Raw genomic sequence first — 72,089 nt, 5'->3', positions numbered from 1 at the left:
TTTGAGTAACAAAGAAATAGAATACATGGCTATACATCCTCTTAAGAGACAGTAGTGGATAAAAACATCCCCAGGACTTGAAGTATAATAGTTGGATTCCTTGCTCTCTGCTGAGTTTCCATCTTCCTAAACTCTGAAACTTTCTCCAAGCTGCTAAAAATGAATCTCTGCTCCCAACATTTTCACCATCTTTGTGTGGCCCCTAAAAATAAGGAGAGAAAATCCATTAGCGAAGGAAATGTCTGGGAAGCAAAGCTGTCTATTTTGGGGAAAGAATAAAAAATCAGCTCTTCCTAAGGATATATTAAAATTAATCATAGAAACAGATTTTGAACTTCCATTATATTTGACCTGACATTTGATGTTTCAAAATGACTAGTAAATAAGATAAGGGAGCAAAAACTAAGAAGTCATTGTAATATAATTTCCCCTACTTTAATCCCAATATAAACTGTCTAGGGTTCTGTGGACACTTTACCCCCATAAAATCAAAATATGTACTTACAGGAGACTCCTCGTGAGCTTCCAGATTGTAGTGAATCATTTTGGCCCCCGAGTGGTAGAGATGCTAGAGGGATAGATGAGGCACTAAAGAGAACAGGGAGCGATCTCACCCTGAACTACAGACCCTGTTCTCACTCAGCGGGCAGCCCAAACAGCTCACTTCTCTTCTTTTAGACATTGTCCAAGAATCTCCATTATTCCCCTTAAGCACCACCCTCCAAAAATCTCACACAGAAAATCCTTCCTAACAACCAACTTAACATAAGGCAGACGCTCAGGGACAAGGACATCAGCAGAAATTTCACATTACACTCGGGAGGGGGACATGCAGGCACAGCCACTGCCAGGGGAAGACAGCGTCTCAGAGTGAGGCTGCACCCTCTCAGAGGCCACCTCCAGGGCGAGCTCTGCCCTGCTGCTGTCTCAAGTCCTGGGGCTTGGGCCCTCCAACAGCAGTACTTGGGCAACCCTGCCCACTCAGGCTCCAGTAAGTGTTCTTCTGGCAGGATGTGAAGAGCAAATAAGTTTACACAGTTCTCCAACAGAAGCACTCCAAGCACTGCATAAGAATGTTAACTTCAGAAGCCAAAGTGATGACTAGCTGGCTTCTTTCAGCTGGCCAAGTCATAGGTAAGCGAACACACACGTTGCACATGGATCGCAGGAGAGCAGCTGACTCAGGTAAAATGGAGCCAGGCTGGTACCTAAACTGAGATAGGTTACTGATGAAGTACTTTACTATCTCCTTTTTCAGTTCACCAGCCAAGTAGTTGTTTGTCATATTTCTTTCCATTAATTTATCTTTTATTCCTCATCTATGTTTAAAAAATGAGGAAGTTTATGACAAAAGCCAAAAATCCAACTGATCCATTTAAAAAAAATAATAAAAGAACTCAGGTCTGGACTTAAAAGACAGAAAAGCACTGAATTATAAAGTCTAAGCTATAGACACTGATTGCAGTCAGCCCCCAAATGAGCTCTGTGCTCATGGTAGCCTAGGCAAAAGAAGGAAAAATTATTAATTTAAGAAGTCTTATCTAATAAAAGGAAACACATTTGTTTGTTAAAAGAAACCACCCCCCACCCCACGGCACCCCCGCCGCCGCCAAGTTCTAACGTGACCCCTCCACGCGCCGTGTGTCCCAGTTTGAGTTCGCCATAACCGGGACTGCCCTGCTACTCCTCGGAGCTGGTACTGGCCACCCTGGGGAGTCAGAAGGCTGCCGTCTTCTTTCTGAACTTAATTTACACCTTTAGGTAGGGAATATGTGATGACATTATGCTTTATAAAATTATACTTCTTAAATAAAAATGAATCTTTGGACTTGAACTAACTGCCAAACAACTTTAATATACTGACATCTCTTACACTAGCAATTATTTCAATATCAGAGTCCCAATATCTTATGGAAGGAGGGTCTGTGCATATTAAATATGGGGTAGGAGAAGCTCCTCTCCAGAAATCCTATACTACCATTTCTTTTTTATTTTTTCCTGACAGATGGCAACGTATATTTGTTTGTTTATGGTAATTTTTAAAACCTGAGGTTTCGTAATATCTTAAAAATATATATAACATAATAATCACCATTTTAATCATTTTAAGTGTACAAATCAGTAGCATTAAGTATATTCATCTTCCCTCCCATTTCTGCAACCCCACCTCCACCCTGGCCCCTCTAATAAGAGAAAATCTATAGGTAGTGTACTTTTTCTTGGGACTTTATAACTGTTTACCTGTTAAAAAGAGGTGTATCTCAAGAGGTAACGTTTATCAAAAAGGAATGCATGAATGATTTTTCAGAGAAGAGAAACAATGAGACAAAGAACTTTGGGTAAGCAGGTCTTTCTAATATTCTTAATACAATACTTTCTTTACCCTCTGCTATCTTAGGGGTACAATGGAAGAAGCATGAGGTTTGCAGTCGCCACTCTGCCATGTGTTAGCTGTACAAGCTCTCAGCTGGTATCTTTCTGCCTTGATGTCTTCATCTATAAAGTAGAGGTAGTAATACTGATATCAGTGTTGTTGTGTAATTTAAATAAGGTGATATACATAAAGAGGGATTTTAAAACTACTGTACACAAACTGATTGTTACTTAAGTGAAATTCTGGTCCTGATTAACACCGTTAGGCAGCAAGCTCCTTGAGGATAGAGTCTGGGTCCTGCTCAGTGCTGCGCAGGCCCCCAAGCCTGAGCATGTGGTTAACTCTGAGCAAATGCTAGTTAAATGTATGGGGGGCCAAGTTATCTCCATTTTCTGAAAGTTCTTAATGTATCCAGGATAATAAGTAAAATCATGTGGAAAAGTAAATTGATTGAAAAAGAAAACAAGTCTGTGTGATTTGTTGCGCTCTGGGTCCAATGTGGGTAGAATTATCAGTACCTGGAAATTGCTGCTCAAGAAATGGCCACTCATACACTTGTACAAGCTTCGTGTCGGACAATTTGGCAAAAAGCATAAAATCCTTAAAAACAAGCACAATTTGACACAAATTCCAAGTCAAGGGAGAAATTTTCAAAGATGTGCAGGAACATGCAACTATAAGGATGTTACACAGAGAAAAACCAGAAACCACTTTCTTGCCCAACAATCAGGAATGGCAAAATAAATTATGTATACCCAGACATTAGGACACAATGAAGCCAGCCTTTAAAATTTTTGTATGGAAGTATATTTATTAACAAGGAAAATGTTTAGAACACACTAAAAAAACCGATTGCCAAGCAATAAACACAAAAAGAAAAAATACATGTAACAAATGTTAACAAAGATGAGCTCTTATTATTATTTCTTTGTTTTTATGCATTTTCTCATGTTTCTGTAATGAGCATGAATTCTTCTTGTAATTTGTGTTTACTATTGCAAAATATCCACATTCATTTATTCAGCCAACACACGGTTATTGAACATGTACTATATACTAGGCCGCATGCTATTCCCTTGTACTATAGGGTATATTTTGTTCATCTGCCATGAACAAGATAGGTACAAACCCTGCTCAGGTGCTTACATTCTAGAGAAGATAAACGTTAAAATGTGACTTGAGTGAGTAATTGTACAATTGCACTTGTGATAACTGCTGTAAAGGAAATGCAGAAAGTGTTAAGAGCCGGTATAAAGGGGGACTGATCTTATCTGAGCTCAGGGGAATTTTTTTTAAAGTATATTTTTTTAATTATGCTATTAAAGTTGACCCTATTAATTATGCTATTGAAGTTGACCCAATTTTTTCCCCTTTGCCTGCCTTTGCCAGGTACCCCCTTCCCTCCAGCAATTCCCCCTTTATTTCATGTCCATGGGTCATATGTATAAGTTCTTTGGCTTCTCCATTACCTACACTGTTCCTAACCTCCCCCTGTCTATTTTGTACCTACCAGTTATGCTTCTTATTCTCTGTACTTTTTCCCCCATTCTCACCCTTCCCCCTCCCTGCTGATAACCCTCCATGTGGTCTTCATATCTATGATTCTGTTCCTGTTCTAGCTGTTTGCTTAGTTTGTTTTTGATTTTTAGATTCAGTTGTTAACAGTTATGAGTTTGTTGTCATTTTAATGTTCATAGTTTTGATCTTCTTCTTTTTCTTTAATAAGTCCCTTTAACATTTCATATAATAACGGCTTGGTGATGATGAACTCCTTTAGCTTTATCTTGTCTGGGAAGCACTTTATCTGCCCTTCCATTCTAAACAATAGCTTTGCTGGATAGAATAATCTAGGTCATAGGTCCTTGCTTTTCATCACTTTGAATACTTTTTACCAGGCCCTTCTGGCCTGCAAAGTTTCTTTTAAAAAATCAGCTGATAGTCTTATGGGAACTCCTTTGTAGGTAACTCTCTTTTTCTCTTGCTGCTTTTAAGATTCTCTCTTTATCTCTAACCTTTGGCATTTTAATTTTGACATGTCCTGGGGTGTATTCCTCTTTGGGTCCAACTTGTTTGGGATGCTTTGTACTTCCTGGACTTGAATGTCAATTTCCTTTGCCAAATTAGGAAGTTTTCTTTCATTATTTTTTCAAATAATTTTCCAAATTCTTGCTCTTCCTTTTCTCCTTCTGGCATCCCTATTATTCAGATGGCACTTTTAGAGATGTCCCAGGGTCTTCTTATCCTCTCCTCATTTTTTTCCATTCTTGTTTCTTCATTCTGTTCTGGTTGAATGTTTGTTTCATCCTTATGTTCTAAATCGTTGATTTGAACCCCATCTTCCGTCCCTTCGCTGTTGGTTCCCTGTGTATTTTTCTTTATTTCACTTAGTGTAGCCTTCACTTCTTCTGTTATATATTTGCTGTATTCAGTGAGTTCTCTGAGCATCCTTATCACCAGTATTTTGAACTCTGCATCTGATAGGTAGGCTATCTCCATTTCGCTTAGTTTTCTTCTGGGGTTTTGTTCTGTTCATTCAGTTGGGCCATATTTCTTCATCTCCTCAATTTGGCAGCCTCCCTGTGTTTGTTTCTGTGTATTAGGTAGAGCTGCTTTGACTCCTTGTCTTAGTGCGCCTGTTAGGGCACTAAGGGGCAGAGCCTTGGGTATTCACCAGGGCAGGGTAATGCACTTCACCTCTGTGTGGTTCTGTGTGTGAGGGAGGGATCAGAGAGGAGACAATTCCGCTACCTCACTGCTGGAGGTTTGCCCAGCACTCACCTCATTGTTAGTCACTTCGCCCACATATGCAACAGGTACCCTTCTAGCTGTTGCCCTTGTGGTGGTTCCCAGAGTGGGTGGGTTTGTTGTGTATGTTCTAGGACTGTGTGGGCCCTTTAAAAGGGACTCTCCTGAGAGACTGGCAGTTTCTTCCACTGCCCCACCCCCAACTGGTTTTTACAGCCAGAAGTTATGAGGCTTTATTTACCCAGTGCTAGAACCCTGGGCTGTGTGGTCTGGCCTGGGACTGGGATTGCTTGCTTCCTAGGTATCACTTCCGATTTTTATCCACCACATATGAATGTGGGACCTCTCGTTCTGAAGGTTGCCACAGTCACCACCTTGCCACTGCCACTCCAACGCCACACAATGGCCTCTCCACCCTGGCTCCCCATCTCTGCCCCTCCTATCTGTCTGGATGAATATGGCTTCTTTAAATCCCTGGTTGTTGGACTTCCCTGTAGTTCAATTTTATGGCAGTTCTGGGTGTTTTTTGTTTGAGGTTAGTTGTAATCCTTCTTGTGGTTGCACAAGGAGGAGAAGTATGTCTACCTACACCTCCATCTTGACTGGAAGTCCTCTTCTTGTAATTTTAAGAAAATAGTTAACAACACAAAAAGAAAGAAAATACAGTGTCAAATATGCCCTAAGAAACTTGGGAAAATTGGGAAATACACTAAAAAGTCCTAGAAAACAAAGCCCTATATTAGTATGTCAGTGAGGCGACTTGAACAGTGAGATGGCCAAATCAGCTGGTCAGTTGACTAGCTTTTGTTCAAAAAATCATTCAGTTGAAGTAAATGCCAATGATCTCTACCCTAGCTTCCCCAGCCTGTGCCGCACTAACTTCCAGTCAGCCCCATTTAGAAATCCCCACACTTGAGGTCACTTCCTTGTCTCCCCCACTTGATGTCTGGGCATCTGCATGAAGCAGTAAGGAAATACCCATGCTCCAGGCTACTCAGCCAAGGCCCCAGCAGGAGTCCATGTCCCAGAGGAGAAGTTTAGCCAGGAGACTTCAGGGGAGCCACCCACAACCCGTCCTCCCTGAACCACAAATAATGCGTGGGAACCAAGGCAGTGAGAGTGCTGGGAATACATGCACAGACAACTAACAACTAATTGCCTCCTGCTTGGTAAACCAATCTGATGACTCATTTTTTTTTTTTAACTTGGTTCCACTTAAAAAAAAAAAAAAGGAAAAAGAAAAAGAAACAGTGCCCACACAGTAAGAACAGCCAAGGAAGTATCAGTTCTGTTTTTTTGTAGTTGCTACATTTTCCGGTCAAAAATTTCTTCATTATCTACAATGTCCTCTCTGTTTCATCTCTCTAGCTTTCTTGCTTTACTGAGAACCCTGAGATTCCCATGTCCCTGCAATAGGAATTTTCAACTTTTTTCATCTCATGGCACATATAAACTAATTATTAAAACTCTGTGGTGTGCCAAAAAATATATTTTTTTGCCAATCTGAGAAAAAAATTGGTATAATTTTTATTCATTCACACCAGACAATAATTGTTGTCTTGGCTGTTGTGACAATCTAAGGTAAAAGAGGTCAGTGCCCCTGACTAAATACTCAGGTGCTGCATGTTTTAAAATTCTTGTGGCACACTGGTTGAAAACTGCTGCTCTAGAGTATATAAATATATTGCTATATCTCTAACAACCTTTGAACTTGTGAAATGTGCCTAGATCCCCTCGGTCTGCAGAGGTGTCAGGAACGTTGGGCAATTTTAGGAAAGGCCCCAAGAACAAAGGTCCTTAACTTAGACACAAACATCACACTAGGCACACAATTCTATTTTAGAAAGCTCTGAGGAACATGTTCTGTTCCTTCTGTACACAAACTGCTCTCCTGAGGACAAGTCCTAGGCCAAGGCACACTTTCCTATACTCTCTGGGAGGATGGGAGGAAGGCAAGGAGGCACTATAGCACTTGTTGTTTTTGAATGAAAAGTACTTTTTTCTAGCTGGTATAAGCTTAGAGCACAGATTTAACAATACAATGTTTGAAACTCCACTTGTTGGATAGATGAATCTATTAGGACTCTGTGCATTCCAAATGAAGAACATCCCAAGACCAGTAGGCTTAAACAAAGAGGAATTTCTTGTCTCAAGGAGATGAAAATTTCAAGGGTGAGGCTGGCGGATACATAACTCAGATTAAATGATGCCAAGACTCAATCAATCTCTCTCTTGCTAACTATTCATCTTATTTCTTCTGCGTTGGGTTCATTTTCAGCACACTCTCATGCTGAACCCAGCTACATTTTCCCAGAGAACCCAGTCTTTCATCCAATGAGACTAAGGCAAGAGAATTTCCCTCTTTTTTAATAGCTCCATGTAAGTCCCAGGACTGATTCCTACTGGACTGACTCGAGTGGCATGATCTGCTTGAACAAATCAGGTGACTTGAGATATGAAATAAGCTGATTGGCCATGCTTGGCCCTCTCCCTGCTACGTCAAAGGAAAATTGAAGTGATGTCACCAGAAGAAGGAAAGGATAGACGTTACCCAAGAATATCAATGCCCTCCATCGTGGGCTTGTGGTGGTCCTGGGAAGCAGACTGTGTCGGGTACAGGCAAGGAGTGCTCAAGAGTCATCAGTTCCAAGGATTAGTCATGTCAATCACCCATGATCTCAAAAGGCCTTCAAGAGAGCAGGGAAACAACTTTCAGAAGGAATCCATGCCAGATTGTGGTCTAGAAGGGAGGATATAGGCTCTGGGTAGGCATAGGTGAAGCCAGAAGAATCAAAGAGGTGTCCCTCCTGCCCTGGTCTAGGGGAGATACTGCTTACAGCAAAGGTCTGTCACACAGCAAGACTCATCTAGGTAGCCAGGGACCGCAGTGCTGGCCTGAACCTTCACTGCCAACCCTACCACACCACTCTCTCAAGAGGCCAGGGACACTATCCAATGGCCAAGCCCAAGACACATGCCTTCCCCACAACTATTCAAGTCAGGAAGAGGCCCCACTTGGGTGCTTGGACTTCCCCTCAAGCCCACAACAGAAGTGGAAAGGGAATCTATCAAAGAATCTCAGGGTGCTATGAGTAAAGGTGACTGGCCAAACAGCCCAAAGCAACAGACATGCATAGCTACCTCTTAAGACTCATGACTTTTCACCTCCTAATAGCTGTTTACTCTGTGCTAGATCCACAAGCATGACCATTACCAATAATATGCAAAAGAAAACAAACCTCTAGTCAATACTAAATTTTTTTTCATGTACCCATCCATAAGATCAAAGGACAAAAAAGTGCTTATTCTATTTATTCATTGCTGGCATCACATCCATCTATTACTTCTTTCCACATATCCCCAACCCCCAACCCAAAGGTCTTCACTACCCTGGAACTTACATAATTAAGCAAGAGTACTAAGAAAGATATCCCAGGCTATCAGTTTAAAAATCCCTCAGTTGGTCAGAGTCCTTTTAATATGGCAACAAGGAGAAACCCAGTGCTTGGACAGAATTGTACTAGAATGGGACCTGAAACAGACACGTCCACTGTGGCACCCTCCTGGCAAGAACACCATCCTGGACACATGCCTGAGATCCAGGGTGAGGAGAGAAACAGCAGGAAAGATGTTGAGACCGTGACAGAATTCTCACTACAGCATCAGACACTGTAAGTTTCTATGTCTTTTCCTTTACTTATTAAAAGAGAGAGCCCTAGATATTGAGTGTGCCAAAAAAAACTATTTAACGAAAGCTTCGTGTGCTCATGCATCTACACAAAGAGGGAAGAAAACCATCCTTTAGAAACTTGGAAACCTTTGTGTACTGATTTGTAATAGCATCCCAGATATTGTTCGGTGGGAAAGGCAAGTTGCCAAACACTATGATGAGTATGGTGCCCAATGAATAAAAATAAGGAGTAATCATAATTCATTCATACTTGTATATGCTTAAAATATCTCAAAAGAGTATATAAGTAAACTAATGAAAGTAGGAGCAGGGACTGTGGTTGAGGGACTGGGAATAAAGAGACACTTTTCACCAATTTCTCTGGTGCAGTTCGTCCAGAAGGTGTTGTGAAAGAAAAGAAAAATGTTGAGATGCAATGGTTTATGATACACCATGGATCTACAAAAGAATGGGATATCCACATGAATTTATTATCTGTTCAAAAGGTAAATGGAAAAAGAGAGAAATGCATTGCACAGTTAAGTCAATAGGAAAGTAAGCTTCAGCGCTGGGAGTTCACCAAGATGACACACTCAGCCCCTCTTCCAAGAACACAGCCTCCTAGGAGCAAAGTCTTGAGCAAATGGGGTTTTTTTAAAAAGAAATCATTGAGAATTCCTGAATTGCTTGATTAATACATGATTAAATGAGACCTAGAATTTACTTCAAGAATTTGTTTCTTTTATTTTCTTGCTTCCTATTTGTTCCTTATGTAGTAGAAGAACAAGAATAGGCAACATGATATTCTAACCTTTGGAGAAACTATGAAACATGGGCAAAGGAGATTCTAAGAAGCCAAGAAGTACAAGAAGAAAGAAACACCCAAACGCTTTTGTCGACTTCCTGGGAGTTTCTTAAACATATTCAGAAATGTTGAAGACCAGATTTGCTAAAGAGGAAGGAAATTTGAAGGCACGGTATAGGTGAACAAAGACCATTATGAAAAGGAAACCAAAACCTACATGCCTCCCAAAGGGGAATTCAAACTATTGTTCTATTAACTGAATATTACTACTCTATAATTGCAAAAATAAAGAGTTGCAAGTTTATTGCTGACATTCTGAATATGTCTAAGTAAACACATTTTTAATAATAAAAAGGAAAGAAAGATGATATTGGCTGTTTGAAAGAACACAGGAATCCTCCAACATTGCTTAAATAGTTGTTTTCAAAGGTTTGCTCTCATCTGTTAAAAATGTGAATTGAGGAATTAAGGGCATTTGGTGCATGGACACTTGATAAACATCATCTGATTTAATCCTTACTACCAATCGGTAAGATAGATACTGTTATTCTCCTCATTTTTCAAATGAGGAAACAGGCATTAAGAGGTTAAGCATTTGCCCAGATAGACACCCAGCTGGAGCAGCGTACACGGTGTTCTGTTGGGAGTGGGCTGGGGAAGGAGTGCTGATGGCAGCGCAGCGCTCAAAACCTCCCGCTTGCTCTTAACCTGACTTCTGTTGGGACCAACCTAATTTCACACATGGCCTATATTCCCTTGTGCTCAAGTTAATTTGTAAGATTGTCCTACATTTTCCTTTCGAGAGTGACTATTTGAAGGTTCTTCGTCACAAGGGCACGAACATCTTTTCTAAGTGGGTACCGTTCCTGCTAATTAAGGAAGACAGAACACTGGAAGAATCAGGAAGGACAGCCTCTGACTCACCCTCTCTGGCTTCACAAGGAAAATGGACCCTGGAGATTGAAAAGAAGAGAGATGATAAAAGGCACAGGTTGGGGTATCGCCCTGTAACTGGTTGAAAAAATTTGAACATGGCTTCTGTCTGACCCAGAAATAAGGTTTCCACACCTGAACTTTGTTCAGACACTCATCATAAATATCGCTGCCTCTTCTCTCTCCCAAAGTGCCTCTGGAGCCACAGAAAATCTCAACTCAAGTATTCCAGAACGTCTCCTCCCACTGGCAAAGGAGGACCAAAGCTGTCTAATTTTAGGGTCTAACAGTTGGCATGCAATTAAAACTATATTTATTATGAGCTTCAGGGGAGAATAATTTATTTATGGGTAAATTAGGATCATTGCAATACAAACATGCTCCCACGGATCAGGATTTAGCTATGCTCAACCAGGGACTGCAAGAACTCTGCCATTTTTTACAACATGAGGCTTATTGTTTCAAAACAAGCAGAAGTCCCCCATTGGGGAACTTTTCAACATCAGTCCCCAATGCTACAAGAGGGTACCAGTCAAGACTCTGTATTTCAGCACTGCTAATGATTTGAGATCAGAGGAAACTATAACCAAGAAAATGTGTTCCCCTTCCTGAAAAAAAAAATTACTTAGTTTAAAGTTCAGAAAGCATACTGAGAGCATTCTGTTTCTAGGCTGGGCTAGATGAGTTTAATTATGCTGTTTTATTTTGTGTTATTGACTTGCTAAAATAGAGTGGAGAAATTCATATCTTATTATATGAATAATAATTAAGAAAAGAAAACGAAATAAAATTACCTACAGCCTACAACCACTGGTCTCCTGAGAACAAAGTTACCATAATACTCTTGTCAATTCAGGATCACATTCATTCAGTTTAAGAGTTTTCCAGTCTAATCAGAATATGTTTCCACCTCCACTACAGCAGCTTTACAAGGAGATGTAAAGCATATAAAAATACACAAAAGTATGTGTCCCTCTGAAATAACTAACTATATCAGAATGTTCTACATGGAAGCAAAACATTTTGAATTTGTTTTTGTGTTCTGATAGAGAAAGAAGGCTAAAACCTAGAGCTAGGATTTAGTTTTGTAGCTTTATTATTTATTTTCTTGTTTTATTTATTTTTTTTATTGTTCAAATACATTTGTCTCCATTTTCCCACCACCACTTTTTCCGCAGATTGAGGACTTTAAATTATTGGCAACCTATGACTACATACTCTGAGTTATGTTTCTGCTGCTTTTTTTCCTGTGCACTCACTATTACGCATTGGCCCAGACATAAGTACTTACACATAATTTCTAACTAATACCTCTATGGTCAAACCCATTCAGCATAAAGAGAAATGGAGAGGTGATAATTACCCCTGAACACCCATCCCAACTGAGTACACAGACACCCTCCCTTCAGGTCAGTCTTCATCATAGAACCTGTTTTGTTTTCATGGAAACATTCATTGCTGTATGAAATAATCTTGCTCACTTATTTATGTACTTGTTTCTTGCCTGTCTCTTCTCACTAGAACATGCCACCCATGAGATTAGGAAACTTGTCTTTCTAATTTATCTGTGTCCCCAGCACCTAGAAGAGAATCTTGGCACATAACAGAGATTCAACCAAAGTCTGCTGAAGCAAGGAATTCCCTAATGCTTTTAGGAGTACAAACTGTGGATCCATACATGAATCCCTAAAGATAGTACTCAAGGATATTAGACTCTTCCAGATAGAAGGAGTTTCATAGGTCATTCAGAGTTGGCAAATTTTTGCTAAAGGACCACACTGTGAATATATCAGACTCTGTGGCTGTATGGTCACCACCACGACTACTCAAGTGGGCCACTGTAGCATGAAAACAGCTACAGACACTATAGGAATGAACATGGCTGTGTTCCCACATAACTTTATGTACAGAAACAGTCACTGGTGAGCTGAAGTTTGCTGAAGTTTTAGACCAACAGCTTTGCAACAGAACTGTGTCCCATCCCACTCCCATGCCCAGCCGCTGCCTTACTTTATTCACATACTCCTCCCAGCTACAGACCTATAGGATTTGCTGAAGCAAAGTCACATGCAGAACCCTCACTCCAAGGGAGATGGAGAAATAAATGTTGATTTTTCCAGCCTCTTTGAACAGGAAGTCAAGTTAGAAGGGGGTTGGCATGGGTTTTCAGCAACCCAGTTTATAGCATCTTCCACACGAATCCTAAGGCCCAGAGCTCTTTACCTTTATCTCCACGCCGGTTCAGACTATCCCAGAGGACAGGGGAGCTTCAGCCTGAGGATCAGCGGCATGACTACATTTTATGGAAGAAAAGTAACATCTCAAATTGCCTCAAGAATCGACACCCCAGGAATATTTTCTGCTTGTTAGCGAAAGCCACATGTATAGAAAAGTGAAGAACAGGGATAATTATGCAGGTAATGTATATCTCAAAAGAGCTTTGCCTTATTACTAAAGCTAAAAAAGGCACAAACAAAAAAGTAGTCCTCAAAATTAAAATAATTGCTTTAGTCATTTTTTTCACTTGTAGACACACTTTAAACTCTGAAATTCAATGGGGTGGGGCCAGGAATTGCTCTTGTTAAGCGCTGCACGTTGAATTCTGCACACATCTTTCAGATCTAAACAGCAATATCAGTGAGGCTACTCACCCCTGAATACAGGTGGCCACATGGAATACCGCAAAGAAACCACATTAGCTTCTTTTTAACTGTTAATAGATCATTATTGAGTTAACAGCTGGAAATAGCACCAAGAAAGTTAGACTTATAATGAAAGTTGTTTGATGTGATAGTTCCAGTAATCAGAGGCCAAATTAAACACACCAAAATTTAAGTAGTTGTTATGGCTGAATAATGGAATTGTAATAACATTCTTTTCAAATTTTTTAAAAATATGTATGTACTGTGTACATGATCCTTTTTTTGTAGATTTATTGGTTATTTATTGGTTATTCTGTTGGCCGCTCCCGAGCTGTTCTTTGTCTGCTCTGCACACAGGAGGCTGCCCTGTGTGGATGGCGGCGCCTCCTCACCTTGCTGCCACAGGCTGATTTCTCTAGGAGGCAACACTGAAATGGAGTTTGGAATATATAATCCTTTTTTTAAAAGGCAGCAATTTACTTCCAAACAATGTGTCAGTATATAGGCATTTATTTATAATGCATTTATTATCTTTAACCCTTCATTAAATATTTATAGTCCATTAAGTGCAGGATGATATCTAAGACATATGAGCCGAAAAGATGTTAGAGATATTATCCTTTCCTCAAGAAGCTCACAATTGAATGAACAAAACTCATCACTACAAATACTACAAAAGGTAAAGTGTTCCTAGAAATATTTATGTTAAGAGAAACTGTTCATTTTTTAAGGAAATATGATTTTTGGATGCATGAAGTTTGTTATTCTGTGAGTAGATGAGAGGACTGGGGAACAGTTGAAGGAAGAACACCACATTGCCAGGAAGAAAAACAAAGACATTCACACAGAGTGCTTAATGTTGCTGAGAATCTCAGTTCAGTGGTGTCCTCAATTTCTTAATAGAATCCAGTAACCAAAAATATCACTTGTGAATAATTGTGTAATAAATCCTCTTCAGGATTAAAAACACATTAAAAAAAAAGTCATGGCCATTGAATTTTCTAATGAAACAAGTCAGAACAAAAGATGTTATGTGTCTCAGTTTGTTTGGGCTGTTACAACAAAAAACAAAGGCTGGCTGGCTTATAAATAATAGAAATGTATTTCTCACAGTTCTGGAGGCTGGAAGTCCAAGATCAATGTACCAGCAGATTCATTACCCTATGAGACCCTGCTTTCTGGTTCATAGCTTGATGGCCATCTTCTCACATTGGCAGAAGGGGACAAGGAGCTCTCTGAGGTCTCTTTTATAAGGCCACTAATCCCGTTCAAGAGGGCTTTGCCTAACCCCCTCTCACAGGCTCCACCTCCAAATATTATCACACTAGGAATTAGGTTGCAACATGATCTGAGGGGGAAGGGACACAAATATTCAGTCCACAGCATTGTCTCCTAGCATTTGCAAATAGCAGGCTAAAGAGATTAGAGGTTTCCTAGCCAGCCGCTCCAGAACTTCTTTCTCTACTAAGTGTTTTCACTTATTAGAGTGAGATTGTATCAAACCCTATACTAATCCTCTTTCTTTAGATTAATGTGAATATTCTCTTCTAGGCTTATGGTTAGTTTCCAATCAAAGATGCTTAAAGTGGAGTCTACTCAGTTCCTGAGAAATTTTTCTCCACCAAATTGGAAACACTAGTCTGTGCAGCCTACAAGATTTTGTGTTTAAGCAATTTAAAAATCCACATTGGATGGTAAACTGGCCTAGCCAGCCTGTAAGATCCCTTCTAGCTATGCTTCTAGTTAAAAAGTGGGCTCACATGTGCCACTTTTCTTTGCCACTTTTGCTAAGCTCACATGCATGTACATGAGAAAGTGTTAAGAGAACGCAAGAAGCCAACTTTCCCACATCACTATACTGCTGTGATGGTTCATTTCATGTGTCCATTTGACTGGGCCACAGGGTGCCAGGTATTTGGTCAAACATTATTCTGGGTGTTTCTACGAGGGTGTTTTAATCAGCAGAGTAAATGTGGGTGGACTTCATCCAATCAGCTGAAGGCCTGAATAAAACAAAAAGACTCAGCCTCCTTCAAGTAAAAGAAAACTCTTCAGCAGACTACCTTTGGACTTATCTGCGTCATTGGCTCTCCTGGGTCTCGAGTCCAACAGTTCACATGACAGATTTGGATTTGCCAGCCCCCACAATCTCATGAGCCAATTCCTTAGAGGTGCGTATGCGCGCATGCACACACACACAGCATTAGTTCTGTTTCTCTGGAGAATCCTGACTAATACAAGTGCCTTTTCAGTCTCCTTTGCTGAACCAGCCTCTACTTCCCAATTTCTAACTGTTTCAAGCATTTTAAATCTCAATCCTCAATAATCTTTTCTATGTACATCTCTCCACAGGTGAGATCAGCTAGTCCCATGGCTTTAAATATCACCATGTACAATGTGGATGGCTTCCAAATTTATATCCAGCCTCAGCCACTTACTGGAGTTGCAGACTGGACTACACTTCATGTTTCTTCTTGGACATCTAATAAAATCTCAAATTTGACATATCCAAAACAAAACTCTACCCTCTACTACTACTCTTTGCCCTTCATTCACCCATCTCAATTAATAGCTTGACCATTCATCAGTTGCTCAGTCTCAATACTTACAAGTTATTCTTAATTCCTTATTTTTCCTTCATATCCAGCATCCAATCCTTTGGTAAGATCTATCAGTTATTTCCAAAATATATCACAAGTCTTTCCACTTCTCACCTTCTTCACTACCACTCCCTGCTGCTATTCTTGCTCCCTTCCCTCTCTCCTCCCTAGAGCTATGAGTGGTTTTTTTAAAAAAAACATGAACCTGATCACATCACTTATTTACTCAACACCCTCCATGGTTTCCCATGCTGCTGAGCATAAGGTCCAACTCCTTACCAGAATACTTCCAGCATTCTTCTGCTAAACAGTCAAACACAGTTTTTATTAAAACCAGAATTTCTTACTGTATATGCCTTTGCCTCTCTGACTTTATGTCTTACCACTACCCCACGTTTCTGCTCTTCCTGGAACACTCATGCTGGTTCCCACCTCAAGGTCTTCACACTTGCTGTCTCCTTTGTCCAAAATATTTTGTCCCCAAACCTTCATGATGGCTTTCTCCTTCACAGCATTCACATTGCAGCCAAAAGGCCCTTCTTCTGAGCGTTTTTCTGTCTCCTTTTCTCCCCACCTTCCACCCCCAACACTGCTTTGACTTCTTCAAGGCACTTAGTTTGTCTTGAACAGGCTGACCTCTTGATGGAATCCACATCACTTGTTCCTGGGTCCTCCTGCAAAAGAGGCTGGGCCTCCAGACTACCCAAAACTTAACTAGTCAGTGCTGCAGGAAATTGATGCCTCATAGCCTATAGAGCCCTGATAGCAAGGGCAAAGAGAAAACATCTCCCAAAGTGCATATAGAAGGTGGGTTCTGGCCTGACCCAGATGTGCTTCCTACATGGAGGACAGCTCTGAAGGGAGAATGCCATCTGTCTTGAGGTACAGGCTGGCCAGGGAGAAACCTGACACAGATGAGCCACCAGGCTCTACAATCAGGTATTACTTCTCCTTGGGAGCAAGGGATAGAGGGGAGGACCACAAGTGAAAGATTGTGGAGACACAAGGGCTGGAAAGTAGGGGTTTCTCTACCAATTTAAGGTAATAAAAAATATTGTTTGAGGTGAAGAGCTGAAAAGCAAGTTGACTAATTTACCTCTAGAAGACCCGCCTCCAATCACAACTCAATGCTGGAAGAAATGCAGTCTCACTGACGGTATTCAACACCTTATTATTTTATATGGAACATTGCTCACACTTTACTGGTAACTTACCTTTGGCAAATTAAAGCACACATTGCCCTACCCTCATCCCCAACACCTCTTCTACCTGAACCATGTTACATAAGTTAATGATCTTCCTACTTCTCCTGTCTTTCATGTCATTTGCAAATTAAGTTGCCTCTCTCTTTGGTGGCTATATTATCCTTCTGTATCTCTGTGAATATCATGCTAAATTGTAGGTTCTCCATTTCAACCAAGGTAGCAATACAGAAGCAACAGACTTACTGTGCAGAATGACACAATGTTGAAGGTGCTTTAAAAAAGGAGAGAAAAGAAGAAAACTAAACACCCTCAAACCCAACCCCCCATCTTCCAAATGCATCTTCCTCATTCTCCATGGGTTGAATGCTAGGCTAGGCCTTGCCCCTGTCAAGTCACATGACCCCACAAGCCTGACCACCCCAGCCTGGTCTGTGCCTTGTGTTGATCAGGACTTCTACCATCTCTCTCAACAGCAAATCGCAGGTGTAATAGTGGCAGTTTAATTGACTGTGAACACTTTTTAAAGCAAAAAAGGCAACCAAAACTGAATATGGACCTTTAAAAATGTATGACATGTAGTTGTTGTTTTAAAACATATATAAAGAACATTTATAGGAATAAGGGCAGCATTAACTTGAATGAATATCTGTTATCACACCAAGGTCAACCTGAGAAAGTCATGAGAACTGATGTGGCATCTAAAGCCATTTCTAAATACACATATTCTTAACACCATTATCTTTGAAGTCTTAGCTATTACTAGGTATTTAAAGAGCACAAAAGTCTCTTCTAGCATTTTTTGCAAAACAGTCAAGCAAAGATTCTATTAAAACCAGTTTATTACTAAAAAAAGATCAAATTTAACTGTTCCACCTAGGATTCTTCTATTGCAAGCAATGGAAAGTAATACCAACTAACTTAGCAAGAAAAGAGATTTATTAAGAGGATGTGGTAGATGATATTCACTAGGAAAAAGCTAAAGAACCAGGTCTCAACAGGGAAGAAATTAGGCTGCTCTGGGAATCCAGGTAGTTGAAATCAACAGTCTATTCAAGATGCCATGTTGAGTTCAACAAGTTCCATTTTCTTTGGTTTGTTTGTATTAAATCCAGAAACAGTCTATCTGATTGCCCTGCCTTCATCAATGTCAGCTGGACAGTCCCACTAAGACTAATCAATGGAAGCGGGGTTAGTCTATCAAACGTAATCAGGAAGCTGTGACTGGAAGACAAGATTGGGCGATGCTGGGAAGTGGGGTTGGGGTTTGGATAAAGGTCCGCTCTAAACCACCAATCATTTATTGATGGAAGATGTTTTCATCTTAGTCATGTACTTTTAAGTATTAATTTGATGGCAGTGCCTGATTTAATACCTTAAAAAAAGTCTCTTTATGCATTGGTTTAGCAATCAGGGACAGCTGCTTTGCGTGGTGATTGTCCTGAATTTGCACCAGAGGAAATGCCCCATCTTCCACTGAAGGCACTGTGTCTCCCTTTCCCATTGGTTCACAAACTCTTTTCACCCATTTCTCAGGGTATACATCCTGCATATTTGCTTCTCTTTTTCTGTTTATGACTCAGGTGTATCTAAATCCCCGCACTTCTTGGACACTTGTACACTGAATATTGTTACTTTTTTTTTCACTTTTGCACTATTGTTATTTGTGGGAGATATATGTACTCCAAACACGGGTGGTTAGGCAGCCTTAATATTTCTCCCCATGAATCTCTAAGTAGGCAAACATTTTTTAAAATGGCTTTTCCATTGTGGATTTTATTTTTATGTTCTATGTGAATCAAAGTTGTTTGTACAGCTGATTTATTTATGTCTTTGGGTTTTTTTTTATTTTTAAAAATTCTAACAGCTAATTTCAGTGGCTCATGTAAACCAAGTATTATTTGTGGTGGTGGTGTGTGTGTTGAGTATGTGTATAGATGGATTTTTTCTTTTTTAAAATTCTGACAGCTAAGGAAATATTTGCTCTCTCCTTTTTTGAGCCAAAATTAAAATAATAATTTAAAAGAAAACGTTTTAAAGCTTCAATATTTAAAATCCCATCATCACTCATAAGTGCAAATACATACTGCCAGTCGCTGCTGTTTCAAAGAGGGACAGAAATGACTGGGCAATCATCAGCAGACTGCCTTTTGTTTTATAACTGTTAAGAACGTGACAAGTTGCCAAGCATTTCTTGAGAGCCCCTGATTCCTCTCCTTCCCCTAACACTCATCATTCAATCCATCAACAATCCTTTGGGAACTCCCTCTAAGCATAAGCTTATATCCTTCCACTTCTATTTTCACTACTAAGCACAAGGCCCAGCCACCATCGTCTTTCATCTGGACTATATAGTTAAGAGCCTTCTAAAGTTTCCCAGCTTCCACTTACAACTGATTCTCCAGGCAGCAGCCAGAGTTATTTTTAAATAACATATAGCATGGCAATTAGAGGCCAGAACCCCCTAATGGCTTCACATCATACCCAGAATAAAATCCAAACTCTCCCATACGGTCACCAAGGCCTGATATAATGCACCTGTCAACCTCTCCCACTCATATGTCTTGTCTTTGTCATTCCTTAAATAACCGAGCTAGGGCCTTGCCTCTCTCTGTCTCAAACACTCTGTATCCTGAAGGTTGTGCAGCTTTCTCTTTCCTATTTCTCAGTCTCAGTGCAGACGGCAGATCCTTGGAAAGGCCTGAAGCGACTGCCCTTAAATTGCCATCACAGTCCCATTCCTATTCACTCTCCATCCCTCCATATTGCTCGTATTTTTTCCTGCAGAGCACATTATTCCTATCTGAAATTAGTTGATATGTCTTTCTTCCATTAGAAGTTCTATGAGAATAGGAACTTTGCCTTAATTCTCTAGCTCCTGTGATTCTACCTCTCACACAACATGTTCTCAATCAATACTTGTTGGATGAATGAATTCTCCTACTTCTATATACAATGGTTATTCCCATGAGCTATTTATGAACCCAGTTATCATCATATAGAAAACTTATTTCAGTGCTGAAAAGGTGATAATAGATGTCTGAAAATGTGGTATAAAAGAAACAAAATCAGAAGGGACCCTAGAGATCCCAATCATTTCTGGTAATTTCCTACATTGCGGCACATCGCATTGGACCTGAGAGACCGTCAGTAATTCCCTGCTCCCTGTTGCTTGACCTCTAACAAGAATGCATAGTTGAGGGTACAGTACCTCATAAGATGAAAAATAATGAGGAAGTGCCTGTTCTTTAGCAGATAAAAGAAACCAGGAATCTGAGCTTTCTTAAAAATCCAGGCCTGTTTCTTGACAGTATTGAGTTTGCCTAACCTCCTTTGCCGTTGTGGTCTAACTCTGACTCTACTTTCTTCAGTCATTTAAAATGGAAGCTGATAGACGGTAGCTGTAGTGTCAATAATTCTGCACTTGGAGTCAAAAAACACAGGCTTGAAGTTAGGAGCACTGATGCTTAACAGCTTGTGACTTTGGTCAAGTTTCAGATGAACTTACTCTTTTATGTGTAAAGTGGAAATAATGCCACCTCCTTCACAGGTGATCAGGGAAAGTCAGCAAGATATGGCCATGGGAGAGCCCCGCCCAGCAGTTTGTGTGGAAGTGCTCAGTGCATGTTACTTCATTTCTTCAACTACTCACAAAACAATGATTTGGCATGTCATATATGCTTTTAGAGCATCAGTATATAGGCTCTTAAATTTTGTTTTCTGAGCTTCACATAATCAGATAAGTTATGTCTAATCAGCCAGAGATGCAGTCCTCTTTGGATAGTAACAGCTTTAGATTTTGAAAATATGTTGCCTTCACTGCAATTTATTCTCTATGCATCATTAAAATGACAAGCTGCTTTCCTCAGAATGTATCAGGAATTCTGTTTCTTAGCAACACCCCTCCCACAGGCAGTAAAAGACAGAACATAATTCCCTCTGGGCATTGGGAGTCTGCTCATAATACTGAAAATGTGGCCAATTTTCCCTTAGTTGCAGACTCAGTAACCAGTTCTCCACCTTTCAAGGCAATACATTTGAGACCCTTCAAAGTAAAGCTTTTGAAAAGTTTGGAGCATTTCTCATTCCAATGCCTGTGATTTCAGGCCTTATTTTTAAAGACAAAATAAAGATATTACAGAATTTTAATATATTAGATCCTATAATGTTGCTCTTCATCATCCAAAATTAAGAATGAAGCCTTTCTAATTCTAAGCTGTTTCCTCCTACCACCTTCCAAGTTCACCATTCAAGGAAGTATAACAACTTCCTAGTTTTGAACACCAGCTACACTCTTCAGTTTTGTATTCTAGATTTCAGAAAATAAAAATTTTACACTTTAATCAAGTATAAAATAAGCTAATTGTACACATAAAAGTTTAAAGGTTAAAAATCAAATAAATCCAGTATTTATCTTATTATCAATGTTGCCACCAAATAATAATAGTTACTACATTTACTAAAAGATTTTGCGCCATGTGTTCTACTTATCCCTTTAAATTCTTTATTTACTTTTCATAAAACCCTTATGTGGTAACCTAAGATTGAAGTTCTCCATAGGATACAACAGACACTCACTTGTGCTATATTTTCTTGAGGATACACAAGATTTATCAATAACAGGCGATGTGGGAAAGTAAATAAATGTTTCCAAGTTAAAAAAAAAACAACAACAACTTTATCCTTTGCTACAGTATGCATGGACCTGCAGAACATTATGCTAAATGAAATAAGCCAGTCAAAGGAAGACCATATGATTTCACTCATATGTGGAATCTAATGAACAAATTAAACTAACAAGCAAAACAGAGACAAACTAATAGATAGAGAGCAAGATGACATCTCTTGGGGGCAGAGGTTGTGCGGTGGAGGGATGGAGCAAAAAAGAAAAGAAGAGAGAAAGAGTTCATGGACATGGACAACAGTGTGGCAGTTGAGGTAGGGAGCGGGGTGAGTGGAGGTGGCAGAGGGTTAAGGGGGGATAAATGGTAATGGAAAAATAAAATTTCAAAAGTTAAATAAATCTGATGTGGTAGGTATTATTAATTCTCATTAACTATAGAACTGAGGCTTTAAAATTTAAGTAACCAGCTCAAGGTCACACAGCTAGTAACAGAGACCCATGCACTTAAGTAATATATTAATCTTTACACTTTAATGAATTATTCATTAGTTCCCCCGTTTTATTTTGTGGTCTGCTCATCACAGCCTTTGACCTATTTTATTGAATCTAATTAATGAATAAATAAAACCACATATAATTTTATATTTCTAGAAAAGGTAGTATTCAGTAGTTACTTAAGGAAACTCAAACACATTCATAATTAATACTCAATCCTTTAACACTGTAATTGTATGTTACAAAGAAGGTATAGTGAATGAATTCAATGCAGTAAAAAGTCTCCAATGATCTTGGACTTGTGTTCTAAGCAGATTAGTTTCTCATCACCAGAGCCAGGCTATTTTATCAGCTGTTTGACAAATAGAGTAACTTACCACATCTTCTCTGCAATTCTGTCATGCCCTGTGGGTAACTAGGAGACTAGCAAGCACAACAAATGTAGTCACAATTATTTAAAGTGTGTTCCCATCAAATGGACCTAATATTTTCCTAGACACCTGACATTTGACTGGCTATCATTTTCTATGGCTAAAAACACTCTTGCCATTATAACTTAGCCACTCCTTAACTTTAACTCAAGTACTCCAGCAAATATACTCTATTATGCTGTTGACACAATCCAACAAAGTGTATTACCATTTACTATATATTAAGTAGTGTCTTGGCATGCAGCTGGGTGGAGAGGATGTGTGTCAAGGCAGCAGCTGGTGGACCAGGCAGGTGAGGCAGCGGCTGGAGGACAGGGTGGTCCCACATTCATGAGTGGGTAAACCGGGAGGAACAACTGAGGAGCAAAACGGACCATACAACCCAGGGTTCCAGTGCAGGAAAATAAAGCTTCAAAACCTCGGGCTATAAAAATCTGTGGGGGTTGCAGCATGGGAGAAAGTACCAATCTCACAGAAAAGTCTGTTGGAGGGGCCCATGGGGTCCTAGAACATACACAAGCCCACCTAATAGGGAATCCACACTAAGGCAGCACCCGAAAGGGCACAATTTGCTTGTGAGACGCAGGGGAAGTGACTGAACGTAGAACAAGAGCACAGGAAACAGCATTGTTCCCATTCTTACCCCTCCCCCACATACAGTGCCACAATACGGAGAAGCACGTTGCCCTGCTCTGGCAAACACCTAAGGCTCTGCCCCTTACAACGTAATGGGTGCCAAGACAAAGAAATATGGCCCAAATGAAAGAACAGATCAAAACTCCAGAAAAAGAACTAAGAGACAAGGAGATAGCCCCCTATCAGATGCAGAGTTCAAAACACTGGTAATCAGGGTGCTCACAGAAATGATTATGGCCACAAAATAAAGGAAAAAGTGAAGGCTATACAAAGTGAAGTAAAGAAAAATATACAGGGAACCAACAGTGAAGGGAAGGAAACCAGGATGCAAATGAACAATTTGGAATGAAAGGAAGAAATAAACACTCAACCAGAACAGAATGAAGAAACAAGAATACAAAAAAATGAGGAGAGGCTTAGAAACCTCCAGGGCATCTTTAAACACTTCAACATCTGAATCATAGGGTTGCCAAAAGGAGAAGAGAAAGATCAAGAAATTGAAAACTTATTTCAAAAAATAATGAATGAAAACTTCCCCAAGCTAGCAAAGGAAATAGACATAGAAGTCCAGGAAGCTTAGAGAGTTCCAAACAAATTGGGCCCAAGGAGGAACACACCAAGACACATCATAGTTACATTACCCAAGGTTAAAGATAAGGAGATAATCTTAAAAGCAGCAAGAGAAAAGAAGAGAGTTACCTACAAAGGAGTTCCCATAAGACTATTTATCAGCTGATTTCTCAAAAGAAACCTTACAGGCAAAAAGGAACTGAAAAGAAAAAAGTCATGAAAGGCAAGGACCTATATCCAAGAGTACTCTATCCAGAAAAGCTCTCATTTAGAATGGAAGGGCAGATAAATTACTTCCCAGATAAGGTCAAGTTAAAGGGGTTCATCATCACCAAGCCCTTATTATATGAAATGTTAAAGGGACTTATCTAAAAAAAGATCAAAACTATGAACGGTAAAATGACAACAAACCACAACTATCAACAACTGAACCTAAAAAACCCCAAAAACAACCTAAGCAAACAACTAGAACAGGAACAGAATCACAGAAGTGGAGATCACATGGAGAGTTATCAGTGAGGAGGGGGAAGGGGAATATGGGGGAAAAAGGACAGAGAATAAGAAGCATAATTGGTAGTTACAAAATAGACAGGGGGATGTAAAGAATAGTATAGGTAATGGAGAAGCCATAGAACTTATATGGACATGAACAAAGAGGGAGGAATGCTGGAAGGAATAGGGGTACCAGGTGGAGGGGGATAAAGGGGAGAAAAAATGGGACAACTGTAATAGCATAATCAATAAAATATACTTTAAAGTAATTAAATAAATAAATGATGTCTTGGGAGGGATTGTGCTCTCCCACTTTTTCAGTATATACTCATACACAAAATGTAAATTTAAATATATTAAATATACAAGGTCTGCCCAGAAAAAGTCCAGCAATTGTTAATGAAATGACAGTTTGTGCTCCATCTATGTAACCTGGCAGCCTGGGAGAGTGGACTGGAATGCACTTGTGTGAACAATGACAACTTCACTGTATTTATCAGTGAGGATGGTAGACGCCATTAAGTGAGCATGTGTACTGTGTGGCCGTCACATTCAAAATGACTGAGCAAGTAGAGTGACAAATCTGCATCAAATTTTGTGTTAAGCTTAAACATTCCTCCACGGAACCTATTCAGGTGATTCAGAAGACCACAGCTGTGGGCAACTGGTGATTGGCAGCTTCACCACAATTACGCTCCCGCTCAAGCATCATGTCTCATGCAGAGTTTTCTGGCAAAACATCAAATTACCCAGGTGACTCAGCCCTGCTACAGCCCAGATTTGGCGCTCTGCAACTTCTGGCTTTCCCAAAAATAAAATCACCTTTAAAAAGGAAGAGAATTCAGACCATTGATGAGATTCAGGAAAATACGATGGCACAACTGATGACGACTGGGAGAACTGTGTGAGGTCCCAAAAGTGCCTACTTAGAAAGTGAAATGAGACTGGTGGACTAGCTTAGTACAGATTATCTAGTCATCCAAACACGTAGAAACAGTGGATAAATATACCTTCTCTTCCCACCTCCTCCCAATTTGTTTTAATACATAGCCGAGTGAAAGAAAGGAAAACTCTTAAGTTTCAGAAATTCAAAAGTGCCTACTTAGAAGGGGTCTGAGGCATCATTGTCCTATGTACAATGTTTCTTGTATCTTATATCTTCTTCAATAAATATTTCTATTTTTCATATTACATGGCTGGATACCTTCTGGACAATCTATATATATAATATGTATATATTAAATGAAGTATCTTGAGGGTCCCTATGTAATATATAGTAAATGCAATGCTTATGGGGAAAAGATATATTAAATACACATTTCTTCTTTCAGCCACCTTGAGATGTTAGTCCATTGCCAGAGGCATACAAAATTCTCTTAACGAGCCATTAACCACTAAATGCTTCACATATATGTAAATAAGAATAAAAATAAAAGTTGTACTTTGTACACCAAAATAGCCCAACTGAATTTTTTCTAGTAAATCAGAGGAAATGAAATATACAAAGTTTCATCCTCCTCTTTGACCTGGACATTGAAGGAAGGTTTACCTGAGCTAGGTCTACAGTGGCTACAAAATGAAGACTGTTCTGTGGCTTGAAAGCCTCTCAGCCCCAAACCTTGGCCTCATTACAGATTGCTCTAAGCAACTTTGCTTTCTATCTTGGCAGCGGAAAAACAATGTTCACATTCAGGACTAAATGCCAGGGACATACCCAAGGTCATATAGGACTCTCAGCACAATTACAATTCTGTTTTGCTGATCCATTAACAAAGTATAACTGAATTCTAGGGAAAATATTAATATAAAATGACCTTGATTCAACTCTAATTTATAAAACTGAAAATCTATTAATAATTATGGTACTTGTGACCCAGCACAATTTGAAATGAGACTGGTGGACTAGCTTAGTACAGATTATCTAGTCATCCAAACACGTAGAAACAGTGGATAAATATACCTTCTCTTCCCACCTCCTCCCAATTTGTTTTAATACATAGCCGAGTGAAAGAAAGGAAAACTCTTAAGTTTCAGAAATGCAGAGGGGAATTTGAAGCCAAAGTGCAAGTGCACAAGCTAATGCCAACACTGATGGAGGTGGGGTGTCTAATGACTAGGGGCTAAAAGTTCAGCACCTACAGAATGCATCTCCTTTAGTCCCAATCAGAGAGGGAGCTGAAACTAAATTCTACATATGACATTAGGAACCCGGGAAAGACTATTCCTTAAGTAAAGGGGCCAACGAAACCTTAACCTTCTGGTCCAATGAGGCAGCAAGGAGCCTTTGCTGTCTATCCATGAATATGAATTGGGTTAAAGACAATATGCTTCCATGAGAAAGTGGAACTTTAAGCTTTCACTTTCTGCACAGAATCCATATAGGATGCTCAAGCTGAAATTTTAATATAAATACTGATTCTGAAACCACTGGGGTCCTATTTGCTCTGGAGAGATATTCCCAAAGCCCTGACACAGAGAAATTGAAGAAATACCACCTGCTGAGCATAACTACAAAAATAAAATTACAACCTCCAAGAGGAAAGACTCCATCATGAAAAAAGCAGCACTATAAACAAGAGGTTTAGCATCTAGGAACCGAGATAGTATAACTACAGGAAAACAAAGTAGGAATGTTTAAAGAGAGGAGAGAGAAATTGAAAAAGCAACAAGAAAACTTGAACAAAATAGAACTTCTAAAAATAAAAACATAGGCATTCAAATTTTAAAATTTCATAGATGTGTTAGCATATTAGATAGGAGATCATAGAATTAGTGAATGGAAGAAAGGTTTAAGAAATGAGAATCTAGTACAGAGAGATTAAAGATATGAGAAAAGCTCAGAGACAAAGAAGAGACTGGGAAGGTCTAATAATATGTTGGATAGGAGTTCCAGAAGGAAAGAATAAAGAGAATGAGGAAGAGTCAGTAGACAAAGATATAATGGGTGATAATGTTCCAAAACTAAAGACAGACATGAGTACACAGACTGAAGACTCATACTGAGTCACAAGAAGGATAAATATATAAATCCCACCTAATCACATCATAAGGAAACAGTAAAATGCTGAAGACAGAGAACATCTCAAAGTAAATGAGAGGGAAAAAATGAGTATCCACAATGGAACAAAGAATGACAGAAAACTTAGCAATATTAGAAGCCAAACAGCAATGGAACAGCATCTTCAAAATGCTGAAGAAAAAACTGTCAGAGTGAGACATAGTTTAACACACACAGTACCGTCCTCCCCTTGCCTCAAAATCAGAATATTAAAAGGTACTTTATACATGTCTAAAGTCTGAAAATTAAAAAACAGAACCCTCATTTAAAATGGAGTTGAGAGGCTAGAAAAGAGAACTCTCATTCACATGTCACTCAATAAACACCACTAAACCCCAACAGAAGAAGCATTACCTTGCATCTCCACCAGAAGTGATACTAGTTTACACCCTCAGCAGAAGAAAGATTTCTTGCATAGTAAGAGCTCATCCAATGGGAGACTGCCATGGCTAAACTTCGAAATTTCAGCTTCCTCCAATGGATTCTTCATTTACAAAAGCCCCTCCCAAGTTCATAAAAGAGTGTTCCTTTCCTTTGTTTCTCTGGTCTTGCATACAGTTCACCATTTGACTGCAGGCATGTCCCAAACTGCAATTCTTTTTTGTTCCCAAGCATAACCAATTTTGATAGAGAAATATCTTGCTGTCTATTTGTTACAAGTTAATAGAAGTATCTACACTACTTGAGAGGTAGGAAAATTTTTTTCTCAAAAGGAGTGTAATAAATAGCACTTACTAACAACACTGGTAAGGAAGTACATTTGAGCACAAACTAAAACCACCATAAAATAATTCATTTGTACGGGAGGAATACTAAAACCAAGGTGAACCAACATCTTAGGTTTCTAACATTGTAGGAAATTAGAGATACACGGTAAGAGTTAAAACATTCCAAGTTCCTTGCAATATGGATAGCTCTGGTAAACTAGTGTGCATGTTATGTTAGTTTTCAAGGACTGCCACAACAAATTACCACAAACTTGGCTTAAAACAGCAGTAATTTATTCTCCCACAACTGTGGAAGCCAAAGACCAAGATCAAAGTGTCAACAGGGTTAGTTCCTTCTGGAGGCTCTGCGGAAGAACCATCCTCTCTCCTAGCTCTTGATAACTGCCAATATCCCTTAGCATTCCTTAATTTGTAGCTGCATCACTCCAATCTCTGCCTCTATCTTTATAGTTTTCCTCTTTGTGGTGGCTCTGTCTTCACATGGCCTTCTCTCCCATGTCCCCATGTCTTCTACCATTCTGCCTCTTTTAAGGACATTCCTTATTGGATTTAAAGCCCATTCTAATCCAGGATGACCTAATCTCAAGATCCTTAACTTAATTACATTTTCAAAGACCTTTATTCCAATTCTGGGTTGACATATCTTTGGGAGACCACAGTATGTTAAAAATACTATGTAAATATGGGTAAAGGTAGGCACTAAAAAAGAATTAAGTGAAATATATAAATTCTAAACAAATAAGAGAGAGAAAGAAATACAGAAAACAATCTACTTGAAGGTAGGAAAAGAGAAATAACACTTAAGCAAAAGCATAGTAAAATAAGATGGTAGAAGTTAGGTTGCAATGAATTAGAAATAACTTTAAATGTAAATAAGTAGAATTCAGATTAGGGTAAAAATGAAACAAAACCCACATATACCACTGCATATCAAAATACTCACAGACTTGGATTCCAGTCTCTTTAGTACCTTCTTCAGTGCCTTAACTTAGTAGGGCGAAATCACATTCTCACTTGATTTAAACGTCCTGAAATCATTTTCACCTGTGACAACATTAAGACTAGATTATAAACAGAGGTTGCAGAATAGAAGAAAGAAAAAAGCTGCTTTCAAACCAAATTTCCCACATTCTAATTGTATTTAAGGAGTTAATGTTTGGAAATCAGTTTCAAGATTTTTTAAAAGTAGTTTTAGATGGCTAAAAAGATTAATAAAAGGTTAAAACTGTGAGATTTATTTTTGATCCCTTGTTTATCTTTATTCTTCTGCCAATTGCCTAAAAAAATTTTTTTTTTTAATTTCAGACCACAGAAAACAGATCTTGTTGTTGAACCTGGTAGACTATGACTGATTTTCAATCATGGCAAGCACAAATTCTGAGTGCACTACATGGGCTAGATTTCCTAAGTTCAGGATACAAAAATAAGTCACCTGCAAACACATACATACTCCTATAATTTTATGTAAATAAGTAAGCATTTAAAAACAAAATATGAAGTACAAATTTTAGCAGAATAGTGATGTCAAAAAGATGAAGAAAATTCAGTCAATGGACTATTCACTTTTCCTCTAAACCTCATTTTGACAAAAAGATGAAATAGCCATCCAGTCCTAATAATGTGAACTATGTTTTTCTTTAAAAAGTAGAAAATGTAATATATATGCAATCTTAATTCAAGACCTGTCTCAATTCTTACCAAACCTAAAAGTCAGAAAAACCCTCTGCCCTTCAGAATACAATTGAAAATTAGCTTTGATACCTCTCTAAAAATATTGCTCTCTTCAATGGCAGGACTGTATTAATAATCTTTACATCCCTGACTCACTGCATAGTGTTTGATGGTCAATAAATTTATTGAATGTGTGAATTTACATGATAAATTTCCCCCAAATTTATTTTCCTTTGATTATAAAGACTCTTTCCCCTTAAGTTTTAGCATATTGGCAGTCAAGAAGAGTTTAAGCTCTGATAGTCTGACCCAATAATATCCTTTCATGCTATGGTAAAAAGTGGTTGGAGCCTAAAGAAAAGCCAATGCATTCAATACAGAGCACCTCATGAGGGTTACCAGCAATTCTCATACTTTGAGAATTAGCACAAAATTTTTCAGTATTTAAACATGGAGAATAATTTCCTTTTAATAAATACCCTTAAAAAGACAACTAAAAGAAAGACTCTTCCCTAAATTTGCCCTCCCCTACTCCCAACAAACCTCACACATTTCATTTTTTAAGGTCTATTCAAAGTGGAAGGAAGATGAATTTCACCAACTGAAACTTTTGATTCTATTTCAGTAATCACAACTTCTAAATTTAACACAAAACTCTAGAAAGTCAGCAAAAGCAGAAAAATACTAGAGTTAGAGTTGTTGAACAATCAGCTGAGACAGGGAGAGCCACTTTAGTTGGCAATAGATTAAATGTACACATATCTACTTTAACATTTTATATACTGTCTTTTATACACTTCCTTATTTTGATGGTGAGTTATAGTTTAGTTAGATTCTTACAGGGAAGTTACACTTGGATGTCTATACAAAATAGTCATTTAAAAAAGTTTTGTTGGGGACAAAAGGTGCTGCCTTATGTATGTAACCTTGGGAAATGGTGTCTGGATATTCTAAGGCTAACAACAAAAAGAAATAGAAAAAACTGTACATAAGCATTGTTATCTCATAGGTAAATTTCTTACAACGTACTGAGTTAGCAATTCTGAAACTACATTATATATGCACTAGAGTTGAAAAAAAATAATAAATTGCAGATAATGGGAGTTAGGTTTCTCACTGACAGAGAAAGAAGTTACAAATAAGCAAAAGGAGAAAGTTGGGATGAAGCCTGCGGTGCTGGATCAGGAGTTGGAGATATCAGTATAAACTCATGTTTATTTTAAACATATACAGAAAAATGCATAAGTAATTATAGATATGTCTCTGTCCATGTACAGTCAACAAGAACAACAACTATCAAGACTTGGATTCTAAATGCCATTCTCCAAACAAAGGAATAAAGTTCTTCAGAGAAATGGCTGATTCTAGGGTTGGGGCAAAGAACATATAAAGGTGAGCCTGGAGTATCTTGTAGTGTTAGAAAAGAAGAGCAAAAGGGAAAAGAGGAGGTCATGTCACAGGACATAACTCCCACAGGCCAAAGCGAGAATAATTTGAGTTTCAAAATAATCATAGTATTTTATTATAACACACAAGAATAAAATACATATACATGAGTCTATATGAAAATTAATTGAATGAGAAGTAACAAAGCACCCATACATTAGAATTCCAAATAATATATGTGAATATACCCTCTCTAGGGAATACAACGTAATCCCTCTCCTCCATGAGCAGACATTGGGTTTATGACGGACTTCCAAAGAATAGCATATGGAATTGAAAAGAATATCGCTCTCCAATAGAGAAAAAACCTGGTAGTTGACATTCTCAGTGATGTCATACTGGTATCTTGTTCCTCTTATGTGATGTAACAGAAAAGCACTTCCATTCTGTGGCATTCTTCCCCAGAAAATGATAATCCCAGTAAAAACATGAGAATCTATCAGATAGATTAGAATTAAGGGACATTTTACAAAACATATGACCAGTACTCCTCTAAAACATCAATGTATAGGAAAACAAAGAAAAGCTAAGAAACCATTACAGATAATCAAAAGGCATTGGAGAGTGTTAGACCGGGTCCAGGAACAGAAAAAGGACATTAGTAGATTGGTAGAAAAACTGTGAAATCCAAATAAAGTCTATAGTTTGGTTGTTTTGCACCAAGGTTAATTTAATCTTAGTTTTCATAAACTAAATTTAATAAACAGGTAACACGTATGATGTTATTAGGGGAAGCTAGATAAAAAGGTATACAGGAACTCTCTGTAACTACTTTGAAACTTTTCTGTTAATCTGAAATTACTCCAAATGTTTAAAAAGTCTTTAAGTAGACCCTCACATCTCTCTCCCAACTCGGGTTTGACCTACAACCTTCCTGGAGAAAACGGCCTCCTCAGCAACATCTGCGCTCTCCTAGCTGTTGTGATGCTTCAGCACACTTGTGGCCAGGCCATCTGCCATGGTTGTGTGGTCACTTGTTCAGGTATATGGTCTCAAAGGTCACTATTCCACTGTTCTTTATTTGGCTGCCTCTAAATAGAATAAGCTGGAACGGGTAGAAAAGGAATTGTTGTTTAGAGTAGAACAAATCTTCAAGGAACCCAAGATGGCTGCTCCTATTATGAATCCCTACATCAAGTGTTCCATTCACGTGAAAAACCTGAATGACATGACCACAAAGGGAGGTTTTTTTCCCCCTACACATCCAACTTGGCTTGCTGAAAATAACTGCTTGAACAATATCCCTGGGGTCATTTCTGCCTTTTCTGTCATGATGAGTGTCTACCATGGAGAAATAAACTGTGCACAGTGACCACTGCATCTTCTTTAAATGAAGCCACTCTTTCTGAATTAAAAAACAGTCCTGAACAACTTCCTAAGTAAAAACCAAATATTGAAAGTGGAAATTAAGATTGACCCGTCAATCATGGGTGGTATGATTGTCTGTTTTGTAGAGAAATATGTTGATATGTCTGCAAAAACCAAGATTCAGAAGCTGAGCAAGCTTATGCGGGAGGTTTTCTGAAACTGATTTTTCTGTCAGTGAAAATTCTTAAACTTGGAGAAACAATGAAAGCCTTCCTGAACAGAGAAGTCTTGAAGTATTCAAAGAAAGAAAAATATTCTACAAACCATATTAGTTTGTATAATTCATCTATAAAATTAAAAAAAAAACTTTCCTAATTCAAACATATTAAGACATGTTCCAAGTAAGACAGTAGTATAGAAAGAGAACACTACAAATACCAGTTTATTTTCAGGATTATAGAAAAATCAGAAAGGTTTAAATCTATAAGCTCTTTATCTGTTAACTAAAGATTCCACAATTTCTTTATAAAGTTACATTCTGAGGAATAGAAGGTATCCTAACATTAGCTACTCCAGAAATAAATAGGAAGGAATTGTTGCCTACTGGCAAGGAATGTGGACTTATTTTGCTACTTGACTTTTTTTGTTTTTTTGGTTTTTGTTTTTTTGTTTGTTTTTTTTTTTTTTTGGTCTAAGATTAACCTGAAAGGGCATGGGAAATATCTCTGATTTTCCCTTAACGCTCCATTATAAGCAGGTCACATTCATTTAAATTCATCCTTAACCTAATTCAACTTTCAGAATTTCCCAAAACTTAGCTACCACTCACTATTTTAACAATTTGTCCTGAATTTTAAGATTACACACACACACACACACACACACACACACAAATATACCTAAGCATTAACTGTGTATACTTGGGAGATGAGATTTGTGGTTTTCTTTTTGCTTATTTTCCGAAGTCTTCTACAGTGAATGGATATAGTAATCATCATTTGGCATAGTGCCTGGTACTGCAGGAATTCATTATTGACTGAATACTCAACTGTCATTACTTTTTATTTAAGAATCAAGGTGGGCATAGTCTTCCAGAACTGAGACCCAGCAGCCACCTGTGGGCCCAGTGGAGGGCATGTGGAGACAGGGTAGGGGTGGTTCTGGGCAACAGGCTCCAGGAGGAGCTGACGCTTCTCATGATAATCCTCTGGCAAGAGAACTTCTGCCTTCCCTGACTCAAACCACCTCTTCACATGGTGGAGGGGCGGGGTCGGGGTCGGGGGCCCGGACCATCCATGGAAGAGCCGGAACAGTTTGCCTCTCTCCACGGAGTTCCCCAGTGCCCGTCCCAGCGCCAGTCCCAGCGCCTACCTTCGTTGCACGCCCAAAGGGAAGCTCCTCACGTGCTGCCGCCGCCACCACCATCACCGCCGCCACCACCATCACCACCACCACCACCACCACCACCACGCAGACATGAGCCACTTCTGCCTGGACATCCTGGAGGACAAGTGGTCAATCCTGTGACATCAGAACCATCCTGCTCTCCATGCAGGGCCTACTGGGAGAACCCAGCATCAATATGGCTTTGAACACCCTTACTGTTCAATTCTAGAAACATCCACAACCTTTAAGAATCTGTAAGAAACCGTAGAGATCTCCCGCCAGGAGCCCTGACCTGGCTATCCAGCCTGTCTCTGGCAGTTTTATTTTTCCCTCAGATGATGGCCCTTTGACTTCTGTGCAGGACTCTGTTATATTAAACTTTGGTGTCATTTTTCTTTGTTTCCAGTTGAGCCCTTGTGAATAAGTACATTAAATATTTTGTTAAAAACAGGAATCAATGTGTCTACTAAATTTTAGAAATATCACAAGTATCCTTTATAGTTTTATAATCTACAAAGACATCCAATTATAAGTATGAAAAGATTTTAAAAAATAAACATCAATCCTAGCCATCAGTTAGTACTGGTTACCTATTATGTAAACAAGAGGGTACAACTGCCAAAGTTATTTGTTCTTACAGAAAAAAATAAATAAGGCTCAAATATGTACTAAAAATATAAGTATAGCTCGCTTTACAGCAGACTGTTCACTGGAAAGTTTTGGAAATAATTTTCTACAATAGACTAAATCTTTTTTTCCATTTTTATTTTTGACAATAATAAATACTTTAAACCACTTCATTCCTTGACTTACACAATGTACACAGTGGTTAATAAGCACCTGTGCTTAACTACTACTCATCAAATCTTTCTTTAATGTTAATGTCTTAAATGTATTCTTTTTATAAAGTTTCAATTTTTAAGGCAGAGAACCAGTTTCATTTTTGATATCAAATATTAGAAAAACACATTACATAATTAAGATAACATAAAGCTGAGTTAATTTTACTCAAAAAAATCTTATTTAAAAGAATCTTTACAATAAACAAAATGTAAGGTAATGTGGCACCCAGGAACCAATAATTTCACAATTCCAAAAACCCAAAATCACTGAAGAACGAACCTACTGATATGATAGTACATACATAGAGGGCAGGGGGAAAGGATTTTAAAATCTTTTAAAAATAAAGTATCTTAAGAACATGACTGTTTCTTGTTCAAATCCTTAAAATAATCTTATCCCTTTAAATTTAAATTTCCTTCTAAATGTTGGTGGTGGCATTCAGGGACAATCACAGAACCATGGGTAAACAAGACCAAGGTTTAAAAAGGTAGTGTCCAAAGGGTGACAAAGCCTATACTTGTTATGGATACAGCAGGTTAATGATTCATAAGGGAAACCCTCCTCAATTAGATATTTCATCTGTTTTTGGGGTTTAGAAATCACAGCCAGGGCATTTTCTGGACCTATTAAAGTTCTGTATTAAGAAACTTAAACATAAAAAAAAAAAAAAAAAAAAAAAAAAAGATAAGAGCAGTTAGATTTTATTGGGTTGGCCAAAAACTCCGTTTTTTCCATAAAACACATTTTTCATTTTCACCAATAACTTCATTGATTTGGGTATTTTGAGTATGTTGGCTATCCCCCATGTGGTATAAAATTGATTGTTCTCCATTAATGTCTTGATTTGATTGCTGTCAAGCTCAACTGGTCTACCCTACTGTGGAGCATCTTCCAAGGAGAAATCTCCAGCATGAAACTTCACAAAACACTTTTGACAGGTTCGATCAGTCACTGCACCTTCTCCATACATTGCACAAATCATTTTTGGGGTTTCACCTGTTTTTACCTTTCTTGAAATAATAAAGCATAACATGCCAAAAATGTTGCATACTTTCTTCCGTCTTCAACATTAAAATGGATACACAAAAATTCACCAATTTTGATTTTTTTTAAATGTACTGCTGACAAAGCTGTCACGATACAATCTAACAAAATTGTTTCAAATGAACTTAAAGACACCTAAGCAGTACTAGGGTCATCCAAGGAGAAAAAAATCAAATGAACCAAATTAACTTTTTGGCCAACCCAATTATGATTTAAAAGTGATGGAAATTTATAAAACTTACCTTTATAGTAATATATTTGACATGCTCCTGATACTTAATATCAAACCAGTTTTTAAAAAAACATGAACAATAATTAAAAGCAATTCCTCTCCCATGCACTTGACAACAAAAGTCTTCCCTAGTTTCTGTAATCTTTACTAGAAATTTAGAATAAACTGTGCCTAAATAATCTTTTTGCATAGAAGTATGAATACTAATAAATGCTATCTCCAGTTCTGACCATAAATTAGATGTTCTCGAAGCAAGAGTACATTATCAAAAGCATTAAGATAACATCAATCAAGTATTGAGTTAATAAGAATACACTTGCATTTGGTGCAATTTAATTTTATTAAACCTTACAATGAATGTTGTGGCATATCACTTTCCAATGTGTGACAACTTATTGGCTGGCACCTGAATACAGTACTTCTTTTGAAAAATACACAATGGGAACTGACAAAAGGGAAACTAATTGTTTAATGATATATAAGGGCAAAAAAAAAAAAAAAAGCAATTAATTTTAGTTTCCTTAGTATCTAACTCTAAAATGGTTAAAGTTCCAAGCAATAATGTTGTTACACTGCACAAGAATATTATCACATTCAGCCCCAACTCGGAGAAAATTAATTTACAAGGATTATACCTGTAAAATTCAACCTAAGGTTTCTGCTGGGCAATGATTTTAAAGAGCTACTTCGTCAAGTATAATCTAGTATTTTTTCCAAGTCACTGTAGACGGGGGGCAGGATCTCTAAAATATTATACATTAGGTAGCCACTTTACAAGTCAAAATCATACTAGGCACCAAATTATCTTTTGCTGACTTGGGCTTGTGTGCCTGTCATATTTATGGGTAAGGAAATGATGATCTTTAAAATCTATAACCCACTTGTCTTTATAGAGTCTAAGTAACGTGACCATTTCTTTTACAGAAATGATCACTAGTAGAACATCTAAAATTCAGCAGGCCTTAACAGGGCATTTTTATGGAAATGTAATCAAAACTTACATATTAACTCCAGCCAACATCACCATGCTACAGTGAGTACAATCAGCTCATTAAGTATTAACTTACTCTTCAGTTTAAAAAATAACACAAAATTTTTATTTTATTCTGTCGCACAACAATTTCGAGAATACTTTCTGACATAGGCCTCAACAGTGTCCAAGGTCACATTTATTAACCAACCTCCCCTAAAATAAAATCATGGACAATTTTTAGCTATTAAACTAACTGATTTTTCAAGTGCTCCTAATGGCATTTGCTGAGATGGCAAACAGGAGAATTGTATCCTAAGTGAAATAAGGCATTTCAGTTATCAAAACTAAGGAGCAATTCTAAGTTATCTATACTTGAGCAGTAGAAAAATGGTAAGTAAAGAAATCCTTATTTTATACTAGAGTTGCACAATTCAAGTTTACCTGTAAATTGTGAGATGTGTCTTACTATATAAGAGCATGTAGGCCCTCCAATCCCCTCTGAAAAGAGGAAATATTAAATCACTTAAAAATCTAATTGCTCATCTTTTACCCAAAATTTAATGTAGAGTTATTCTACTTGCAAAGGTTTTCTTTTTTTAAAATAGCCCATACAGATACAATTCTTATACGACAACGTTAATGTCAATCATTTCAAAATATTGATGTCTGATATTTCTAGATGTCTAAATCACAAATTATTCTTAATATATATGGCAGTTCAAATATTTCATCAAATTTGCCCATGGCAAATAAGATTAATATTAAAATCCCTTCATGAAAAGGCTGGAGAACAATCACTGATATTCAATTCATATTTCTCAATGGTGAAATTAAATTCACAACCTAGTAAAATAAGGGTACCTTTTAAAAAATTAAACTTCAATTATTTAACCAGGAAGTCTAATGCTGTTTTGTTTATTCACTACTCATTACCATATTTTATTGAATAAAGATGAAATAAACCTAATGTGACTGTTGGCAATGACGACTCCGTAAATACCATTTCATCAACCCTCTGAATAAATTGTCAACCCAAAAATCCAAGTAATCCAGCTCATTAAGCTCACAGGTAAAAATGAGTTTTTCTCAAACCAAAAGGAGTTTTTTATTCATAACAATTTTATTAAGACATTTGCAGGGCAAATATGCCATCATAAATTTTATTCTGAATAATAATAAAGTGCTGAATGATAATTACCTGAATCTTTTTTAGTACTTTCCACTTATCTTAAGTTAAAAGAGCCCTTTCTGTGGCATTGGCAAAGCTGTTTAAAAAACACCAAAAAAAAAAAAAAAAAAAGAAAGAACGAAAGAAAGAAAAAGAAAGAAAAAGAGAAAGAAAAGCTAACTTTCAGTAAGGGAAAAGGAAGCACTGCAACCTTTTGTGTTTAACTATAGTGACAAATAATTGAGACCAAAGTAATTCATGCAAGTTATCTTTAAAGGTATACTTAAGCTTGAAGAAAGAAAGAACACTTACTGACCATTGATACTATGGCAGTAAATTGCATACTAAAATACCTTAATTATCCTAGATGCCTAGATCTGGCTTGGCAAGCATCATGCCACTGACATGCTTTAGCTCTTTTTGTAACTAAAAGTGATTTGCAGTTCAGTTACTGAATATTTCAATGTGACTCATTAAGCTGTGTGATAAACTTTAGGTTAAATTTAAGCAAATTCTCTACACCTAATCACATCATCAGCACAAGCAGGACAATGCTGGCATAGCATGAAAGGTGGGTCACTTTCAAAAGATTGTTCCTTTTACTGCATGATATATTAAGATGTCAGACCTAAATTTCAACTGGGTTAATGAGTTAGAATAGATTTGTTTCCCAAATTTAGCACACAATAATTCCAGTGAATTAGAGAAAGAAATCTCAGATGTTGGGGGAAGGGGCCGCTGGAGCTCAGGTAGCTAACCAATAGCTCTAAAAACTGTCATGCTACAAGAGTACTTTCATAAAATGAACTTTGTAACAAACTCAACAGTGTTTTGAGTTGAAGTTGACCAACTGCTGCATAGAAAATATGCTATCATACAACAGTCAAGTTTAAGCCGGTGCTAGAGAAGATAAAGCACTTATGGTAACTGCAAATGGTAACAAGTACATAAAGTCTATACAACCTAGCATGGTTCGTCCATAAAGGGTGAGGGGAGGATGGAGAATGATAAGAAAAGTTAGGAGAAAAATAAAGTAGAAATGGGAGAAGCTTGGAGAAGAGAAGGAAGAAGCGGAACAGACAGACCTTCAATTGTATAAAATTCACAAACCAGGAAAATATAGACACCACTGAAGAATGGTTAACTCGGTCCTGAACACCCAACAGCAACAAAAACCAGAATGAATAAGCCTTTGGCAGACAATTTTAGAAATGTGAATATGACATTACATTTCTCAATAATTCACAAACAATATATTATATGGTATATTTATATTAAATACTGGGAAACCAATCCTGTAAATCTGATGCTTATAATGCTTTAGCTAATGAGAGCACGATGATATCAAGCTAAATGAATGCTGGTGTTATCACAACAGTGCTCAGTTATGAAACAACTGTTAACAATTCGTGCTTTGACAGTGCTAAAATACAGTCAAATTATCATCTATGAAGTGAAACAAAGGTCTCTAGCTTTTCTGGAATATGCCCTTTGTAATATATTCTATGATTCACTATGACACGAGCAGCAAGACACTGCAATGTGGTATGATTTATGGGCTGGATCAAATTTTTGGCTATTTCCTTCTCGTCCAGCAAGTCACTAGCAGTTTGTTTGTGCAAGTTTGTGGCATCAAAATGTGCACCTGATTTGATAAGGAGATTCATGATGTCTGGATGGTTGTTTAGAGCAGCAATATGTAGGGGACTGTTGTCATCGGAGTCTCTGACGTTCACATCAGCACCACATTCTATCAGTATTGCAGTTACTTGCAGAGATGGAAATTTACAAACAGGGTAGCGCCCTACACATGTAGTATTCTTGTCCACAGCCAGATGAAGAGGGCTGAAGTTATTCTTTCCCCTTGGATGCAGCTTAAGAAATCTGTATATAGTCTGCTTTTTGAAATGGTCCTGTTCTAGAGTGCAAGGGACTTTTTCTAACAAGCAAATTAAGTGCAAAATTATGGAAAGAGCCTTATTTAACTGTAATGGGTCAGCTGGACACTGAGTCTGTTTGATAGCGCGCTCTATTTCAAGGACACTTTTGCACAGTATGCCCATAAGATCATCAAATGTAACAGTGGTGCCCAGCAAGCCTTTAGCCCTATCCTGTAGCATAAAAGAGAACAGTTCTGCAAAAGATAATAAGCTGCTGGCGGTCATTGGGCTTAAAGGGTCCAAATTGTTCTGCTGCATATCCAAAGCATACTTCCATAGGTTGATGCATCGTTTGAAATTTCCGGAGTCTGCATAGACAGCGCCTCTATATCTAATATAATAAGAGGTATCAGGATGAGAAGGACCCAGAATACGTTCTCTAATTAATAGTGCCTGCATTCTCATCTCATCAGGATCAGCAATAAGACCTTCTAGCTCTTCTGAACTGTTTACCTCCTTGGCGTAATCATAAGCCATTATTAGTGTCTGAGGTACTGGTTTGCTAATTATATTAGTCCTATCACTGTATCTCATGTTCATTGCCTTTTTCCAGTATTTTAAAGCCCCAAGTAGGTCTCTTTTTTTGTCTACAAACGTAGCTCCCAAAAGCTCTAAAGCATTGATCCGCTCCGTCTTGCTGGTCTGTGCATGATGAGTCAGAAAATCCACAATATTTGTGTGACCAGTCACACTTGCTGAGAGAAGGGGAGTCATTCCATAACCATCCTTTTCCATCTTGGCACAATACATAAGAAGCATCTTCATGATGTCCAAACTTCCAGATTCTGCACAATCATGCAATGCAGTATTACCTTAAAGGGAGGGGAAAACAAAGATAAATATTGATACAGTGTAATGCATGCACATACTTTAGAACCTAAAGAAAAACAGGAAACTCCAAGCCACCCTTGATGTGACACACTTTAATTTGATTACAAATAAGAAAAAAAATGATCCCCAGCTACATAGCAGGGATTAAAGAAATACTTGTTAAATTCGTTGAATAAATAAAATAACCAAATTAGGCATGAAAAGATAGCCAAGATGAAACTCAAAACTAATCCATGACCTCTTGATATTTTTAAATAATGTTTCCAAGGCATATTCTAAAACTAAAAACTGGTGAAATGAAATTAATCAACTATTCACAGTTTTGATGATAGTCACTTAATTTTCTGGGTGAGCTTCCAAATTTGGAAATGAGAAACCTAGACTATAATATCTAAGATTCTACAATTTGATTCTAAAAGTAGTCAGAAACTATTTTTTCATTATTTCTGATTGCCAAAGAGAACTTGAACTGTTTTTAGTCAAAAATTCTTGGTACCAAAGTACTTTCCTCAAAAAGCTCCCATAAGAAAATCAAGTCCAGTGAAATCTGAAAAATATGTGGGTGGTTCAATATGAACTTTAAAAGGAGACATCTGAAGTGTCATTTCATAATAGATTATTTCCCATTGTAACTTAATTTTTAAACAACCTTTTCAGATGTACTAAATGTTCTAACATAGGCTTGTTCTTCCCATATATGGATTAAAACTGACAACAGGCACTGGCACATTAGTAAAGACCTGTATGGGACATATTAAGACATTATAACCACCCAAGTATACCTAAAATATAAACATTTTACTAATTATCGCAACAAAAATTATCACACAAACCTTTGATATTCACATTGTTTACAGAAAATTTCAACAGCGAGTCATTTTAGGCATGTGTGCAGAAAAGAGTTATTAGCATAGCTGGCTCAGACAGCTATCCTTAGAAAGACCTGCCTGCAAGGTCACTGGCTGGCCATTTGGGAACTTGTCTGGGAAACAGGTGCAAGACGTAACACTTTTCCTAAATGATAAGGGTAGGTCACTGTACAAACAATGCTGTTTATGCTGAAAAATCTATTTTTAAAAGTTTGTTTGATGTCATGTAAGAGCTAACAAGGGGACAACAACTAGTAGAAGAAAAAATTAGAAGAGTAAAGCCCACATTTTAGGGAAGGTTCCCCCAATGGCCTCTACTAATTATGGAAGAGGCAGGTGAAAAACTGAGCAGAGCTTGTGACAACCTTACTGGACTAGAGAAGAAAACTGGAGTCTAGAGCCCACTAGGAAGAGAACTTTAAAATCCTCCTACACTTTGGGTTATAGCTCTGAAGACCTACACTCTAGAAGCACTTTAAAAGCAGATGATATATAGCTGAATAGAGAACTACGAACAAGAAAATAAAAGTGTAGAAAGATGAAGGGATGGCAAAGCAGGAGACTGTGAGAGAAAGAGGGAATATTGTCAGAAAGGTTAATTTTACAGAATTCTAGTGGAAGAACGTTGGCTCAAAGCAATACCTAAAATAATAAAGTGTGAGAATTTTCTGAAGCTGATCAAAGATTAAACTATAAATTACATTTTCAAAACACCAGAAAAGATAAATTTTTAAAAATCACCTTTGATGCACACCATAGGAAAATTGCTGAAAACCAAAGAAAAAGAGAAGAATCTTAAAATCAGAGAATGGGTAGAAATGACCTATAAAAGACCAACAGTTAGAATGACAGGAAAGTTTTCATCAGGAAAAACAGACACCAGAATCAACAGAATATTTTAAAATAAAGGAACATAACTGCCAACTTAGCATTCTATACCCACATCAAGAATAATGTGAAATAAAGGACCATTTCAGGCAAGAAAGAAAAGCAAAAACACTAAGATATTTATTACCAGTAGACATAAATACTACATGGTAGGAAAATAAACTACATGGAAGCCTGGAGGTGTGGGCATAAACATCAAAAAGTAATTTGTGAGAATTCTAAATAAATATTGACTTTAAAATTAGTATCTCGTAGGACTTGAAATACATATAAAAGTAAAATGCTTGACAGCAATAGTAGAAAAGAAAGAAGGGTATCTGGAGATAAACTAGAGTGGGGCAAATACTGGCTTACAGTTGTGAGTACACAAAACAATTTATTCTTGTATTATTATATATTGTCACATTATTTGCCATTTGAACTGTAAACCTACGTTTGCCTCACCGTGTATTCTAAGATTTCTGCATTTCTTGGAAAGAGGTAAAAGTAGAAATTTAGGTTAGCCTTTGATAAGTCAGAGTAGTACTATCTAGGGTAACCACTAATGGAGAATACACACACACACACACACTTACTATTTATTATCTAATATAGAGAAAAAATAAAATAATGAAAAATTAAGCGAAGGCAAAAGGGAGCGGTAAAGAATACAAAACAGGTAGGGCAAATAAAAACCAAAACTAGTTAGGAGATTAAAACCCAAATATAGCAGCAATAACATTAAATGCAAGTAAACTAAATGTTCCCATTACAAGACAGAAATGTCAGACTAAGAAGACAAACACATAAAACTCAACTGCATGCTGCTTATAAGAAACACACCCTAAATATAAAGGGGGAAAAAAAGGTTGAAGTGAAAAGACGGAAAAAAATATATACCCTATGCAAAAACTAACCTAAGAAAATTGTCTGATATTATAATAAATTATTAGATTAAGTAGATTTTAAAGTAAAAACATAATTAGACATAAAGGAAATATATTTTATAATGAATAAAATTCAAAACAACATGAAGATAAAATTCCAGATTTGTTTTGATCTAAAAACATAGGTTTGAATTATATAAAGCAAAAATCAACAGAACTATAAGGAAAATCAGACAAACCTACAATCATAGGACATCTGAACACACCTTTCTTTCTCACCATAAAAGACCAAAACCAATAGGATATAGAAAATGTGAACACAATTAACAAACTAGATTTAACTGACATATAAATAAACACTGAACTCAATACCTGTAAAAAAACCATTTGTTCCCAAGCATATATGGAATGTATACAAATATTGGTCACGTATTCTGCACCATAAAGTCAGTCTCACACAAATGTCAAGAGATTGAAATCACTGAGTATGTTTCAAGTTCACAATGCAAATTAGATATCAAAAACAAACAAAAAACTAAAAAAAATCCGTATCAATGAAAAATAGAAAATATTTTTCACTGGATGATAGTGAAAACATATAACAAATCTTGTGGAATATGGCCAAAACTGTGTTTAAATGTACATTAGAAAAGAAGAAAGGCTTTTTAAAAATTACCTAAGTTTCCATCTCAAGCTGTTATAGGGGAAGAGCAGTAAGTTAAAACCAGAAGAAGTAAAAGCAAATAATAAAAAGCAAAAGAAGAAAAAGGTATCAGTATGCTGGCATAGCATTTATTACTCTCCTAAGTTTTATTCAACTATTGTCCCTTTGTAATCTTATATTAATAACTATGCAAAGAGGAGAAGATAAACTTACTCTATAAATAGAAAACAGAGACATTAGTAGTAAAACATAAATCCATGTCTCCCAATCGCCATGGCAGGGTACTGCTCATTTCTATGTACTGGTCATATTTTAAATGCTAGTCATACTAGACTCCAATGAATTTAATATACCTAATACAAACCCAATCTCGTAATAAAACCCTTACCAATCACAACTTTCCAACTCAAACACTTTCATGCTTCCTCTAAGGAAATAGCTGAAAATCTTTAAGATGGCTTTCGAAATTGTTCTCTATTGATTCTCAAAACACCATTTATGTGGGAGTGGGAGGGCAATGAGGAAAAAAAACTACAGTTTTAGACATCATGGTACATGAAGTAAAGCTTAATTGTGGTTAGAGGGAAATAGATTGTAAAGACAGAGAAATATTTCCCCACCCTACTTCTCCAGCCTTGTTTCTTACCACCTCTAGTATAAATGCTACACTGTGAATCTAGCCCAAGAGTTGGCAAACTTTTTTTTGTCAAGGGCTAAGTAGTGTTTTAGGCTTTGCAGGCCATAACATCAACTACCATATAGCGAAAAGGATCCATAGGCAATACAGTCTCCCTTATCCGCAAGGGATGCATTCCAAGACCCTGCATGATGCATCAAACAAAGGATAGTACCAAACTCTGTATGTATATGCTTTTTCCTGTACACATGTACCTATGCTTACCAAGGTCTACTAAGTGACCAAAAGACAAGTAGTGTATACAGGGTGGACACACTGGACAAAGAAATGATTCACATTCCAGGATGGACAGCAGAAGATTTCATCTCACTACTCAGAACAGTGTGCAATTTAAAATTTATGCGTTTTCTCTTTTGGAATTTTCCATTTAATATTTTTGGACCGTAGTTGTCCTTGAATAACAAACTGTGAAAAGTAAAACTGTAGATAAGAGGGGGAACTACTGTATGTTAAATTAATACACATGGTTGTTTTCTAACACAACTTTGCCTATGGACAATGAAATGTGATTTTCCTATAATTTTCATATCATGAAATATTATTATTCTTCATTTGATTTTTTTTTCAACCATTATAAATACAAAAACCATTTCTTGGCTCTCAGGCAATCCAAAAACAGGGAGTAGGCAGTCTCGATGACCCCTGGGCCGCAATTTGCCAAGACCTACCCTAATGCAAAAGACATTATCAACACCTGCCGTACAGAAGGTATACATCCTGCTTATGCTTCACATCATTCCATCCTAAGTATCTCTCCCAGCACTGGGAACAGTCTGCTCACTTCCACCTCCAAGTCTCTGCTCTTAATTCTCCTGTAATACACTCTTTTCTTCTTTGCCTTTTTAACTTCTTGTCCTTCAAGTCGCACCAGGAATTTTAACTGCTTAAAGAGGCCTCCATAGTTATACCACATCAATTTGCCATCTTGAGAATGCCTGGTGAATAAACATATCACTCATCGTGGTAGGTATTCATATTGCATCTACTATTATAATATTATGTAATACCTTACAACAGTATAATGTTACTGCTTCAGAAAGTTTTTCTTTTTTTACCTAAACTGTTGATATTCCTAAAGTACACAGACCCTATATTATATTTCCTCTCTATCCCAGATAGCAGTCAGCACACTGTTTAAGCTGAGGTGGGTTCTTAAATTTTTCAACTTGGTATCACAAAAAGTGATTCAAAGAGTCTCTGTGGATAAGTAAGTTTAAAACATAAAATCTTAGAAAAAGGGCTCTTCTTGACTGTGAGAATCTTGCTAATTCTCTAACAAGTATATCCAACCACAACTTTTAAGCCCTGGAAACCCTAAAAATATATGCTGAATTATAGCCCAGAACATTACTTAAAAGTTTAGAAAACAGAGGCTTTAAAAAAAAAGCATAACTTTAAAGCAACTATAATTTTTGTGACATGTCTGCAAGTCTCTTTTACCTGATAAGTTTTGATGAAGTTGTAATCAATAGTATACAATTGTTGCCTGCTTTTCACCTACATCTTGGTCATTTTGTCATGCTATGTTACCACATGGTCTATATGAACTATAATCATTCTCTTCATGGTGAAAGTTCAAGTAAGGAGGCATGTCATAACGGACAGAAACACTTCTCTGTTGATGGACATCTGCACTGTTTCAGAATTGCACTATTAGAATTAGTGCTTAAAAAACTGTAAGAACAAATAACAGATCAGTGTTTGCTGGGGGAGTGGGGATGCTGGAAGAGGGGTTGACTGCAAAGGGGCATGAAGGAACCTTTTGTTCTATCTTTATTGTAGTGGTAGTTAAGTTACACTACATAACTGTCAAAAGTTACAGACCTGTATACTAAAAAGGGTGGATTTTATTATATATAAATTATACTTCTATAAACAAATGACAAAAAAAATTAATGCCTACCTTAAAACAGAATCTCAAATATGTAATAACATACATTTTAAATTCACTTTCAAAGGAATTATAAAATATTTCAGAAGTTCCACTTTTATAGTGTTCTTTCTAGGACTAGAATCAATTGAATTTTTATTTATTTTACTTTTATACCTAGTTATATAGAGCATTTTTCCATGTCTGTTCACAAACTTTATTTTCTGACATGTTTCTTTATATTCCAGTTTCTGGTATTTGTCTGACTTTCTATATATAAATAATTTTTAAAATGATAACCAGTAGTCTGCTATATTTACTGTGTACAGGCATACCTTGGGGATATTACACATTCAGTTCCAGACCACTGGAATAAAGCAAATATCACCATAAAGTGAGTCACATGCTTTTTTGGAGGTTCCCAGTACGCATAAAAATTATGTTTACACTATACTGTGGTCTATTAAGTATGCAATAGTATTATGTCTATAAAAACAATGTACATACCCTAATTTAAAAATACATTCTTGCTAAAAAATGCTAACCATCATAACCATCAGGAAGTCAAAATCTTTTTGCTGGCAGGTGGTCTTGCCTTGATGTTGATGGCTGCTAATTAATCAGACTGGTAGTTGCTAAAAGTTGGGGCAGCTGTGGTAATTTCTTAAAATAAGACAACAGGCATTGACTTCTCTCTAGCTATTAAAGTCCTAGATGGCATCTTCTTCCAATATAAGGCTGTTCCGCCTACACTGGAAATCTGTTGTTTAGTGTAGTGGCCTTCTGGCTAACTTGCAGCATCTTCTACATCAGCACTTGACTGGTTCACCTTGCACTTTTTTACGGATACAGTTTCTTAAACCTTATGAATCAAACTCTGATAACTTCAAACTTTTCTTCCACAGTGTCCTCACCTCTCTCTTCCTTCAATTAAAGAGAGTTAAGGAATTGTTCTGGATTAGGCTGTGGCTTAAGGGAGCACTGTGACTGGTGTGATCTTTTATCCAGACCACTGAAACTTTCTCTATATCAGCAATTAAGGCTATTTCACTTTCTTGTCATTTGTGTTCAGTGGAGTAGAACTTTCAGTTTCCTTCAAGAACTTTTCCTTTGTACTCACAACTTGGCTAACTGGCACAAGAGAGCTAGCTTTTGGCAGGCCTTCCACATTAAGCTTGATCATTTCTAGCTCCTGATTTAAAGTGAGGGACATGTGGCTGCTCCTTTCACTTGAACACTTACAGCCATTATAGGGTTATTAACTGGCCTAATTTTAATTATTATTGTATTGTGTTACAGGGAATAAATGGGGAAGCTTGAGGAGAGGGAGGAAGATGAAGGAACAGCCAATTGGTGGAATAGTTAGAACACATAAAACATTTACTGATTAAATTCATCATCATATGGGCATGGTTTGTGATACCCCACAACAAATATAAGAGTAATATAAAAAATCACTAATCACAGATCACCAGAACAAATATAATAATGAAAAAGTTTGAAACATTAAATTATCAAAATGTGACACAGAGACACAAAGTGAGCAAATGCTGATGGAAAAAAATTGCGCCAAAAGACTTGTGTGATGCAGGGTTGCCACAAAACTTCAATTGGCAAAAAACACAGTATCTGCAAAGTGCAATAAAGTGAAATGCAATAGAACATGACACGGATATATATTCTGCTTTATCACTTGTTTCATTCAAAAACATTACCTGTGCTGTAGGTATTAAATGCAAGTTCTTGTGAAAAATATAACAAGGTGAATTTAAAACCTGAGTTACTGTTTTGTGACTAGTCTGTGCTCAGTTACAGGCCCAAGACCAAAAAAATCATATTTAATTTTTGCTAGGTAACTGTGTTGATTTAAACTTTTGTTACATAATAACATATACCAAACACTTCTGAAAATTCAACTCAACACCTTTTCTGGTTTACATGTTTCTTTAAAATGTTTCCATAATACAATAATTGCATTTTCAAAAATTTTGTATCTCTGCTCTAACCAGGTGACTCTTGGTTGGAGCATCGTCCCATATACCAAAAGGCTATAGGTTTGATTCCCCCAGTCAGGGCACATACCTAGGTTGTGGGTTGATCCCCAGCCAGGGTGCTTACAGGAGGCAACCAATCAATGTGCTTCTTTCTCACATTGATGTTTTTTCCCCCCTCTCTCTCTCCTTCCTTTCCTCTCTAAAATCAATAAAAACATATCCTCAGGTGAGGATTAAAAAAAATAAAGCTTTAAAAAAATTTGTATCTCCACCCTTTAATGAGAGCAAGACAATGAAAATAGAACACAAAGTGCAAAAATACTACCAGGCATCTTAGATATAATTAAGGATATTGAGCAATGAAATGAAGTTAATTTACCTTTAGCTAAAGAAAAAAGGGAAGTATTGCATTATATAATTCCCAATGCCCAATTACGAAAAAGTTAATTTGGAGGAATAATTAAAATTTCTGAAAATGAATTCATAATGCAATATTTTTATGTTTTCTCAAAAGACCTATCTGTTAAATGGACAATTCTTAAAACTCAAGATAATAGTACCCTAAGCGTTAATTCAGTTAAAGTATTGTTGCAGAAGTTAAAATAGTATGGTACAAATACATTAATTTTCATCTATATAACTTAAATAGTGCTAAGAAAGTTCAGAAGAATAAAAAGTAGCCATATTCACTGGGATGCTTCTGAGAGAGCTATTAAGGGAAAGAAATTATGGGACGTGTTCATGCATAAAAGCATACAGTATTCATTAAAAGACCTGACGTGCTAATCTTTGTTGTAATTTTGAAGAGACCTGTAATATTCTGATCATAGGCGCATAAAAGATAGGAATTCATGCTCAACTGTGATAGTTTAGGTGCATAGCAATGGGGTGAAGTTTTTTTTAAATTAAGCAATCTGAAACAGATTAAGTATTTTGAGCCCCAAGAGTTTCCTGGTTCCAAATCAGATAGTTTGGGTTTGATGGAATGTTATCAATAAACCATTTAAGTCATAAAAAAACTTCAGAGCATTTATAAACATCTCAATTTGGGTGAGATTACATAGACTCATTAGATTCGGAATTAAATCAGTTTCTAAACCACTCCCAGATAGTAAACAGAATTAATTCATCTTTTTAATGAAGCAAAACTGTCCTCATAAGGGGAGTAAAATATTTAACAGTGTTTGTTATAAATTACTATTTCTAGCAACATCAATTCAATAGATTCCACTGTCCATTAAAATCTTCACATAGTTCAAGCTTTGTGTTTGCGTTTTTTCAGTGTAAGTCAAAGTTGTGCTTCTCAAACTTCAGTGTGTAAAGTCACCAGAGGATCACAGTAAAACACAAATCTGATTCAGTTGATCTAGGGGTGGCTTCAAGTGGTGCCTATGCTGCTGGCCTTTGCTATTTTGAGAAGCAAGGAAATAAGAGAAAGAATCTTATTTTTTTGTTTGCTATACAGCAGATTCTCAAATAATGTCACTTTACAGCATTGTGATTGTGATTTATTCAGTTATAATGTTGATAAGACGCCACAGGAACTTAACTCTTGTTTACAACAATTAGCAATGGTAAAATTGGTTTCATTATACGTCCTTTCACTTAAAAGTCACAATCAACAGTGTTAAGTGAGGACATGCTATACAGATACTATAGTTTGCCAGGTATAACATGCTCCCATGTACAATGCTCTTTTGTTTTAATTTTTTTAATTAAATTTTTTATTTATTTATACTTCGAAACAAAATCGATTATCATATTCCAGGGATTTATTTTGCATACAGATATTGTCACTACTCTCTACAGAGTTACACTTTTAATGCATAAGCATAAATAAAAGCATTAAAAACATTTACATAGATATGGAATTAGTACTACCCATGTATAACGCACATCCTTATTTTTCCCTCAAAAATTTGGGCAAAAAAGTGCACATTATACACAGCAAAATATGGTATTTGCCATATAGCTAAAGTATCTAATAGTTATATCAAGTGATATGAATATAAGCTCAAAAGGAGAATTAGGTCACAGCCCTGTTTTATACCAGACAGAAACAAAACTTCACTATTCCTCTTTAAATTTAAACATTTATATGTCATAGAAGGAATAGGGTGTTTTACAACTAGATTACACAGCTGATCCACAGAAAAGTTCCTGTCTATGTAGTAATGGGTATTAATAAATTTTAACCCCATTGCTATGTACCTAAACTATCACATTTAAGCATGAATTCCTATCTTTTAAGTGCCTGCTATCAAAAGATTACAGGTCTCTTTAAAATTACAGCAACTAAGATTAGCACGTCAGGTCTTTTAAGGAATACTACTGATGTCTATTCCTAAAAACTTTCTTGCTTAAGTCAAATCTAGGTAAGTGATCCACAGCTGAATTTTTAAAAATTAGTTAGTAAAATATAATTGAAATTGCTGTAAACAACACCATCAAAAGAGTGAAAAACAATTCACAAAATACAAGAAAATATCTGCAAGTCATGTATCTGATAAAGGACATGTATTCAGAATATATAAATTGCTCTTACAACTCAGTAATAATAAAAAAAAAAAAGCCCAATTTAAAAAGGTGCAAAGGATATGCAGACACTTTCCCAAAGATCTACAAATGGCCAATAAGAACATGAAAAGATGATCAGTGTCATTAGCCACTGGAGAAATAAAAATCAAAACCACAATGAGATGTAACTTCAGCCCATTAAGATGGTTATCTTAAAAAGTTGAGCAATAACAATAGTTGGTACATTGCTAACAGAAGTATAAAATGGTCAGCTGCTTTGGAAAACAGTTTGGAAGTTCCTCAAAAGGTTAAACAGTTAACCATATGACCCAGCAATTCCATCCCTACCTGTGCTCAAAAGAAAACATACATACTCAGAACTTTTATATAAACATTCATAGCAGCATTACTCCTAATAGGCAAAAAGTAAAAACAACCCAAATGATCATCAAGTAATGAATGAATGAATGTGGTATATCTATACAGTGGATCATTCAACAATAAAAAGTAATAAAGTACTGACAAGCTATAAAATGAATGAGCCTTGAAAACATTCTGCTAAGTGAAGCAAGTCACAAAAGACCTATATTATGATTCCATTTATATGAAATGTCCAGGACAAACAGAGAATGAAAGATTACCAGTTGTCTAAAACTAGCCCATTTGGGGATGATTGTGTAGTGGGGATGAAAAGGTGACTGTGGTGATGGTTGCACAACTCTGTGAACATACTAAAATCACTGATTTGCACACTTTAAATCAGCGAATGGTATGTGAAAGCTGTTTTAAAATCAAAGTACTTGTGTTTTTGGTAAAAGTGTAAGTTTTGACTTTTATTAGCAGTATTAAAGGGTCTTTTTTGTAACAGCGTTGTCTGGAAATGCCCAAATCTGCTACAATAGGACTTCTTTAGCATACTGTGCTTGGCATGATTCTTCTTCAACTTTGTATCTAGGACTATGCTGAATCCGTAAGAGGTCCATTTATAAAGATGAGGAAAGTGTGAGCAGTTCAACTGTATAACAATGTTGATTCCAAGTATTTTATTCCTGGAATAACTTACTGATATGTATTAAGGGAGAGGTGAGAAGGAGTAGACAAAAACACTTTAGGATATCAAAGAAGTAGAAGACTCCTCAGCTTAGAATGTTTTGCTCCCCCATGCATATTCTAAGATACTCAAGGACAGGAGTTTGGGGGGGAAAGGGATCAAAAATAGAATCAAAGACTAACTGTACTAAGATTTCCATGTGCCTTCCCTTCATTAATTTTTTGTGTAAGGCACTGAGTTAGGAACATACAGAAATTGAACAATACAGGTCGGTCCTTGAGCTCAAGACAAAGTTAAATCCTAAAAAGCATATGTATCTGTAGAGGAAATATGTATTCTTATCTCTGAGTGGGGGGATGAAAAATTGCCTTTGAAATGGGTCTTTATATTAAGTATAATTTTCAAGGTTAAGAGCACATGAGCTAAGGAATCAGGACTAAAACAACTAACAGTGTAGTTTGATGATAACGACACAATATAAAGTTAATGAAAACGTCAAAATTACAATTTCATTACAATTTCCTTTCTGGCCTCTCTAGTTCACTCTATTGAACAAAATCTCTTCTCAAAAGGAGAGAAAAAAGAGAAGGAGATGTTTTAGTCAGATTTGCATCCCTGTGACTTCTTTACTTGGGCCTCTCCCCACCACTTCCATCTTGATCTTCCATCACATACGTTCCTGATCTTTCAATAGCATAAATCTCTAGAATACCAAGAGCTTCCTGAATTGTTTTAATCAAACAAATTTAATTAATCATTCTTGGAAAATTTGATACAGATGAACTCAGTGAGAGAACCACATGTACCCACCCATTAGTCATTAGGTAAAACTTAATCTCTGCCTTCATTCCTGGTGCTGCCTACGGCTTGAAATAATGGCATTACTAAGGATTTATTCATTTCAATTCAACTTCATTTCTTGAGGATTCACATTTCAAAATCCAACCTCTAGGGATAGAGGAATACACTACTTTCCTACTCAATTTACACATAATCTACAGCTTAGTTTCTCCAACTAGGCTAGGTTCCCTGGTGATACAGAGCCATGTACAAGGAAATATAAGAGGGAAGAGAATGAGCACAGAACAACCTGCAGGAGCAACTTGATGATCTGGGATCAAAATGTTAATAAATTCAACCAGTCAGCTATTTAAATATTTTTAAATGCAAATAAATACAGATATGTTACAGGTAAAATAAAAGTTTAAGTCTCTCCCTTTTACTCCTCTCTGCAAGTATGTGTGTTGAGGTAATGAACAGATGATAAGTCAGAAAAGAAAAGAGGACATCTTCCAACACTCTCAGATAGTCCTGTAGTACATTAAAATAACTTACCTGTATAACAACAATCATTATCTTTGTCCATTATCTTAATACTAACACTTCTTAATTTATGGAATATATTTTCAGTTGAAATTCCTTGTATCAACAGTAACATATATGTAATTTCTTTCTTTCTTTCTTTTACACTTTCTTGACTACCATACATTTACACTCTAAAATGCCTCTACTGTGGGGGAAAATGTAATGCCTGAGCTTCGCTTTAAACTACTGCAGAAAACAAAAGAAGAGGAAAAACGTATCTTTTTAAAAACTTTGGAAAATGTGGATAATTGGTGAAGCAAGGTTATAAGTACATAGTGGATCATCTATTCTTCTCTAAGCTTACATAAAAGTTAGAAAATTTCCATAACAAAAAGGCAAATAAACTGCTCAAACTAGCTCTCTCAAAACCTTACATACTAGCTATATTTAACCATGAGCCTACACGAATTTCTCCCTTTTCTAAACCCCTACAAAATTCTACCTGTAACACTCATTTTTCACAATTACTGTCAATTCTTCATGTACTTTTTTCCATACTGAAAGGACTATAACAGAGTCCTTGCTAGCAAGGAGCTTCTAATCTTTTCTCTTAAATCCATGACATTCATTCAGTAAGCCCATTTCCCAAATACTCACTTTGGGCCAGATACTCTTTCTAATGCATGCATACAAACTAGGTCTCTGGCCTCAAAGGGCTAATTAAAAATGTATCAGGTTGGCCAATAAGTCTGTATGGGGTTTTTTCCATAAAATAAAAGACACATTTTTCTTTTTCACTAATAACTTTATTAATTTGGATATTTTTAGTATGCCGGGTATCTCCCACATGGTGTAACATTGTTCTCAATTAACGTCTCTATTTGATCATTATCTACTTCAGCTGATCTACCCACCGTGGAGAGAATCTACCATCCAGCAAGAAATCTCCAGCACGAAAACTTGGCAAACCACTTTTGACACATTTGATCAGTCACAGCACCTTCTTCATACACTGCACAAATCTTTTTTGTGTGTTTCAGTTGCATTTTCGCCTTTCTTGACATAATTCGATTTTTTTAAATGCATACTTATATAACAGCTGTCACAATACAATCTAACAAAATTGTTTCAAATGAAGTTAAAGACAACTAAGCACTACTAGAGCCAAAGTATGGAAAAAATATAATGGACGTTTTTGGCCAACCCAATAATTTAGCCCTGAGTGCTCTTTGGTCCAAACAGCATACCTACTTTCCAGTTTTTCGACCCTTCAAGCACATTTCTCAATGTGACTTTCTTCATGCCATTTTCTAAGCGTTAAAAACTCTATCAAATCCCTTCTGCAGATCTGAACCCCAACAATCCTTTCAAGCCAAGTTCAACTTCTCTATGGAAGCTCTTCTAGTCAGTACACTTTTATAAAATCCTACAGTATATATTTTTACCATTCCTTTAGCAATTAACAAAAGGGATGTCCTGTACCTTCATAGCTTCCACAATGTCCAATACAATGCCTTGCCTATAGAAAATGCACAGTAATTATATTACCAATTTATATAATTACCTGTGTACCTAAAATGAATGGCTCATGCGTTGAGGATAATATGTCCCCTAGGACAAAGGTCCCCAACCTCCAGGTTGCAGACCAGTATTAGTCCTGTTAGGAACCAGGTCGCATAGCAGGAGGTGAGCTTCAATGTAATACACTTGAATCATCCTGAAACCATCCCTACACAATGCCCCAACATCTGTGGTCCGTGGACAAATTGTCTTCCATGAAGCCAGTCCCTGGTGCCAAGAGGTTGAGGACTACTGCTCTATGGTAAGCCTCCCCAATCCCAACTCAGAGCTCTTCCGTTGGTCTGTAGTGCCCAATCACTTTCTGCTGCTCAATTACAAGCTGAAGAGCTTTAATTAACTTTATCATAAATCTGCAAAGCCCTATTCTAAGTTTTAAAAGAAATAATAAAGGACAAAAAAAAAACCCCCAAAGATGAGTGAAACCATAAAGTGCTGAGATCAATATGACAGTTATAAAACTGGCTTGTATAATTACTTCTGATTTAGGGTCTATAGTTTTAAATGGCAACCAGCTCTCCTGTCTCAAAAACCAACTGTTAAACTAGAGAAGTTATTTCTAAATATCTCGAAGTTTTTCTCCCCTTTTTGAATGCGATGGCAAAAGAAGTAACCCACTGTCCCCTCAGGTAATGAGTTGTTTAGGGATAAAGTATTTCCAAATATCTAACAGAAGAAAGCACTACTGTTGCACTTAATCATGTTGTCGTTTAAGTATCTGCTTAAGAACCTGTCTCTATGATCAAACCATGAGCTAGCTCCTCAAGGGCAGGGAATCAAGGACTGGATATCATGCCTTACTCATCACCTTTGTATAAGATATCCTAAGTCTAACAGCTTGGCACACTGAGGCAATTCAATAAATGATCTCTCAATTAATGAATAAATTCCACCTAAGGTTAAAACACATTAAAAATGCCAACAGCCTGTTAAAAAGTAATGGACAGAGGTTAAATAATATATTCAAATGCTAACTGCCTATTAAAAAGTAATGGAATGTATAAGTCACATTTTATATTTAAGCAGATCAAGCATAATCTATTTGCATTTTCTTCCTTCAGAAACATTTCCAATGGCTGACATATAAAATTTCCTGAGAAATTATTCCATTTTATCCCTAGTCTTATCAATCTTTTCTATTTTTTGGGTGGGGGTAAAAATGTGGGAAAAATTCTTAATGCTGTCAGATCCTTCTCCAGTGGTCCTGCCTCAGTTTCACTTGGTTCCGGCATTTTGTAACCCCTTTCCAGGGGCGTCCAACCCACGGCCTGCAGGCTGCATGTGGCCCAGGAAGACTACAAATGCGGGCCAACACAAAACCGTAAATTTACTAAACATTGAGATTTTTTTCTTTTCATCAGTGTTTGCATATTTAATGTGTGGCCCAAGACAACTCCTCTTCTTTCAGTGTGACCCAGAGGCGCCAAAAGACTGGACACCACTGTGCAGCTTAAAAAAAGCTGAAGAGTCAATGAGAGTGATCATCAAAAATGAAAGCTACGGGATCAGACCAGGGTAGGGATCAGAGCAGGGTAGGATACAATGTACCTTAATCTGTCCAAACAATCATTAAAAGTCACTATCGAAATTAAAATGCGCCATGAAAAGGTAAGACTACTGCACACAGTGATAGCGAGGCTATGTATACTTTTGGAAAACATAAATATGATATTGATACTTGGGAAAAAAATGACTAGAATAAGCAGACCACTGGCCAAAAGAGGGAGTATACACATGTTCACATACACAGCTATATGATAATAGTGATTAAAAAGAAATATTCTTCTAAAATAGCAAAGGTAATCAAGTTAAATACTGTTTTTATTAGGGCAAATGCTCACAAAATAATGAACTATTTATAACTATTAATATTTATCTCAAATACTGTATCTCCAGGTGTATATAAAGCAGCTTTGAAAAGCACACAGGAGATAGTACCAGTACTCATCTCTACAATGACATAAGAGTTTAAAACATTTCCCAATTTGACTTAAATATATGAATTCATCAATAATCAGTCCATTATTAGGCTGATCAATAAAAAAGCTCAAAACAAAGAAACAAAAAAATCCAACAAGCCTAAACATGAAGCCGTATCTTTTAACCCTTTCTCTTCAGTTATGATTTCAAAGTATTCCTACTATTAATATGGTCAGTTAAGCAGTCATTTGTTCTCTTAAGTGTTCTTTCAAACGATAATTGTTTAAAAAAAAAAAAGTCATGCTGTCTTTTGACCCAAAAACCTATCTCAAAAATAATCAGGAACAGTTGAAAACACTTACAAGAAAGAATGCTTACTGAAAAGCCAGAAGCAACATAAAACTCCATTAGCAGAAGAGTATGTAGCTACTAAAATTAAGGAGCTAAGATTAATGACATTACAGATCACATTTATTCAGCTAAAAACAGGTTAAAGAAAAGTATATAAAATAAAATTGCATACATATATCTATATGCAAAATTCAGAAACATCTTTAAAAGGGTTATCTCCAAGGGTTTGGATTTTGTGAAATTTTTATATTTCTTCTGGGGGAAAATATTTCAGAAAAATCACAATAAGCCTGTTGCATTTTTATAACACACCTTTTTAAAAAAAGATAGTAACTTTAATAAATGTATCCAGTAACTGTATGCCCCATAATTGTGGTTTAGCATCTCTAAAAGGCAACCAGATACTATCAAAATGATAAATGCACATTTACTTTGATTTGGCAATTCCATTTATGAGTATTTTTAATACAGCTATTCTCACACAAGTGTGCAAAGACACATTTTTGCTCAAGAATATTCACAGCAGCATTGTTTGTCTAGGATGAGACCCAAATGTCCATCAATAGAGATCAGATAAATAATTTACATACAATGAAGTACTGTGTAGCCCTGAAACAAACTGAGGTAGTTATGTGTGTTGGAATTGAATGACATTCAAGGTAAGTTAAGATTTTTTTAAAAACAGTATGTATCAACTAACAGATGAATGGTGAGAATGATAGTGAAGTATACTTGTATTAGCTCTAGGATATAAACAGAAAAAGCTGCAAATAGTGGTTGCCAGTGGGTAATAAGACTTATTTTTCATTATAAAGACTGTAAAGCAGTCTGAATATTTTTTTTACCATGTATGCTACTTTTAAGTTTTAATACAATAGGTTTTTTTAAAATTAAGCAGTGAATTATTTTGCTGCTGTATAAATAAATGATTAAGAAAAACAGGTTTTCAAATATCAAAATTATGGTATCAAACAGTTGTTTTTTAAGTTTAAAATAATTCTAAACGATCATTTGCTGCTTTAAATATATTACAATTGCTGTAAATTATACACAATTGTAAACCTGAGCTCTTCTGGACAAAGGTTGTTTACATTGTTGCTAGCCAACAAATCCACATTTGTTTAATCTAATCCTTGTTTTGTTCTCAGTAATGTTAGCAGTTTTTAAAAATCTGTTTTCTTTCTTGCTATATTTAATAAATCCTATATAAAAAGACTTTCTATTGGCCACAGAGTAAATAGGGAATGAGGGGCCAGATTTTTCTTTTCCAACGATATTAATCCCTCCAGGTCAATTTGGCCTAGCCTTCCCCAGCAGAACAACAAAAGAAATGCCTACCTAAGATAAACAAGAAAATGACTGATTAAATATAGTAGTTTCTACTCCAAGGGTGTTTTAAAAAAAAATTAAAGCTAAGAAAAATATATTACATTGAAGTATATTATCAAAAAGATTAAATACAAGCTAAGGCCTCAGATCCAACTGCCACTAACATGCTCCGTAACTTTGAAGAACCCATTTCCCAGCAATTAGAAGTTACTCCAAGTAAGGGACAGAAAATGCTGCTTAACATAGAGACAGAAGTCCTTTTACCACATTTGTTCAATGTTATCAAATGTCACAGAAACAATCAATAAGGTTATAAGGGAAAGTACACATAATCATAACAATTCTGTCAGCGTTGGCTTCCTCAATCAACACCACTGCTTATACTTAGATATCAGGTTTCCAGAAAATAAGTGGTAAACAACTTAAAAATTAAAAAGGAAGTAGAACTCACCTTTAACACTTTTTCTATTAACATCTGCCCCCTTTTCAAGTAAATATTGAGCAATCTCTTTGTGTCCTTTGTAACATGAAATCATCAAGCAGGTATGCCCATGTCGGTTAGACACTTCCAAATCAGCTTTGTGTTCTACAAGGTACTTTACGATTTCCAAATGGCCATCGAAACAGGCAGCTCTAAGAGGAGTTGAATTGGTTAAAGTTGTGTTGTTGACAGATGCTCCATGATTTAACAAAGACTGAACCACCTTCAGATGTCCTGCGGCAGAAGCGGCCCATAAAGGGGGGGCCCCCTCTATGGTTTCACCATCAAAATTGACCGAGCCCCCGATTTCTATGGAGGCACTGCACTGCTCTAGGAGGAATTCCACCATGTCAAGGTGCCCATACCTGGCCGCCATCAAGAGTGGCGTGGCCCCATTTGTTTTTTCAGAGATCAAGGAGGAAATCTCCTCTTTGGATTTGCTTGCCAACAACTTGGTGAGAAGCCGGAGTTTGCCATCGCGAGCTGCATTAAATACTGCTGTCTTTAGATCCATTTATGTGCAGTTCAGAGGCTGTGCTTTATTAATCCTTCAAAGCAAAGCTCCAGCTTCACTCTACGGACGCAGGCAAGAGTTACAGGAACCAAAATTCACTGTTAATCACTGCACCTCAGGACGGACATAAAACCACGGCGAGTATGTTCTGTTCTATCGCCTTCCAACATCTGATAACCAGAGCACCAAACTAGAGGGGGGAAAATGGTAGTTTTGAGTTTTCCATAGGCAAACGCAAAAACATTTTGATTTTTCCTATTTCTACTCTGTGGGAAAGGAGGAAAAGCCATACTTTAGGGACTACCGCCTCTACCACCACCCTCCCTCCCCAAAAAGGTGAAAAAGACTACGAAAAGGTACACAGACCCAAATGTTTTGGTGAGAGGCTCTCTCTTCTCTACACACGGTAAATTTAAACACTACAGGCAACCGGTCTTCTAGCCTCCTAGCCAGCTACGCTTTAGTTCTAGTTTTGTTCTACACATGCCCAGGGAGAGTACAACCGAAAAAAGCCGGAGAGGTTCAGAACTGTTTCTCTTACTCACATCTGCAGAGAGCGGACCAAGGGCGCGAGGCTGGAAGGCCTCATTGTGGCCAGCAGGGGTTTCGTGGAGGAACAAAAAAGTCAGACACAACAAACCACGGCCAGCTAACGCCAAACCCGCTCATCCGAAAGGTTCTCTTTCCTTTAAGATTACTCGAGGCTCTCAGGAAATCCGGCCGCCTTTTAGCTAACTTCGCCCGCCCCGTTTTGATCCCTCCGCCCTCAAGGGATTCGCAGCTCCCCAAACCACAGCCTCCCCTACAGAACCTTCACCTCTACCTTTTCCAGATACAAGCGGCCCCTCTCCAAAGTCCTCCATCAACCACAGCCCCTCCCGGTGGGCCGACATGCCTGTGGCCTCCGGCCCGCTGCCACCTTCAGCTGCCCGGGGCACCCTCCTTTACCCTTCCCGCCCAGGCCTCCCCGCGAGCGCCTCAGGCGAGGGCCCGGGATCCGGCAGGCCGCCGCCGTCACTACTACCTGCCCGTAGGCTAGTCCTTCCAGCCGCCGCTGGCCGCTCGAGCTCTGGCCGCCCCCTTCAAATTCAAACCGCTGTCCTCGCCACCGCCTGGGCCGCCCCACTCCGTCTGCGGCCGCACAGTTCCTCCATGCCCCGCGCCCCACAGGAATGAGTCCGGCCGCGCCGCTCGCCCCGCCCCGCCACGCTGAGCAGCCTCCCGCCCTCCCAGTCTACGCGGGCTGCAGAGGCTGCAACGACTGCCGCGGCGGATGGTATAATGGGGTTCGGGCCTGGGGCCGGACGAGCTGGAGCACGGCTTCACATCACTGACGCGGCATCCGCGCCATTGGGCCGGGGGAAGGCGGCAGCCGCCGCGGGCAACAGCCTAGGGGCGGGGCGGCCGGCCGTGGGGGGCCGGCGCGGAGGGGGCGGGGTCACGAGCCTGGCCGAGGCCGCGCCTGCGTGCGGCGCTCTGCTGGAGGGTTAGGGCGCAAGTGAGTGCTAAGAAGCGGCAGGGTCACGCAGTGCTGCGGTAGCTCAAGGCCAGTGTAAATGCTGAGGACCTCTCCTGGGGTCCTCCGGCCTTCTACTTTATGGGCGCTTCTTTTGTGAGGCTTGTTTCGGGGAACCGTTGGGTCCCACTGCCACGAACCCCAGAGGAGGGGGTAACCATCGTTCTCACACACATAAATTTTGTGGGCCTATATCGAGCTCATAGATCTCAAAAAGTAAAAGAAAAAGAAAAACACAAGAAACAAATTTGAGAAAAAGATTAGTTTTGGAGGCTGCCACACATGACTAATATTTTTTAAATGCGGACTTTAAAAAATATAAAGGCTACGAGGAATGGTAAAACTTAAGAGCAGTGCAAGTCAGCAAGGTTGTTTTCTTAACTCCGACCAACCAGGAAATGAAAGAAAGTTAAAAAGTTAATATGAATGAGAAGGTTACTACTTCATACAGCAGGAAACAAACTTCTGGAGTTCGTCATAATAAGACATAATTAAACTATAAGACATGTATTAAACTAGATTGAAGAAGAGTTTAAATATATTTGGGGAACAACTCCCATAATGAGTCATGATGAGAAGTTAGTTTTTGAAAAAAGTATCTTCAATGTTTTGAACACTTTATTTTGGGAAACTTAAACTCTCTCACACAGTTTCTTAGTACCACTGGGAGAAAGGTAATGTTAGACTTGACATTATATGACCCCCAGCATCACAAATTTAATCATTCTCATTATTTTAAGTCATGCTTCATTAAAGACATTTTTACAAAAAAAAACCCCTACTTTTTGCATATTAATTTACAGTGTTGTCCAGACATTTATGTAGTTTGACATAACTGAAATTGTAATTTTTCATACAACTATATTCAAGGTCTGTCCAGAAAAAGTCCAGCCATTTTTAATACAACAAGAACAGTTTGCATGATGTAACCCATCAGTCACAGAGAGTGGACTGGTATGTGTATGTGTAAACAATGACGACTTCACTGTACTAGTCAGTGAGGGTGGTAGATGCCCTTCAGTGAGCATGTGTACTGTGTGGCTGTCACATTAAAAATGACTGAGCAAGTAGAGCGACAAATCTGCATCAAATTTTGCGTTATGCTTGAACATTCCTCTGTGGAAACTATTCAGATGATTCAGAAGGCTAAAGCTATGGGCAAATGGTGATTGGCAGCTTCATCACAACAACGTGCTGGCTCATGCATTATGTCTCCTGCAAAGTTTTTGGTGAAACATCAAATCACCCTGGTGACTCAGCCCCCATACAGCCCAGATTTGGCACCCTGCGACTTTTGGCTTTTTCTAAAACTCAAATCACCTTTGCAAGGGAAGAGATTTTAGACCATTGATGAAATTCAGGAAAATACGAAGAGCAGCTGATGGCGATTGCAAGAACTGTGTGATGTCTTAAGGTCCCTACTTTGAAGGGGACTGAGGTATCATTGTCCTACGTACAATATTTCTTGCATCTTGTATCTTCTTCAATAAATGCCTCCATTTTTCACATTACATGTCTGGATACCTTCTGGACAGACCTTGTATTTTGTTTATATTCTTTAATGTACTCTAAATATTTCTCATGTTTTTAGTGGTAATAACTGTGAACCCTGAGGGGGAAAAAAGACACCTGCTAAGAAGGGCTCCTGGTGGTGACTGGGCTCAAATTTTAAAAAACAAGCAGCCATTTCTATGCAGGGACCTCTCATGCAAACTGCACGTCATGGACAAGCCTGCACTGAACTCCCTGCCTATCCTGTATTTCTGCCATCAGAACCAGCCATATAAAGGAGTTCCTGGAATGCTATTTCAACCAATAGGATTGAAATTTCCCCCATCCAATCAGAGCAGTGAAGCTCCAACCAATCAGAGCTATTTTGACCAATCAGGACAGTGACTTTGGGCCTAACAAACTGTGAGGATTATGAGTCCTTATTTCCATGAGGATGGACCCGTCAGAGACCAAGGGTGGGGAGTTCTGTGTATATACAACAGCTCCCATCTGTCTCAGAGAGCATAAGTGTCCTTTTCACAGAAGGCTGGGGCCTTGCTGAGCTGAAATACCAATAGACTGAGGATTCTTGTTGACAGTGAATTGGCACTAATGACCTTCAGCTGACATCATTATTTTTAAGTGGGCATAATATTTCCCCTAGGTAGTCAGTACATAGGCCCAACATAATTACCCCAAAATAGAAGTTAAGGTTACTACCACTGACAAGAAAATAGAAACTAGAATATAAAGGATAAGAGCATCCATGTATAAAAATGAAACAATCAAGAGCACTGGCTGTTTTGTTTCTAGAGTGTAGGTCACAGTTTTATACTCCCAAGATATAGTCACCAGTGTGCAGTGTCCCAACTGAAGCTTAACCTAAGCTGACCTCTCTCATCAAATTCAATAAGATGACGTAAAACTTTACAGCAGTGGTCTTCAGACTGAGATGTACACCCCCAGGGGGATTTTGGAGGAGTAGGTACACACTTAGTTTTAAGGCCACCAGTTTCTGAATCTTCAGCTTGCATTGGTATGTAATATTTCCTAAAACTAATTTGCTGGTGAAGGAATGCAGTTAAGGTGTCTCCATGTTTCATTTTCCAACTCTTTCACAATAGCAATATATTTGCCAACTTCCAAAAACAACAGGCATAACTCTCACTAATTGAGAATCTTTAAATGGTGCATTGATCCAGGGTTTAAAAACCACAGGCAATTCACGTTTATTCTTTATTGATTTAAAATATGGGCTATTTTGAGAAAGTGTATATTTCTAATGACTGGGTAACAAATACTTTTACAAGTCAGATGATTTATGTGTAATTGTTTTCAGCAAAGTTTAATCTTAAAATCACTAAGTGCATTTACAAATTGGAAGACACTCAAAGAATTAAGTGACAGTGACATGACAACACTCCTTACAGCCCCATCTACTTACTAATGTAAAGACATTTTCTTAGAATTTATAAAAATGAAAAATTGAGAAAACAATGCTAAACTCTGTCTCATTCTTGTAAAAAATAGTATTTAACAATGAATTCATGCACTAATTGTAAAAAAACTACATGTCTAATAACTATAAATATTTGTAATATACTTTGTATTGTTTTGAATACTTGCTTATCACTATTAAATATAATGGTATCTTCATGTAGAAGAAAATGTTTCAGCACTTACAGTCTTTCAAAGGAAATTTAAATTTCTTAATTTAAATGTATATTTTTATTACAGAGAAATAGAATAATCAATAAAACACATTCAAACATAAAAATTCAATAAATTAGGACATACTCCTGAGGGGTAGAGATGTGGAATGGAGTTATAAGTGTAAAGAGAAAAATAAATTATGTAAAATATACTGTAGGTAAGAAAGTTTGATCATATAGTTTTTAAATGGGTATTAGTAGGCATAATTACTATGGTATTTAGATTTCATTGAATTCATTTAAAAGAGTGAGTATCCTATTTTAAAATGTCAATACTTACAGTATGCAGGACATTGCGTCCTTCAAAATTACTTAAACTTTTGAAAAATTTAGCTGTTAACCTGGAAATATGTAAGAGGGTAAACAGTATTTGATGTATGTGAGCAAAAATATTTAAAGACTACTCATTTATTCATCAACTCCCTATTGGAGGTGGTCTCTATTTCTAAAGATTTTGGCAATATTTACTCTTCCAATCTTTTGTTTAATTTTTTGTTTTCTTAAATAGAAACTCAATGAAAATTCCTTTTTTCTTTTTTTGCTGAAAGACCTTACGTTGTTTTCTAAACACCTACCTCCTCCCTACCCTCTATGAACAGTAGGAAAAAGTTTTTGTTTGTCATGGTTGGTTTGATTTCCATTGATTTGGTCGCTAAGACTTTGGACTCTGGTTTAGTCAACCATTACTTGTCTTGTGGAAAGCCTCAGAATACTTTTAGGCGTATAACAAGAAGAATCATGTACTCAAGTTTAAGGCGTCTGCAGATGGTCCAGGTGGGAACCAGAGGGCTGGAAAAGGGGAAAGGGAGCAGAGGGAGCCTCTGAACGACCCATTCTAGTCAGTGCCCAGGGATGGCAGACAAAAAGAGGAACCATGGCAAGGAGCCAAGGCAAATAGCCAGTCTACTCTTAAGGGGAAGCCCTGTGTCACTGCGTCCACAGCTGTGACTCATCTGCCTTGCCTGACACCTAAAGTTTCATAGCTGTCTGTGAGGGTACATCCCAGCAAGGCCCTTAGAGGGGACTTGTAAGCCCAAAGGGGACGCTACCCCATACCTAAAAAGGTGATGGGGAGGAAATATATTTGCAGAATGGAGGCACCCTTCTTACTGTAACTATGAACATTTTCAAGCATATAAGTTGTTTTCTTCTTTTTATGTATTGCTTTCAGATAAATTTCCAGGAGTTGGATTGTGGAACATCTTCCTGACTTCTCATACATATTGTCATACTGCTTTCCCACAAAGGCCAGTTTGCTATACTAGTGGCAAGGGAGTAGACTGAGTTCACCGAACCTTGCCTCCACTGGATATTTTTAAAATTCTTGCTAAACTAGTGGTATGTGTAAAATGATACATCACATTTTCCCAAATTTGCCTGGACACTCTTGTGATTTTATTTTGGTCCATCCAATCTCCTACAAAGTTTTCCTTCTGGGGATTTTCAATGTTTAGTTCTTGCTGTTTAAACTAGAAGCCTCAATGAAACAGCTGGCATGGTTTTGGTAAACTTTGTAACTTGGTCTACTTTGGGGAGAGGCCAGGATAAATGAAAAAAATACTTTCCAGTTTTAGTACTAACTGGGCAACGGCTTAGCTTTAAAAAAACAATAAAAGGAACGTACTTTAATGAATATAAAATTACACAAAAAATAGCATAACTATGTGTATGCTTCCCACACTATTTAGAAATGTCTTTCTTATGTAAGAAATCTTTTAACACTGATAATTTGTTTAGCCAAGGTAAAGTATTTTAATTGTTATAAGTTTATTCATCATATCAATATTTATTAAATCCTAATGTTACTGTTAGATACTAAATAACTATGACCCCCGATTTCAAAGAATTTATGGTCTGTGGGAGAAATGTAATTGTAAGCAGATCAGAGTCTTATGTGTGTATAAACTGCTATGAGAACCCAAAGGGTGGATCTTCTAACTCTCCTTGGGCAAGTCTGGTAAGGAGATGATGGTTAAACTGGATCTTAAAGGATTAGAGGGAGTAAGCAGGGGCTGAGAGAATACAGGAGATGGACGCTTTTCTCTTCTCCATTTCTCCTCAGGCACAGGGTGGTACCCTAGGTGACCTTCTGAAGATACAAACCGCGCCCCCTCCTCTCTCAAAGTGCATCATAATTCACCATTTCCCATTTCTGCAGCTTAACCAAAACTCACATCTACTCAGTGTAGCTGCTCCTTCAGAGGTTTTAGAAGGAGTGTGGCCCAGTGAAAGTAATCTACTTCAAACAGGAATACATCTTTGGGGTACTACTAGCATTTTAAAAAGGAAATGTGTGAGCTCAAATGAATGTTAAACCTGCAGAAGGATGCAGGGCAAAATTCTTTTAATAGGGAAATTTCCAGTTTCCCCTTGTTTATTTTGGTCTAGCCTCTACCTTCTTGAATAATATGTAGATGAGGAAGCAACTCAGTCACCAAATTCTGATAATTTTCTCTTGACTTAATCTCCCACTTTGGTATAGTGCTTTCATTTTACTCATCACATTATCACAAGCTAGAAATCTTATGTTGTAAAAGTATCTGTTTCTTTTGTTTGTTATCTCATTTCCTGAAGTTTTCAGGGCCCTGACTTTAGCTCTCTCTGTAAGAGCAATGAACAAGAAATATTTTGAAGAGTCTTAAGAATCAGCTTCCACCATTTGTAGCCTCCCCCTTCACACCCTAACCTGGCCTACACAATATTGTCCAGCATTTCTGGCATAGAAGCCCAAGTTTCTTGGAAAGATGAAGATGTACTTGGTAACTCAGAGCAGGGAATCTGTTCTGAGGCACTTTTAATAGTTTAAGAGAATCTCTTAGCTGTGGGACAGATGAAGGAGACAAGTCATTTCATATATGAGACCACTGTCAGCAGTGTTCTCCTGTGAGAACATCAAGAACAGTTGGAAATAATCCCTATGTGTTGATGATATTGGCTACAGCTTCAGTCTCAGTCCTTCCTCCTGCCTTCACCTGTGTCCATGCCCCTGACTAGCTGCCCATACTTGTGCAGTGTGCGTCCAATCACCAAGGTACAGCTCCAACCTCACCGACTGGCCACAGTCCCTGATGAGTCATCCCGATGATGTCCAGAAATTACCCAGCCTCAACACCTATCCATCCTATATAATTTTTGTCAAATATTGCAGTTTGGTGACCACATCTCTCCCAAACTCCTTGCAACCACATCTAGGCCGTCATGAATCAGGGAAGATTTCATCAATCCCCACAAAGTGAAAAATCCATCTCTACTTGCTACAGCAGCATAGGCCTCCACATAAATGTTTCTTACATATGGTCCATAGATCTCAGGCATAAGAACCACCTAGGAAACTTGTTTAAAATGAAGATTTCTGGGACACACGGGACATACTCTCAGGAATTAAGATTTATTAGTTTTGATGTGATACGTGAGTCTGCATTTTTAATAAATCCTAGAGATGATTCTTATCCCCATGAGAACAATGGTCTTATAGGTCCTTGTTCTCAACTTTCTAAAAAGAAGGTAACGTCACAGCTGTGGATCCCTGCCTAGTTTCCTCTAATTATTTCCTCCAATTATGTTAGTGTCTGCTCAGTAGGACACGGGCAGAAAACCCAAGACTGCTATTCAATTGTTGAGCCTGACGATATGGCTTTATGGCTGACAGACCATACTACCAAGCTTGTGAGATTTGCTTATTGGGGATTTACCAACCTGGCTGACAGCCTGATGAGTCACACCACAAGTGAGGAACTGTGATGTTGAGTTCTCTGACATGGCCCAAACTGATGTGAGATGGGGCAGGCTCTTGTCAGTTACAAACATATGAGACCCCACCAAAAGTCTTAGGAGCCACAGTTATTAGGAGGAGTCAGATCACTTCTAACCCAGTAGTCCATCTAGGTCCTCTATTGCCACCCCAATCTCAATTTAGGGCACTGCTACCCCCTCTCCCAGCCCTGCGGGCAATGCCTCAGACATCACTCCAGAGCCCCTGTTAGCCAGGCCCTAAATATTCAAATGACCTTCTGGAGCCTTACTATTGACAGAGCCCAGGAAATAAATTTTGCTTTCCAACTCTCACTCCTTTTCTGTTTTCACATCCTACCTCAGTTCCATACTCTACTTCAAAGCTGTCTGCTCTCATACTCACCTATACATTCCCACACAGAAGCTCCCAGCCACCTTGTGGGACCCTCAGCTTAAAGGCCCCCTTCTTTGTGCATATACCCTGGTGCTGGAGCTCAGAGGGAGTAAGTCTGAGTATGTCTGTGTGGGGGTTCTTTACGGGGAATTGCTTGGGACTCCAGAAGTTTCTTCCACTGACTCAATCCCCACTGTCTTTTTTAGCCAGAAATTATGGGAACTTATCTTCTTGGCATTGGAAACTTAGGCTGAGGGGCCTGGTGTGGGGCTGGCATTTCTTGCTCCTAAGATATCCCTCCTGAATTTTTATCCACCACATGTGGATATGGAACAAGCCTGTTCCATATCTCTGCTCCTCCTACCAGTCTGGATAGACGTGGTTTATTTAATTTTGTAATTGTCAGACTTCCATTCAACTCGATTTTTGATGGCTCTGAATGATGGTTGTTCAATATTTTAGTTGTAATTTTGATGTAGTTGTGCAAGGAGGTGAGCCATGTTTACCTATGCCGCCATCTTGACTGAAAGTCTAGTTGGATTTTTCTTATCGATAAGATTTGACTACTCTAGAGAAACCTTGGCTTAAAGAAATGCTGGTTGACTCTGTTTAAAGCATTTTGTGAACTTTTTTTTCTCAGTTCTTTAATTTCCTCATACTCCATTATTGAAACAATCATCTATCAGATGACCATTCCCAGTGAATGCCCCTGTTTTTTAGAAGTAATCATCTTAAAAGTATGAGCTCATTGCTGGGGGTATGACCCATAATTTGGTATAAGGTGGTTAATATCATTGTGCTTAAAAAACAGTGATGCCACTTTTATCAGCTTTATAAACAGTGGAGTTGTGCATATCACTAGATCATATACATAGATCCCTATGTATCAGCCATGAATTCCTCAAGATGCCTGAAATGTGACCTACACACACACAGAAAAATCAAATAATTGCAACAGGAGCATTATTCTAATAACGACCCTCACCGACAGGGCAGAATCAAAAGCCAGGAGAAAAAAGTCAAAAGCCTAGGAGGTAGCAGAGAGAGAGAGAGAGAGAGAAATATTCCCAAGCCTTGAAACAAATCATAGTTGGCCCAGCTGGATGTCAAAACTGCTCTGAACTGATAACTCCTTTGTACCTTCCATTTACTCCCTTTTTGCACTGAAATGCCTGTCACCTTTATCTTATGCCAGCCCCACCATTGTATGTTGGAAGTACGGGCACAGATAACTTGTCCCCTTAGTTTCACAGGTCCACAAATAGAGAGGAATTGGGCCCAGAATTAACTCTACCCAGGAGCCTCATCAACACCTAATTTATATGATGATATTGTGGACTTTTGAGCTGATGATATTTAGATAGATTTTGGACTTTGATGCTATATAGGGATAAGGACCTTGGGAAGCTTTGGAAGAGGTATATGTATTTTGCCTGTGGCATAGACATGGGTGATTAGGGGTCAGAGGGTAGACTGAAATAGTCAGAATTCTACCCCAATGTCCCTCAGTCCTATATAATCACCTCCCCTTTGAATGTGGCTGGAACCTGAGAACGTGATGAGATATCACTCCCGTGCTTCTGTCACATCAACTGTCAAAAGGGAGATCATCCAGCTAGGCCTAATCTCCTTGTGTGAGCCCTTCAAAAGAGAGAGTTTTCTCTGGCTGGTGGAGGCAGAAGCCAGAGAGATTCAAAGCATGAGAGGATTCAATGAGAGGAGGTTCTGCTGCTGTCCGTGAAGGCTTCTGTTGCTGAGACGTTGCAAAAGAGCCTGTGAAAAGGAATGTCAGTGACCTTTGAGAATGGAGAATGGTGCCCGGCTGAGAGCAAGAGAACAAGGGCCTTAGTTCTACAATCACAAGGACCTGACTTCTGCCAGCAACCTGAATGAGGATGGAGGCGGATTCTTCCTCAGTCAAGCCTCCAGAGGAACATGCAGCCAGCTGACACTGATTTCAGCCTTCTATAGCATCCAGGAGTGAACTTGACTCTTGTTTTTCAGATTTCTGATAAATAGAACTGTGAGCTAATAAATGGGTGTGACTTTAAGTCACTAAGTTTGTGGCAATTTTATTATGCAGCAAGAGAAAACTAACACAGTCCTTAAATATATATTGACTGTGTTCAGTATAAGTTTACCTTGTATAATTGAAGTCAGTTATTATTCAAATCAATGGCTCATTCTCTTTTCAGTTATAATATTTCAACAGCTAACAATCACATAGCCCTACTTTCAAACTCAATCAAATCACATATTTCTATTTCCCTTTAATCCCTAAGTAAATTCTAATTCATTATATTAATCACAGCAATGGAACTATAGTAAATCAAAATTCTATAGGTGGTAAGTTTCACAAAGGACTTGGGTGATAACAGAACACGTCAGGCCAAGAATGGTTGATGCAGGCAGAAGAGAAGTTGGCAGGCACTGCAAAGTAATTGGGCGTGGGAGGCAGACTGGAGGGGAGGCCAAGGGATGTTTTAAGGATGCAGAGACCAGGCTAAGATATTAGAGAAAAAGAAGGTCTGGTCTTGGAATACTGGGATCTAAGACTCAGGCTCTCAACAAGAGTCCAGGAAAGAGACTTGGGGACCTAGCAGCAAGAGGAGATTTGAGACTAGGCTACCCTGAACTGATCTCAGTGTGTTGAAAGGTAAATCTAAAACAAGGAACATATAACCCACACTGCTGGGGGTTCAATAGACAGAAATATACTCATAGGGTAAAGGTTTTTTCAAGTGTGGCTTTTATATCACCAATATCAGCATCAGCTGGGAACTCACCAGAAATGCAAATTCTCCAGCCCTACCTGAGATGTCAGCAATCAGAAACTTCTGGGGGTAGGGCTCAGCAATTGGTATTTTAAAACACCCCCTGGATCTTTCTGGTGTGCAATAAAGTTTGAGAACCACAGCAATAGTGTCTTCACCCTTACCTTCCACTGACAAGCATCTTGAGAAGTGCAGAACCAAGCCATTAGCCTAGCTTCCTCTTTCCTCATTAGCCTGCTTCCTCTATTTTCACACTACAGCCTTTCCGTCAGGACTTGTGGAGGGGAAGTAACAGTCAAAAGTCTGTCCATTTTGCTTTTCACTTTGGGACTATCATAAAGTATATTATTGTTGAGCTGCATGTATGCATATTAATTCAAGACAGGTTTATAGTAAATTATAAATACAGGGCATGGGAAAAGTAGGTTTACAGTTGTGACCACGTGAAACAGAGTTTATTCTTGTATTGTTATTTATTGTATTATTTTCCATATGAACAACTGTAAAGCTAGTTTTGCCCCACCCTATATTACGCAGGAACAAGTCTATATGGAATATGACTCAGGAGAGAAGGGGGAAAAAAACAAACAGTAGATTACTATAGCTAGGTACAAAAGAAAAAAGAAAACAAAGCAGTGAGAAAGCTCGAAGGTATTCCTCACCCTTGATAGTCCTCACATGAAAAACAAAAAGATTTTTAGAATATGGATGTTTATGAGAGGACCCCCC

At 37.8% G+C, this 72,089-nt stretch overlaps 1 protein-coding gene and 1 pseudogene across 3 annotated transcripts; one reads left to right on the top strand and one right to left on the bottom strand.

The window, feature by feature from the left end:
• Positions 1-31,984: 31,984 nt before the first annotated feature.
• Positions 31,985-32,647, top strand: LOC129083897 (ATP synthase subunit O, mitochondrial-like; annotated as a pseudogene).
• Positions 32,648-35,330: 2,683 nt separating this feature from the next.
• On the bottom strand, positions 35,331-61,124 carry FEM1C (fem-1 homolog C). 3 transcript variants are annotated; one of them, XM_054589944.1, is made up of 3 exons: positions 60,766-61,124; positions 59,198-59,931; positions 35,331-40,828 (listed from the first exon to the last, which is right to left on the bottom strand). In XM_054589944.1, the coding sequence occupies exons 2-3, from the start codon at positions 59,739-59,741 to the stop codon at positions 39,519-39,521; spliced, it is 1,854 nt and encodes a 617-aa protein (XP_054445919.1). In that variant the 5' UTR covers positions 59,742-59,931; positions 60,766-61,124; the 3' UTR covers positions 35,331-39,518. The 3 variants fall into 3 exon arrangements, with proteins under 3 accessions (XP_054445919.1, XP_054445921.1, XP_054445920.1); XM_054589946.1 differs by lacking the exon at positions 60,766-61,124 and adding an exon at positions 60,565-60,665; XM_054589945.1 differs by lacking the exon at positions 60,766-61,124 and adding an exon at positions 60,287-60,469.
• Between the last annotated feature and the right edge of the window lie 10,965 nt (positions 61,125-72,089).

Source organism: Pteronotus mesoamericanus, unplaced genomic scaffold, assembly GCF_021234165.1.
Source record: "Pteronotus mesoamericanus isolate MK-2021 breed Mesoamerican mustached bat unplaced genomic scaffold, CSHL_Meso_final scaffold_167, whole genome shotgun sequence".
NCBI lineage: Eukaryota > Metazoa > Chordata > Mammalia > Chiroptera > Mormoopidae > Pteronotus > Pteronotus mesoamericanus.
The sequence above is the reverse complement of the archived record's forward strand: the minus strand, read 5'-3'. Positions and strand labels throughout refer to the sequence as shown.

Bases quoted from the DNA above. Each gene is read 5' to 3' on its own strand.
- FEM1C (XM_054589944.1), bottom strand. From the start codon at position 59,741: ATGGATCTAAAGACAGCAGTATTTAATGCAGCTCGCGATGGCAAACTC. The intron at 40,829-59,197 runs GTGAGTTCTACT...CCTCCCTTTAAG, and splicing joins TAATAGAAAAAGTGTTAAAG to GTAATACTGCATTGCATGAT.